The following is a 71,816-nucleotide window of genomic DNA, read 5'->3' as shown; positions in this document are numbered from 1 at the left end:
CTGGTGCGTGTCCACTGGGAAAGGGATCAGGGCCTTCCACAGAGGATGCTCAGGCCAGAGGTCAGGGCAGGGGGGCAGGGCCTTGGGGGTGGTAAGGATAGGGGGAGCTAGAGAGGGAGAGAAAATCTAGAAGTCTGATGAAGGATGAGCTGTGAGGCAGGAGAAACCGTTTGTGTGTCTGTGCTATTAGGTCTATCTTTTTGAGTTTCTCAGATTTTAGGTAAGTCAAAACTTTCAGAAGGAAGATCTTACCTTGGAGAAATCAGCTGTTTCTTCCCCAAAGCCTCTACTAGGGTCATAGCGATTTTCAAACAGTGGAGACCAGAGCCAGCATATTTGGGGTTTGATAAACACAGAGATCCATGGGCCTCACCCTCACCAAGTGTCATTTAGTTGGTCAGGAGTGGTGCCTGGTCATCTGTATCAGAAGCTGAAACTCACCTGCTAAGACGTAAAAAATGGAAGCGGTTATGTTTTGTAAAGAGTGATAACTAAGCTTAGGTTTGCAAGACCAGAAAACCTAGGTTCACAACCCAGGTTGCCTTGATTAGGTTTGGGGCTCACTTCTCTATTTCTAAAATGATTTGGTAGCTCCATGTTATATATACATACATATAGATATACATATATACTTATACATATAGGTATTTATAGATATATACAAGCATATACATAGATAAATACAGATATAGATAGACAATATATAAACAGGATTGCAAAAGGTCAACATATGCACTGGTTAACCTATATATATATATATATATATATATATATATATATATATATATATATATATAAAATTATGAAAGTATATATGACACATGATCTGATAATAATATGTGTTTCTGGAAAGCTATCTGGGAAGTTCCTCCAAAAGGGAATTCTTATTTCTTCCTTAGCAAAGAACACTGCTGCTCTAAACTGGCTGCTAGACTGGACATTTTCAGAATTTTGAGTGGTGTAGAGTGAACTTGAGTCAGACTTTATGAAGGCCAATTTTGCCTTCTCCAATTATAAGACCCTGATTTTGTGCAGGTTTGTCAATATAGTTGTCCTCTGTGTCTTGCTCTGTTGAAAGAAGACAACCCATGTCCGTTTTATGAAAAGCTCCCAAGGTTCAATAAGATAGTGTGAAAGCATTTGAGAAACTATATTTTAGATATAATTTTTCCATGACTTACTTGAACAGGCTTTTAGAATGTAGGGAAAAGACAAGACGGTGAAAGTCAATAAAGGAGGTCTCCGTGTGCTGGGTTTGACTCTCCCTCAGCTCCTGAACCCCGCCTACCAAGATGTCCTGCCAGCAGAACCAGCAGCAGTGCCAGTGCCCCCCCAAGTGCCCGTCCCCTCAATGCCCCCCAAAGTGTCCCCCAAAGTGCCCTCCAGCCTCTTCCTGCTGTGGCCCCAGCTGTGGGCACTGCTGCAGCTCCGGGGTTGGGGGCTGCTGTCTGAGCTGCCACAGGTCCCGCAGGTCCCACCGCTGCAGACACCACAGCCCTGACTGCTGCAGCCAGGCCTCGGGGGGCTCCGGGTGCTGTGGAGGGGGGAGCGGTCAGTCTTCTGGAGGCTGCTGCTGACGGGGACCCTGAGCCAAGAAGAGCTGACCTAGGGCCAGCAAATGGCCAACACATCCTCCTCCTCCTCCTGCTCCTCCTGGGCTTACCTGAGAGGTCCCAGAGAAGTTTCTGGGCTCTGGGCTGGAGTGTCCCTCTGCCCTGGGATTCAGAAGTCTGAATCTACTCCCGAGAATCTATCTGCTGAACTCTGACACCAATTGCGTTTTCTGCCCTGGGATCCCAAACCACAGACTCTAACTCACTCCCCAGCTAATCTCCTTGCAGTCTGCAGCCTCAAATAAAACAGTAAAGCAAGAAATCTGCTCAACATCTTGTTCTAGACACTTCCTTGCTTGCTTGTGCCCCAATATTCTTCTCACTGTTATCCATTCTCTTACTGCCCGAGACCTTGGAAATGAAATATGTGCTAGATATATGGTTGGGACTAGGAGGAGGGGTGAGAAAAATGACTCTACCTATTATTTACTCTGATACTATTTCCCAGGTGAATACCATGCAGCTCTGCTTGAGCACAGCCTCCTGGTGTCTCTCATGAACAGTGCCTTGGACTTTGGGTTTTCTTCTGGGTCCAATGGCTCCTGGAACAAGACAGACTTGACAGATATGTATTCCATCCCTCCATTGATCTCCTCCTCCTTCCCTTTGTGATACTACCTCAACTCACCCCCAAATTTCTTTTCTCCTTTAGCCAAAAAATTTGTTTAGAAAATTAAACATGAACTTTCTGCAAATAAACCAGGAATCTTAGTTAATTCTAACTAGAAACGTCCATACAGCCTGCCGCAAAGGTCATAAAAATTAAAAATGCCTATAAAAGGAATCAGGGACTTTTTAAAAAGCAATCATTTCTCCCTTTTTTCTCCCTGAGTCCCAAGTCCAATTTTTCAGGTCAAATATTTCATCTCTATATTTTGTAAAGAAGTCTTGAATTTTCATCAATCTTCTTTTTTCAATTACAAATTTCACATGAGATTTAATCATTGTTAACTTTTAGTTTATTATGCCTCGGTAGTCTTATTATGAACTGGATAAATACCCAATACCTTGAATTTGTATTTTAATTCATTAAAAGACACAGGTGTCTGGTAGAGTAGACAGCAGGAACACATCACAGGAATAATGTGGTTCACACCCCACAACTGCTGCAATTAATATGACCTCAAGATGCCGCTATGTCTTAAGTCAGTCACTCAAGTTTCAAAGTCCAGTAAGGGATCTTGCAGAACACTGATCCTCAGCATGCACCTGCTCCTTGGCTGTTCCAGGAAACTAGAAGAGGGATGCATCCCCTTTGGATTCAGTAACAAGAGACATCCAACGCTATACATATTGGTGGATCCCCTCCAATAAAGTCAACTAGCATACTAAGTATGGAGTTGATTGGTGGCCAAAGGGACACGTGACCACCATGTTATTTAAATTGGGATTCTCAAACAAAAGGATCCTATATTCCTGAGAAGTGTAAAGTTCCAGTTGAGACCAGGTGCACTCTAGGGTCATAGATTCTTTTTGTTATTAGTGAGATTTAGTAGATTTTCTTGAACAGAAGTTTCTGCATTTGTTGTATGCCCCCAGGACAATTTAAAGAGACTTTAACATTTTTTAAAAGAAATTTCCAACATTTATAGCTGTTTTGCGGGGGTAGAGTGTCCAAGCAGGTCTTCATGCTGTCACTATGGAAGTCTTCCTTTAAGGTCTTTTGTTTAATTTGGTTTAGGTTTTCTTTGAGGTTTAAAAAGACTGCATCTCAAGATTTTATGTATTTATAGATTTCTTCTATAATTTATTCTTTAAAAGTTATTTTATGAGGAGTGTGGACAACCTAACTTCTGAACACAGTTTTAATTCTTTTTCCCTAAATCTCAGGAGCTTTTTCTTTTCCTTCTTTAGATAGTGAGAGAAGAAGAAAAGAGACTGACCACATTGATGAAGGAAAGTTTACTCTAAGCCCATCCTTTGTTGACAATTTCTTCTATTAAAATTGAAACCAAGTATTTAGACTCTATAGTCTCTGTTAACAAGCCAATCCTCATAACGTTATAGCCTTGTGTACAAGTCAGCATCACTGGTGGTTTGGCTACAGTCCTACCTGGAAGGAAAATCTAAGACCAGAAAATCTCTTAGCCCTTTTCCCTAGGAAAAAAATAACAGGGATAAGTTCTGAAATAAGAAGTACCTGTGAGAGTCATAGGATAAATGTCCTGAACACTTCCTCTAAACTAAATTCTTTGACACATTCTAAGCAAAATATCACAGTATGTAAGAAATGTAGTTGAGGTGTCCACAGTGTGACGCAGACAACCCCACCTCACTGTAAGTGTCTGAACTTGTCGTGGCTGAGCTCGTTTTCACCTGAAATTAATCAACGCAGGACATAACGTTTGGAAAGCATTCTGTAAATTGTTGTTTGGCAAATGTTGGTGAGAGGGATTTTTTGAAACAGTAACAGGGAAGAGCAAAATCTGACCCCCATGTTGGATCTGTTTCTATGACTTTAACCTTTGCTTTTTGTTGCTTTTGTTATTATAATCATACATAAAGGCCTGCCTCAGGGAACCCTGCCCCTCTGCGTGAATTGTCAGCTCACAGGGAGACAATCTGACTCTGCCCACCTATGAATGGCTGCAGAAAAGAAGAAATTACCACATCCCCTCCCAGATGTCGGCCAAGCCAGGCAAAACTAATAGCATTTTTACTTTACTTCCTCACCTCCTCCCTCTGTTCTATAAAAAAAACTGGCATCCAGACCCCGATAAGATGGTTTTTTAGGAACCCTAGTCCACCATCTTCTCGGTCTGCCAGCTTTCCAAATTAAGTCACTATTCCTTGCCTCAACACCTTGTCTCCCAATTTCCTGGCCTGTAGTGCAGCGAGCAGAGTGAGCTTGGACTCAGTAACAAAACTAGTTATTAAACTGGTATGGCAGTGAACCATTGTACACCCTGAGAGGGGATAGAAGATGTATGAGACATAGCCCCATGCTTAAAATGTTTACAATCTCACATAAAAGAAATTGTCTGTGATAATGAATTGTATGTATGACAAGCAATAAATACTCTGAAGATTTTCTTGGTCAGGCATTGTCAGGGAGCCCATTACAGAGGAATGGGATTTAGACTGGTCTTTGGAAGATAGATTTTTCAAAGGCAAAGAGAAGAGGGGGAGGTATTCTCAGAAAAGGAACCAGAACAAAAAAAGAAAAAGAAAGACAGTAAGGAAGGAGGAAAGGGAGGGAGGAAAGGAAGGAAGGAATAAAGGAAGGAAGGGAGGAAGAAAGGGAGGGAGGGAGGGAGGAAGGGAGAGAGAGAGAGAGAAAGAAAGAAGAAAGAAAGAAAGAAAGAAAGAAAGAAAGAAAAGAAAGAGGAAGGAAGCAAGGAAGAAAAGAAAGGAAAGGAAGGGAAGGGAAGGGAAGGGAAAGGAAAGGAAAGAAAGGAAGAAAGAAAAAGGGGGAAGAGGGAGGGAGGGAGGAAGGGAGGGAAGGAGGGAGATGTCTATTGCTCAGAGAAATTGGGTCACAAATAGGGACTAGGAGTGAGAAGGGAATGGGTGATTTTCAGCGATGGGCTTCTGTTCCCAGACCAGGCTGGATGCTAATGATAGTGGGAGCCACAGTATTCAAAATAATATTGAAAACCAAGTTCCCCTAAAACCGAGTTCCTCTGCCGAGTTTATGATTAACATCTTTGTCCAAAACAATTTTTCCCTTTTCGCCTCAAGATTGAGGAGTATCAAAGAAAAGGAGGGATTGATGCCGAGCAGGTCTCTGTGGGGGTCACGGGCACAGAGGCCTTTTTGTCTCCCACATCTTGTAGGCAAGACTCCAGTCTCCATGGCCTTCCCTGAGTTCCAAAGGGCAGATTCAAACAGTTGCTAATCAGGGGAGGAGCAGCCACGAAACCACATGAGGCAAGATTAAAGGGACCAGAAAACCTCATCAAGATTAGGAGAACAGACCACCTGAGACCCTGCACTTACCCTAATCTTGTCAGCAACTCCACCCTTTTGACACTTTGCAGAAGAAAGAAGAATGCAAGACTGTTACTGCCTTGATCCTTATCACGTACCTCTGACCACTGCCCCTGACTATATAACCTCTCCCTATTCCCCTGAGGCGAGCACAGTTCTTGAAGCACTAACCTACTGTGTTCCCCCTTTGCCTGGCAAAGAAATAAAGCCACTCTTTCTTCCTCTTCCATAACTCTGTCTCCGTATTTCTGTTCAGCATCCGTGCACAGAGAGACAAGATTTTGGCAACACTATCGCTGTAATGTGGTACATTTAAGCTGACTATTTCCAGTCTCAGCCCACAGCCAGAATTCACCTGCCTCTCTGTTTGCCTATCTTTTACTTACTGCCTTGTGTTAGATACCAACGTGTCTACATTATCTCTAGTGTGAAAACTTTGAAAAATAAGATGGGGCTCATATTCTTCTTGCATCCAGAATATAGTAGGTGCTGATACCAAGCAGGGCCCTGTGGGGCTCCTGGACACAAAAGCCTTTCTTTGTCCCCTATTTCTTTGATTACAGGAAATAGGCTTCATTCAGCCTCCATGACTTTCCTTGAGTTCCAATGGACAGATTCAAGCAGTTGTTAATTAGGGAAGGGAGGGGATGTGAGACCAGGGAGAAACAAAGAGTCAAGAGAAAACATAGCGCAGACTTGGGGCAAGGTCCTGGCTCCCCATCAAGGGATACACACAAAGATATCTTTGAGCTGTTTTGCAGATACTAAAACCCCCTCCAGGTGGAAAAAGTTAACAGTTAACGATGGCATGCTGCCCACAAGCATGTAGACCCCAGACCAGTTGGAACGAGAAGGTTGATGATGCTGACTCCCACTTACCTCCCCACCAACCGATCAGAAGAATGTCCACGAGCTGATCATGCCATCTTTGAACCATTACTATAACACTCCTCACTACTCTTTCCAAGTGGGGACACACAGTTTTGAGGGCATTAGCCTGCTGTGGCCCCCTTTGCCTGGCAAAGTGATAAAGCTATTCTTTTCTACTTCACCCAAAACTCTCTCTCTGAGATTTAATTCAGTATCAGGGTACAGAGGCCAGATTTGGCTTCAGTGCTTATAGAAATCATAGACTCAAACTCATAGACACAACCTGAACCAGGAAGAGAGAAGGAGAATATTAACTTTCTGGGCTCCTGACCTGGAGCTGGTTGGACTTGCAAGTCTAGTTGAAGGACAGGACAGCTCCGGGGCCTCAAGCAGGCTCACTTTAGGGAATGGGCAAAGCTAGACGCTGATCTCCTCCATTGAAAACACCAATCCTGGTGGAGTCGATCCCCAGCACCATCCTACATGTGACGATATTTCATTGTGCTGAAAATGACTGGACCTAGAGACTGCTGTGGGCAATTATTATGAGGAGTGGTCTCAGGGACTGGAGAGGAAGCAGGGAAGCCTAGTTTCCCCGGGGCAGAGCCCCAGAAAGACTCTCCGGCCCTTACATAGGGGCAGCAGGGGTTGGGTAGCTATTAGTTGACCTCAAGGAAATGCATTTGTGATGTGTGAGGTCTAGGGGGCGTGGGTTTATGAGGTACAGGTCTGGGTGGGGTTAAAGAACACCTGGTAAACTGAGACCAGAGTTCCTTTGTCCTCTCACTAAGGCTTAGTGTGTGTGCAGCCTTTCTGAGGAGTAGTTCGGGTTGTTTCTGATGCCTGAGGGCAAGAAGAGTAAGTGAAGGAGGAAGAAGAGAGGGAGGAGGGAGGAGGAAGTGAGAAAAGATGGGTCTGAGCTCCAAGGCCCCATAAATCAGGTGCTCCTTCTCTAGGGTCCTGTTCTCATGGGTTCAGATGGGCTTCATACCATCCTCTCTGTTCCACTCACAAGGACCTTTCTCTCCCTTCATCCAAACTACATATCAAGGCTGTCTTCTCCTGGGAGCCTTCCCAGATGAAGCAGGTGAGCCCTGATAATCCTGTCCTGCTGGGCTTGGGGCTCCAAAAGCTGCTCCTATTCTGGTCTTGACCTGTTTTCCACCCTGGCTAGGTACTTATCCCTTACCCCACATCCCAATCTTGCCTACTTTTGTCCTATATATGATTTGAAGCCTTTGAGGACTGCCCCTTTAATCAGAATATCCCTTGTAATTGCTCACCTTTTTCATTTACTTAACTGTTTCCTGAGTCCCTACTGGGTGTCAGACATCAGGAACACGGAGGCAGGCAAGACATTGTCCCTAAGATCAAGGAGTTTCTTCAGTACCTTTTTTTTTTTTTTAACATCTTTATGGAGTATAATTGCTTTACAATGGTGTGTTAGTTTCTGCTTTATAACAAAGTGAATCAGTTATACATATACATATGTTCCCATATCTCTTCCCTCTTGCATCTCCCTCCCTCCCACCCTCCCTACTTAGCTGTGCACGTCGGCAGCAATTCTGAGATGGAAACATGCATAAGTGAGGGGCTATATTTAGATGAGAGTGTCCCCACTCTAAGCACAGACAACATGTGCTGATAAACATTTTAATGAAAGATGAAGAAAAACTTTTCACTCTGTGGGAAAACTTTTCCATGAGGTCCCTTGATGATGACATAAACAGTTCCCTTTTTGCATTTAAGAGATAGTGTTATGAGTGTTTTACTCTCCATACTATTTTCAGCCTGTTCTGTAAGATGACGTCCATCCACAGGATTCTCTGCACTATTTATGAAACGGTATTATGTGAGGATGTGAACACAAGAAGTCGAGATCTGATCCACAAAACAAAAATGAGTGGGATTTTGTTTTCCTCCCGCTTTCTGTTCTCCCCAAACACAAAGTCTATTCTAATGGCACTTAGATGGCTTCATTTGACAAATATTAATGTGCATCTTCTTTATGTCAGGGACAGTATCAGGCTCTAGGAATGCAGAATTGATAAAGATAAGGTCCCTGTCATCAAGGAACTGTTTAATAGAGGAGATAGGAGAGGAATTTAGGTCACCTTGACCATGAGCAGCTTTAAAGGCTGTGAGAGGCTGTTGCCAAAAAAATCTTGGCTCTCTGTGCACTGATGCCGACCAGAAATAAAGCGACAGAGATTTTGGAGGATAAGAGAGATGGCTTTATTCCTCTGCCAGGCAGAAGGGAAGACACAGCAGGCTAGTGCCTCAAGAACTGTGTCCCCCCCCCCCCCCCCCCCCCCATTCTGGGAATTAGAGATTTTATATGCGGGGCTTGCAGTCCGGGGTATATGATAAGGATCAAAGTAGTGAAGGTCTTGCATTCTTTTTCTCCTTGCATTATTTCAAAACAGTCATAGCTGGCGTCAGGTGGCCTGGTAATTGGGTCCATTTGTCTCTGGTTTATTGGCCTGTGACCTTCTTTGTGAAATGCAAAAGCTACAGTGGGTGATTGTTGCAAGAGAGACCAGGGAATGTAAACACCAGGACCAGGATGTAATTTACATAAAGTTAGGGAGTGATAGACCCAGGATGTAATTTACATAGTGTCAGGGAGTGGTAGGTTAGCATTGTGAAGTACAAATCTAGTTACAGACACTACAGATTAGTAACAGTGAAAATAAAACAAGGAGTGATTAACTTTTTTTATTGCAACAAGGCATCTACAAAGTTCATCCTCCAGAGGATGGAGGACTTGGATGTGGCTGGGAGACCACGCAAGTCTCCATGAAGGCGATGGCATTGAGCTGGATGATGAAAGTCATGGGTGATGGGTGGGGGGTGGACAAGAAGGGTCCTCCTCAGACTTGCATGGTATTGACTTTGATCCTCCCCCTCCAGTCCTGGATAGAACTGTCATATCCCCATTTAGCCCCCCAGGGATGTCATCTAGACTTGGTCAGTGTACCCACCTCCACTCAGGCCAATCTGAAGGCCCCAGCCTTTTTTTGGTCACTCACTCACATGGGGAATCCCTTTGACCCACATCCAGCTGCCTGTAGCTGAGGAATCCAGCCCTGGGAATTGTGAAACATCTGGATAATCTGCTCCATGGTTGCCCTCCAGTAACATGTAGGCTGGAGGCTTTAATTGCGTAGGTGTAAAAGGCCTCTTCCTTCCCAGCCCCACAGGCCTCCAGACTCCTTCGGGATAAGTTGTCCACACGTCTTCCTCTGGGGTGAGGCTGCATCTGGGTGGGTATACGTGTGGATATCTATGACTCAGAGGCTGCTAAGGCAGCCCCATTTCCTCCTCTTGCTTTTTTCCCAGGGAGTAGATACTCCAGGTAGGAGAGGTCTGGGGCAGGGAGAAGGGAAGTGAAATGGATCCCTTTGAAAGACCCCAAATGATGTAACATGGGAGAAAGCCACAGAAGCTAGAGGGCCAGAGAAGCAGAGAAGGTATATGCAGGCTTAGGAACTTCAGGGCAAAATAAGACCAAGTGAAGAAAGGGTAGAGACTCGGACCTCCTTTACACTTGACCATGGTGGACATTGGCCTGGGAAAAGTGAACTATCAGCTCAACTAGGTTGCAGTTTTTGTTTTTCTTATTTAAGAAAAAAAGTAAGTTATTATGGTTATTGGTGGGTGGGACCCCTGGGAATTCCCACCATGATTTGCTCCCCTTTCAAATCCAGTTTCCCCTCCTGGGGTGGATTTTAGCAGGTTGTAAATGCTAGGCTCCCATGACAGCTGCAGCTCATGCAGAAGAGAAACAAACACTCAAGGCACCTGGGTCCCTGATCTAACCGAATGTTCTTTTTCCTTCCAGCTTCCACGGGCTAGCCAGGCGATGTCACAGCAGAAGCAGCAATCTCAGGAGACTCCAAGTTCTCTCAGATGTCCCCCTCCCCAAGGCCCAAATCCTTCCCTGGTTTCCTGCTCCTCTCCTTGAGCTCCCTGTACAGGAGGCTGTAGTTCTGTTTCCCAAAGGGCCTGGCATCAGAGCCCGGCAGGCTCTTGGAGGGCTCGCCGGAAGCCCCACTGCCTCAGGGGTGGCACAACCTACCACATCAAAGAGGAGGAGTGTTAAGGAGTATTAAGGTGACTGGCCCAGAAGAGGGAGCACGAGGACAGCTGCTCTGGCCCCACCCGGGTCTCCGGCACTCATTCACTGGACGCTCAGGCCCCTCCCTCTCATTTGCGCTGGGAAACGCCTCCTGGCGCCCCTGCACTTAGGAGGCCAGAACTCTGCTAAGCTGTACTTCCGCATCTGTCCTCCACCCACCCCTTCAGCTCAGCACCAACACAACTGCTTTGGAGCTGCGGCTGCTGTGAACACTTGAGGTTTCTGCTCAGACGTGCTGAGACTTCTGCAGGTGGAGGCTGCCCTTCCTTTCCTCCTAAGAGAGTTGAGGATGTTTTAAAGAGACAGGTGGTTTGAGACTTATGTCTGAGTTCTCAGCATCCTCACATCCATTGACCTGTGTCATCCCCTGATCCTAGCACTGAAGGCATCAATGTAATAAACATATACTGAAAACCTACTGTGTACCAGGTTCTGTGTTCACAGATGTAAGTTGGAGATTTGTCTCTGCTCTAGAAAACCTTACAGTCTAGTGGGAGAAGCAAAGTACACTCCAGACTGAAATATGTAGACTAATAAATATAATTTTAAGCTGATTGACATACTTATTTTTTTCTTACTTTGCATCTAAAAGAACTTAAAGGGGGAAAAAAAAAGTAAGAAAGGTCAAAGACAGCAGGGAGAGACTCATCCTGATGGTGTAGGTCAAAGGTGGCTTCCTGGGCCTTGGAAGGAGAAATTCAAAACAGAGAGAGCACATCACTTGTGGGAGAGAAGAATAGGCTCCCCGGGGTAGGGTAGGAAGCATTTAAACAGGGCCTTTAAAGATAAGCAGACTTTGGTACTGGGGGTGGGATGAGGAGGAAGAATCTTCCAGGTGGAAGATACAGCACAATGGAATGCAAGGCAAATGGGGTACTTGCCAATGACATGGATTTCAATTTGGCTGCATTGCCAGGTGTAGGATGATAATGTGGGACAGTTCATAACTCCAATTCCTTATGAAAACTCAAACCAACTGAATTTGCTGAACTTAAGGTTTAAAACTCCAGCTACCAAAAGATTGTACCCAAGCTCAGAGTCTATCAGTCTGGGATTGAGGGGACCTGAGGTAAAGTATAGAGGCCTGGAGAGGCTTGAGGTTCAACTATGTTGCATATCAGTATAAGTTTCATGTGAAAATTTTAGCTGATTCTTATTTTCTGGGGGACACTGAAGTATTTTTTTAACCAAGTACCCAACCCAGTGGACTATATTGCCCAGGCTCAGAGCAGAATATCAGCCTGTCTATCATTTCCAGTACACAGGATGCTTAGTTCCATAGCTTAGCCATCTCCCTGATTGCTAGGACCTGATTTTGCCTCTGTTGTGAAATATTTATACCTAGTCATATAGATATAGTATAATTATATATAATTATAATTTTAAACGTATAATTTTTTCTCATTAAACAAATGACACATACTTGTGTGTATGCAAGATATGTTAATGTAGATAAGCATAAGGAAGATGATTAAGACCAACCAAAAATCTTATCACCTAAAAATAACTACTGCTAATAATTTCATGGATCTATTGCCAAACTTTAAAAAAATCACAAAATAAGATCATTTCAGAATATTTTATAACCTGCTTTTTACTTAACAATGTAATTGTCAATGCTCTTCCATGCAAAACAATATCGATCAACACTGTTATACTCTATTGGATGAATACATCATAAATTTATGTAACTAGTTCTCTGATATCTGGCACTAATATTGTTTCCATTTTTTTGCTGTTTAAACAACAGTAAAAAAATATATATATATAAAATAATTTAGAATTGGAATTCTATTTTTTAAAATTTTTTATTCAAGTATAGTTGGTTTACAATGTTGTGCTAGTTTCAGGTCTACAGCAGAGTGATTCAGTTATATACATATATATTATATTCTTTTTCATATTCTTTTCAATTATGGCTTATTACAGGATATTGAATATAGTTCCCTTTGATATACAGTAAGACCTTGTTGTTTATTTTACATATAGTAGTTTGTATCTGCTAATCCTAAACTTCTAATTTATCCTTTCCCCACCCCCTTTCCCCTTTGGTAAACATAAGTTTGTTTTCTATGTCTGTGAGTCTGTTTCTGTTTTGTAAATAAGTTCATTTGTATTATATTTTAGATTCCACATATAAGTGATATCATATAGTATTTGTCTTTCTCCTTCTGACTTACTTCACTTAGTATAATGATCTCCAGCTCCATCCATGTGCTGCAAATGACATTATTTCATTCTTTTTTTATGGCTGAGCAATATTTCATTGCATATATATACTACATCTTCTTTATCAACTCATCTGTCAGTGGACATTTAGGTTGCTTCCATGTTTTAGCTATTGTAAATAGTGCTGCTACGAACATTGGGGTGCATGTATCTGTTCGAATTAGAGTTTTCTCTGGATATATGTGCAGGAATGAAATTGCTGGAATTCTAGAATTGCCAAAGATTATAAAGTTGTTTTTTTTTTTTTTCAGACCCTCCAGGAAAATTGCATCTTGGTAGCAATTACAATGCCTCCATTTAAGAAAATCATCTTTGGGAAAAGGATGCCTTTTTTCGAGAGCAAGAGTGAGTACTATGTTAAAAAAATTTTCTAGCTACAGAAAAAGAATCCCTCTTGTGAGAAGAAATACTTTCTGAGAAACTTGACAAGTATCTATCTATTTTACTGTCATGAAGTTCATACTTTTAAAAAAAGATTAGATGCTTTCTCCGTTTGAAGGAAAAAGGATGCTTTATATTGTATAAAGCAATGTCTTAGGAATTTTGATATACCATTGCTTAAGCTTCCATATTTAGTTGATAGGTTTTTAAATATTTTTGATTTTAGATATTCAGTTATGTCTGTGTGAGAGATTTCTGGAAATGAAATCTCATTTTTCCCTAAGAAAAAAGCAAAATATCAATGCTTGGTTGATTGTGCAAAGCTTAATGTAGAAGAATATTTTTTTTCTATTTTTAATTTCTGCTCTTTATTGAAAACAGACATTCACCAAATCAAAAAAAAAAAAAAATTAAGTTTTGACAGAAACAAATTTTCTTTGACAAGAGTACTACTTAATATTTTGGCCTATTCAGATTTCCCTAGTCAGTTCTTCAATTCCCTGCACTAATTGTTCAACTTACATACTATTGCATTGACAACACTGCTTAGTCTGTACCAAATTGACTTCAAAATTACATTGAACATAAACTAGTAATCTGATCATTGTTTTTCTTCATAAAGGTCTTCATTTGACATTTTCACATTTTCTAAATATGTCTGTACATCAGAAATGTCAATATTATAAATGCCTTTTTTGTGTTGCATTAGTATGGCTTTATTTTAATATCGTACACACAGTATACCTTTGTTTTATAGTAACAAATAATGAAAAACAAAGACTTCACATTTTGTGCAAAATGTGCTATATACGAAATCTTGGGCCAGCAAAAATAGATAAGTGGTACCATCATTTTTCTTTAGAATGTATCTAACTTTACACTTTTAATGAATATTAAATATTTACACATTTTAAATATTTTCTACTTAGAAAAATTTTATGTTGACAGAGCATTGACATTTAATATGCCCTTTTACCTAATTTAAAAAAAAATGTTAAATGCAGTATTGTATGGGCTAAATAAAGAACATGTAAATTAAAAAAAAAAAAGAATCAAAGAAAGCAAGTTGCTAGATATTTTAAAGAGCTCCCCAAGGACTTTGAAAGGTCCCTGAGTGAAGGTTTCACGGCACTGTGTACCTTCTTCACCAGTCTGGATTCCAGCCTTACAACAAGGGAGTTCTCGCAGGGGAACTGATGTTGAGCCCAGTGATCTAACGCCAGGCCAGCCCCTGCCTCAGAGTGCCCAGCTTTCCCTGGGTCTCCAGTCAGGACAGACGTGCCTCTCGTTTGCCTGGCTCTGTGGTCAACCTCTAGTGAGGCTGGCCTAGCCCACTCCCTAGGTCTAATGTGCTTTCAGCAGCTCTTAGTTTACAACGTCTGCAGACCATATTTTATATTACTAGATCCTATACAGTTCATGACATAGCACAAATAGTAATAAGTCATTGTTTTTATTGATCTCTGTAAAGCTGTCACAAATAAAATATTAAAACAAAATCATCCTGAGGTGAAAGAAAGTATGTGGTGCTAATTTCCACTCTTATTTAGTGGAAGGCAAGAAATACTGCCTAAACTTGGCAGGTGAAGAAATAGAATTTTCGTTATAGTATTTAAAGTTATAGAGGTAGCCAATAGTAGTATGAAAAATAAAACCATGTCTAAATAAGGAGGAGGAAGGGAAGGGACAATGAACATGAGCTTCATTCACTGTGTTTCTTTGGGGGAAGTAAATAGGTCTGAAAGGAGGCAAAGAAATAAATGTATAAGCAGGTTATTTAGAGTGACACATTTTTTCATATTACAACCTATTGGATCACTTGATTTTTAAATTTTCATTTATATATATTACTTTTTCTAAAAATCAATCAAACCACATCCCGTTTTTACATCCCTGTATGAGTCCTAGGCCAAACCTTCCTGAACAAGGTGAGTGTTAAGTTCAGACCCCTGTCAGATGGAACCCATTTCAAATCTCTGATAATTCTGTGATCTTACTCAAGTTTCTATACTTTTCTATGGCTCAGTTTCCTCATTTAGAAATAAAGTAAGGGCTTCCCTGGTGGCGCAGTGGTTGAGAATCTGCCTGCCAATGCAGGGGACACGGGTTCGAGCCCTGGTCTGGGAAGATCCCACATGCCGTGGAGCAACTAGGCTCGTGAGCCACAATTACTGAGCCTGCGCGTCTGGAGCCTGTGCTCCGCAACAAGAGAGGCCACGATAGTGAGGCCCGCGCACCGCGATGAAGAGTGGCCCCCGCTCGCCGCAACTAGAGAAAGCCCTCACACAGAAACGAAGACCCAACACAGCCATAAATAAATAAATAAACCCAAAGTTAAAAAAAAAAAAAAAAGAAATAAAGTAAAATAAGAGTACCTGCTTCATGAAACTGTGGAGGGGATTATATATGATATTGTAGGTAACATGTTTTGATGCAAATGTTAGTTGTAATTTACATTTGGGGTGTACTCTATGTTTTAATAGGCTTTTTAATTTAACATAGTTTTAGATTTACAGGAAAGTTGCAAAGATAGTACAGAGAATTTCCCACGTCCCCTGTAACAGTTTCCCCTGTTGTTGAGATCTTACACTAGTATGGTACATTTATTACAATTAAAAAATAAATATTGATACATTATTATTAACTAAAGTCCATACCCATACTTTATTCAGATTTCTTTTAATTTTTAACTAGTGTTTCTTTTGTGTTCCTGGATTCCATCCAGGACACCATATTACATTCAGTTGTCTTGTCTCCTTAGGCTCCTCTTGACTGTGACAGTTTCTTAAACTCTCCTTATTTTGGATGACTTTGACAGTTTTGACGAGTACTGGTCCGGCATTTCGTAGAACGTCTCTCAGTTGGGATTTGTGTGGTGTTTTTCTCATGATTAGAAGGAGGTTATGGATTTGAGGGAGGAGGATCACAGGGGTAAAATGCCATTCTCATCATATCATATCATATATCATATCATCATATCAACGGTACATACTATCAACATGACATCGCTGTTGATACTGACCTTGATCACCTGGGTGAGGTAGTGTTTGTCAGGTTTCCAAACTGTAAGTTTACTCTTTTTCCTTTCATTTCTGTACTCCTCTCTGGAAGGAAGTCACTATATGCAAGCCCATTCAAAGGGGTAGGAAGTTATGCTCTATCTCCTTGAGTGGGCAGTAGCTACACAAATTATTTGGAATTTTTCTGTAGGAAGATATATCTGTTTCTCTCTGTTTCTCTCTCTCTCTCTCTCTCTTTATTTAAATTTATTCAATCATTTATTTATATCAGTAGGAACTCATAGATATTGGGTATCTATTTTATACTTTGGGTTCTAATCCAATGCCAATTTATTTATTTTGTTGTTCATATTATTCCAGCTTTGGGAGCTCTTTCAGTGAGCTCCAGTGTCCCTTTGGCTTAACCCCATTTGGATTCTTTTTTAAGCACTTCCTTGTTTTATGGCATTATAAAATGAACCAGGTTCATTTTGCATATTCTCTGCCCCAGACCTAGATTCAGCTATTTGTCTTGTGAGCCCTGGTTTGTTTTATTGGGAAATTATATTATAAACCAAGATCTGGGTGTTGGTTGTGTTCACTGCTACTGGGGTGTCATTGCTTCTTGGCCTTCGCAGTGGATGGAGCTTTGAAATATACATGTGCATACTAACCAGTGTATAGGCACGGGTCTGTAATCCTTTCAATAGTTATCCGTCGGTATCTATATTCAGCTGAAAATGAATTCATACTGATGTCTTCAACTCTAATTCAGTATCACATGGTTTATCCTAGCCTCGTTCTTTGTTTATCTGTAATCTTCCACTCCAACAATGAGAAATTAGCTCCCACCATTTGCCACACATTCACTTATTTGTTCATTCCCAGTATGCAGGAATGGTATAGTCTGTTTTGAAAACAAAGTTATGAAAGCCCAGAAGTAATTTCATGCTGCGCAAGCAACTTTTTTTCTTGCCTCTGGAGGCTATATAGACTATTGATTAAAGAGGAAAGAATGGTGAACCAGGGTCCTTGAAGCTGGGTAAAGACGGGTCAGGATAGAGATCAGGCATCCTGAAGGCCAAGAGACTAAACTGAAATGGACTGTCGCTCCATGAGGACTTCCACTCCCCAGAAATCATCTGCTAAACATAGACTCTGCTCAACTTCCTCCTCCCGCCATCCCACTTTAGCAGACTCACTTCCCATGAGCAAACTCATCACATGGCTTGGACATAAAGCTTGAGATCACAGACACCTTGTGTGGGACTATAGGCATGAGAAAGCCTCATTCCAAACCGAGGCACGGGTTAGGACCAGTTTGGATTCTCCCTATGAATCAGGGCAGGAGAGGGCATAGCATCTCTGTCACAAAACTACATGTAGGAGATCAGAAAACAGTAGGGGACAGCCTATAGGTAGATAAAAGAACACAAGTATTAAATTTGTGACCTAAATAGTTACTATACCTCAGACTAGTGATTAGTTCTGAACTTTCTGGTAGATAAAATCTAAAGAGACAAATTATCTGATATATATAGTCTTCAAGAGAAAGCTTGCCCTTCCTAACAATGGATTCTAAAAGAAATTGTTTGCAATGATCAGTGATACACTTAAAAACATTACTAGAACAAAATTACAGATGGATGACAACCACTATTGTTTTACCTCCCACTGAGAAAAGCAAGTCACATTAAAACAAATTGTTGATTATTAACATGGCAGAGGGGGTCAACTGAGAGTATAAGGAAGCCTGAAAACAGAAGGTCTCACAGGTCTAGTCATAGCTTTGTTCACAAAGGATGTAACTCACCCATCTGTGAAACATGGATAATAAAATTACCTCCGTTCTTCATTCTGGTGTGAAATGATGCTCAAATAAGATAAAGGGGTCTAAATAAACCTTTCTTACTGCTCTGTTATCCACCTGCTCAGGCATCTTCTAACACCTAACAAGTACAGAACCTAAGTCCCAGACTGCTCTCTCTCTCTACAGCAGCTCTGTCAGTTCTCTCAAGTCCCTGAATTCCCACGGATCCCTCCTCCTCCCTTGAGCTTCAGTATGCCCTCTCAACATGGACCTTTGATGTCTCCATTCTTCTCCTTCTGACTGAAATCCCAGAAGTTCTACCCTTATCTCTGACAGGTTCTCTCTGTCCTGCTTTGATTGCCAGTGGAGTAGAGGGATGGACATACTCTGAACCCCATACAAACTCAATCCCTGCCTGGATTGAGCACTAACTCTACTCATTTCTCTAGTGCCTAGTTAATAAGTTTGCTCTCAGACCCTACAAGCAAATGATTTTTAGGGAACTTTCCTCATTATAGCTTTATATAATAGCTCTGATATATGAGAGCCATTTTTCAAATATATGACTCCAATCAACCCTGAATCCTTGCCTGATCCATCTCAATGTCCATTGTCACAGCTTACAGCCTCAACCCATGCATGACTCATGGGGATATTTGGAGGAGATGGTGGTGGTCCTGTTGGGGGTGGGAGGTGGGAAGAGTGTTGTGAAACCAGCTTTTCCCAGTCACTGACATGTTCTCATGATATTCATTGTTATTTATAAATCTTTAGAGAAATAAAAATATAGACCCTCATCACTGAGTGACACTGAACTAGCCAAATAGTAATATAATAATACCAACAACAACACAAAAAGCAACAGCAACAATCTGTATTTATAGAGCACCTACTATGTACAACCTTACTTCTAACGACTGTGTGCATATTATTTATGTAATCATCACAACACACATCACAATCTGATCCTTCAACTCTCATGTGTGAAATGAAACCATATAACCAAGCCAAACATCATATTTTCTTTGCAGTTAATTCACTCATTCAACAAATAAATAAGTACTGACTATATGTCAAGAACAGTTTTCGAGGTATTGCCATTATTTCTTTATTATCTGATCTCATGCATTTATTAGATAAAATTTTCTAACAAAAATAACAGAAAGGAAATGGCCTACTTTGTGAGGTAATGAGTTCTCCAAATAAAAGCATTTCATTTCAGGCCAGAAAGCTCAACATTAGGCATATGGGAGAGGGGATATAAGCACCTGACTAGATGTTTGCTAAGACCCCTCCAAGGCAGAATGAGTTTGTGAGTTGCCAGTGCTCCTTACATCTTTTAATTGCCTGTGAAGATCCCTGGAGGAGCTTGGAGGAAGGGTTTAGCAGGCTGAGGAAACAGTGCTGCCCGAAGGTAATAGGGCTGACTTTCATTCTATGGTACCTACCATACATACATACTACACTTTAGGACAGTATTTCCCAAACTAGCAGAATCACCCAGAGAATATTTAAACAATGTAAATACTTAGGACCCACTCCTCAGAGATTATAACTCAATAGGTCTTAGTTGAGAACTAGGAATCTGCGTTTTAACAGTGCTTCCCAGATAGCTCAGATGCACAGAAGGTTTAGAGTCTCTGATCTATAACAGCACCAAGATCAAGACTGAAAGAACTCTTTCCTTGCTTCATGCAGTTCCTTGCTGGGTTAACCCTATTATTCTTCAGCCTAGAACTGTGTGATCTTCACTTGCTCATAAACTTTCCAATATTCAGTTTTTCCATAGGCAGTAACACCTAACTCACAGTGTTGTTCAGAGGAGAAAGTAAAACCTGTGAAATGTAAGACAAATGTGGGGGAATGTGAGGGACTCCCCTTATGGGAGTCTCTAAAGTCTCTAAAGTATGAATGGCTTAGAACTACAGGTCCACAGACCGACAGAGCAGAAAGTCCTGATGCCACAAACTGAGCAACTTGCCTGAAGCTTCTTAATGCCTGCCCCCTATCCTCTTATACTTTATAGAACTGTCTTTCCTAGGTAAAGATAACACTCTTGATCCAACTGGAAGCTGGCTTTTCAGTGAGGGGTGGTATCACCATCCCGGCCTTTTCCTTAAGATGTGTTAATTGCAAGCTGAAAGATACAATCTACTGGGTTATCTCTTTTTGACACAGTGGAGAGAGTGATGGTGAAGTCTTTAGCATGGGGTTGTGATGAGCCAGAGATATTATGAGTACAGCAGTCACTAAGTATGGGAGGATGGTGGAGCCAAAGATCTGTTTTGTTCACCTTGGCGAATATCAGAAGAGAGGGGATGAAGTTATACAAGAGCAGGAAAGCTCTGTTACTATAGGTTGTGGTGTCTCATTTCTTGGAAGATTTATAAATATCTTCTTGGGATCATTGTCTGGAGGAGAAGCGTAGGCAAGGTGATCTCTCTGCATCCTTTCTAATCTTAGGGCTAAAAGGCATCATTTGATGGTGACATTTGTAAATACAAGCCGCAATAGGAGGTCTTAGTTATTGCTCCACTCACTGAGGTCAACTGAAGGGCCAGGGTAGAGCCTAGGATTCAAAGAGGGATGCTTACATTTATTACCACAACAACCATCAAAGATGACCAGTCAGAAAGTCACTCAGGTCCTAATATGATCAAGTAGCCCCTAAGCACAGAGGTCTCATCATTACCTCAGAGATCAAGATAAAAAAAACACCAATAACAACACTCATTTTACAAGTGAAGACACTGAGGCCTGGAAGAGGCAAGTGACCCACAGCTGGTCAGTGTCAGGACTGGGCCTGTGCCCCAGGGATGACCTGCTACTTCATTCTAAGGGAGTTTTCTACAGTTGGAGACTTTAGAGAAAGGAGGGGCCATAATACTGGCACCAGATGACATTGGTGTGTGTTTCCCAATACCACAGGAATAGGACTCAGCAGTCGGGGAATACTTGGGACTGCAATAAACAATGATGTTCATACTGTACCTACAGCTTACAGAACCCCACTCAATGCTGGTGTTGGTTTCTTCGTTCAAACCACCATCCTATATATGGTGGGCCTATGTCTCTAGTCGACACTATACCGACAGTGGCGGGGGGTTGACTTTTGTGGCCATGTCACAGAAGTCATGGGGATGTGTTATACTGAGCAGATCTTGTCCCTTTCTCCTATCCACTAATTGGGATGGTCTCAGACCCCCGGGGCCAGGTCATTGAACATGGGTCATGACTGTTCCTTCCACCCCAAGGAAAGCACAAGCAGCATGGGTCCTTCAGCAATGAGGGTGTGAATCCCACTGCCCTTGAGAGGACCATGAATCCTCTCCCAGTGCAGTTTGCCAGAGTCAGACCCACATGTCTGCCTTCCCATTGGGATTCTGTCCCATAGGAGGACTGTTCAAAGATCTGACCGCTCAGTCAGAAAGAAGATCCTTATTTTCCTTTATTTCATCACTTAGGATTTAGCTTGATAAGAATCTCATGCATACCAATGCTGGCCTGATTGGTACCTCACCCTTCTATTAAGGGCACACCTGAGACAGCAGGAATCCAAAGCATGCTTGAATCCTCAGGCAGGCAGGATGGTGAGGAAGTGCTTGGGCAGATGAGGATAGAGTAGAGGAATATACGAGGTCCAGGCAGCCCTCGGTGAAGAGAAGACCCTCCAATCACCTTCTAACCAGTCCCTCTGTCTACAAGCTCATTAACAAAGAGCTCCCCCAAGTCCAGCTCTGATCCTCACATCAGATTTGTAGCCTGGTTGTCACCATAGACTTCAGCTTAAGTAACCAAATCAAGGCACCTAAGGCCACCTAACCCAAGTAATCTTTCTAAAATATAAATCTCATCATGTCCCTCCTTTGCTTAAATGGTCAAGGATGACCCAGTTGTCTCTAGTCAAAAGTTTTTAGGCAGCATGATCTAGTTTTCAGATGAAATTGATTGTTTGCCTTTAATACATAAAGCGGGTAAAGGTGCAGTGACTCTTATTGCAACAGGGGGTAAGTGGAAGGTCCAGATTGCTGTCTGCTCAGGCTCCTCCTCTCAGGTAGCTCAAATAGTCAAGAATTTAAGATAAACAATCTTTTAAAATCTGACTCAAAGTTTTTAGGAACCCCCATATCAGTAGAATGGTGAGGGAAAGGAAGGAAACTAAAATGTATTTTCAATGTACTACCTGTCAAACATTATTTGCATTATTACAGTAAATAGCTCTATGAGATTCTTATGGTTAACTCTATTTTACACGTTGAAAAAAAAAGAGATGAGGCTCAAAAATATTAAATAACATACCCATGGTTCAAAGGCCAGTGCCCCAATTCCAAGCCCCATCTTCTTCCAGCTTCTGTGCGTGCAAAGACATGAAACTGACACATAGACAAGGGTGGAGGCAGGGAGGGAGGGCTGGAAGTGCCCCCAGACAGAGCAACTCATACTGTCTGCAGGTGTGGCTCTCCGAAGAGGTGACGTTTGCACAACCTGGGCAACAGCGTTCCAAGGGATATAATTCTGGAAGCCATTCATCTATAGGCTAAAGTACACAACCCAGCAAGTAAAGCTTTTAATGCTCTGGACCCTCCTTTCCTTTCTGTCCAGTTAGTGTCCCACTTCTTGCTTTTATCCAATAGTATGGCCACTCTGTTTCCAGAAAAGATCAAGCCCTTTCACATCTCCGTGCCTATGCATGTGTTCTGCTTGCCTCTACCTAGAATGCCTGTTTCCCTCTCACCCCCTGACTAACTCTCACTCTGTTTTTGAGCCTCAGTCTTGTTTTATCTGTAACATGGGATTAACAGCAAGAAATTCGAAGAAATAATGTGTTGGAATAATGAAAATAACATGTTTGATGGATGAGAGGTTGAGAATAAATCTTAATTCCCTTCCTTTCTCTCATATCATCCTACTTGTATCATTCATTCCTTAAGGGCAAAGAAGTATCTTAATCTTTGAATTCACAAAACCCTGCACCTAACAGGTACTCAGTGAAAAATTAATGTCATTAAAATGGTCATTTCAAAGTTACTGCAAGAAAGGAGTTTCTGTTGGGATAAATAATTTTTCATTATTGAACGAGTAATTCATTGATGATTTTGGATCAATACAATAGAACAATGTTTTCCAACCTTTGAAAATTATTTGTAATATTTTAGTGGGGGCCATGCAAAGAAGGAGCATAATTTTGCCCATCCCACAGATCTGGGCTTCAATAGCTCACACTCGTAGATAGGGGGGCCACGATTAAGCAAGAGTCACATATATACACAATACTCTCCTTTGTCACAACCAGACGAGTTAAGTAATTTCCTCTAATAAGTGAGATGAAATAAATAGACTATATGGAGTTGTTTCTTCATCATGTGGCTTATCTTGCAATGTCTCACATCCTCACATACACACCAGCCATCATCTCTCCCCTCTTCATCAAGTTCACCACCGCTCCCAACCTCAGATAAAATAAGTTCAGGGAAAACAGCAAACCAGGAAAGGTAGCACTTGGATGTTAATCCTTGGAGGTCTGATGCTCATAAATGCAAATACACACTTGAAGATGTACTGAGACCATCCGGTCCAGTCTCCTCTGAAACCCAGGGGGAGTAACAGAGCCAGGACTAGATTCCTGACTTCCATTGTCAAGTTCTTGTGACTCATTGGCATTGATGACTTTATCCTGGGAGCAGCCTCCCACACCTGACCCATTTGCTTGCTGCTAACCTGACCTCCCAGGTACTCTCTCTCCAGGAGTGAAAGGAGAGAGACTTTTGTCTCAACCACAACTCATTAATTCACTGAGCAAATACTTTTTGAGCACTTACAAGATGTCAGGCACTGTGCAGGTGCTGCGGATAAAGAGTGAACCAGCAAACACCGAGATTTCACTCTATCCAGGATGACAGATATCGAAAAATAAATACAAGCATGGTGTTATGAGAAATACAGGAAACTGTGGCAGCATTTCATAGGCGATACAAGGATTCAGAGCAAAGGAGTAGGGACAGGCATTAGAAAAGAAAAGGAGCTGATCCTTCTCCAACACAGGAAGTCACAAAGGATGGTTGCAGGCATGAGTAGACCTGGTGGTAGGAAGCGGAGTACTTTACATTTGACGGGTGCTGTTTACCCCATGAAGTAGGGGCAGTATCATCTATCTAGAGGCAGCAGCAAATGTTTCAGAGGTTCAAGAGAGGAGAAAAGGCATGATGTGTGTGCACAGTAAATACAGAGAAGTATACAGGATTGCCAAGCAGTATTTTGGGCTCAGTCAGGTGGATGATTATGATCTTAAGATAATGCCAACTTTCCAAAGGATCTGTTTTTGTTTTGTTTTTAATTTTTATAGCAGCTAGGCATAGCAGGGCAGATTCAGCCAGGGTCTGGGTTTTGTCCGTCAAGTGCATTAACAAGCCGAACGGGCAAGAAAGTTTATTATATTGGCCAAAGAGTGGTTGAAATGATGAACTAAGAAAAGCAAACTAGGAAAGGTTGCTGGTGGGCAAGGCGCTAGTAGATTCCAGTGGATATAATGAAGCAAGTTGGAAACAAGGAACTGTGATCAAAAAAAGAGGTGGCTGGATTCATGGTCTCAGAGAGTTAGGAGACCTGGTTTCTAGTTCAGACTCTGCAGGACTCGGAGCATCTCCTTCATCTGCTCTGGCTTTCAGTTGTGTCATCCATGTGTGGAGGGTAAATAGTGGCTTGAAATCCTTTCCAGCTGGGCCTTTCTATGAGGCTACATTGTTGGTTAATGTTTTAGGCACTTTGGGATCTGAATCAGATACACTGAGCCTTTGGTTGTGGCCCAAGGGTGCTTGGATTATTGGTCCCAAACCTGTTGATAGAGTTTTCAGAAACTCCTTCATATGTTCAGGTGACCCAACATTTGTGGCTTTAGATTTTTATCTCAAGCATGAGTTGGATTCCTCCAGAAACCCTAAATTCAATCCCGAAGCTGTGCCATTATAAACTCCCTTATAAATCACGATCTTCTCATCTTTATGGAAATAATTCCAGGGCTTATGGAGGGGAGGGATGCTCTGGAAAGATACTCATGAACATCCAATAGTGACCCAGTGTGACAAAGTGTCAGAGTGACAGAGCCACTTGAATGTGGGAAATTGTCATCATAACCACCTGGTTGAGAACAGCTTTCACATGACTGTGGTTTATTCCCTTGAGTTAGGTGCAGGATATGTGTAAAAGACATCAGATCAGACTATCTCCTCATTGCATTTAACATATCATCACTTGCCCAAGGTTAGAAGAACAAGGTGAGTGTCCTCATTGATCTGATGGCAATTTGGGGGTGGCCGGGACTGCCACACATCAGCTGAATGGGACAGGTTGGAGAGAATGGAAACTACCTGGTAACTGCAGGAAGATAAGGCTCATGGAGATCACTGGGGTGGCTCAGAAGTAGCAATCCTAGGGGGGATAAATGGTAACCAGAGGTTGAGCCAGTGGTTGGGGAGGCTTTGTAGGACAAAGCCTTTGTAGGACAAGAGACAGCCAGACAGGGCTGAAGGCAGAGCCCATGATGTAAGAATGAAAAAAAGGGAGATGATGAAAACAGGTGGAGTGACCATGGGCTCAGGCTAAACGTGTGGTTTCTAGAATGCATACACCAGATAATGTTTTAAAAAAAGCTTAAGATTTTTGAAACTGCCTAGTGCTCTACGTTACTGCCTTTAAAGTCAGGAGTTGTAGGAGAACCAGGACAGGTAAGAGAAGGTGTTACCAAAGTCTAACTTACCAACTGCCTGATTTCTCCTATGCCAGGAAAGTAGAGCTACTCTGCTGTAAAGACATGGACCCTGGAACCACAAAATCAATTACAGAACTTCAGACTCTGTAGGAAAAATACTGATACAGATGAGATTTATAATCACTGAACTTTTGAAATATCTGCATTGCTTTATAGAGCAACTGAACATTCTCCAAGATGTCCTGCCAACAAAACCAGCAGAAGTGCCAGCTCCCTGCCAAGTGCCTCCCCAAATATCCACCCAAGCACCCCCCAAAGGCTCCTCAGGCCCTGGCTCCCTGCCCCCCTCCTGCCCCCTCCTGCTGTGTCCCCAGCTGCTGTATTTCTGGCTTTGGAAGCTGCAGCTCTCTGGTGTCCCACCGGTTTCCAAGTGTCTACCTATGCCAGCCCCAGCCTTCCAACTGCTGTGAGGTGGAGCTTTCTGGATGTTCCAGGTGCTGCCATGGTTTTGGGGGCTACAGCTGACCTGCAACCTTTGAGGAGCCAAAGAGCCACAGCCAAGGACCAGTCTGGAGTTGATGTCACTTCTCACTCTCGGTTTTATTCGTCCCTCTCCTCCTGAATTAAGCTGCCTAGATGTATACATGATGGATTCCTCTTTTTCCTGAAAATCTCACACTTCCTGGCCTTAGCTCTGGTCCTAGGTCAAGAAGACCTGAACGCTGGAGAAAACTCTACTTCCCAAAGCCTTATCAGTGTGCACAAATAAAGCTTATCTTTCCTGGCACCCAAAACTTCTTAGAATTTGTTGATTTCCCCTATCCTCAGCTTTGAGGAGCTTCCAGGAACCTGGATTCCTTAAGCAGATTCCCACAAATAGCCACCAGATGGGAAATTCCCTCTAGGTAGACCCTGGGTCTGAGCAGTCTGACAGGGCTGTGAAAAAAATATCCAGAGGGGAATAAGAAGGGGATGTTCCCAAAGTATCAGTGACCCTCTTCCACTGCTATTGCCACATTTGCCACCATCACTGAAGTTTCTTCCTACTCATAAAGGACACGATACTTCCCAGTCCCAGAATTTAGCCTCCAGATCATTTTTATTTGGGGGAATCACATGCTTAAGAAGGAAATGCCACAGGGGTACTTGTAGTTTTCAGATCTCAGTTCAAAAAGCCATGAGAAACACTCTCCTTGAGTGAATCCTCCTGACTGAATCCCTCACGCCTTCTCTTCACACAGACGCCAGAATCTGGTGGGAATGTACACCATGGTCCAGTGAGCATAATACCCCCAAGAGACATTTGGGCCTTGGTGTTGCTATCCACCCTATGTGGTTTCTTTTCCTCTTCTATTTAATGGGACAAATATCATGGGTTGGGGGGGCAAGTTCTCAAGGTACTTTTTCCAACCCAACAGTGGGCCACAGGCAACAGCAATGCTCTGCCCATCCTTCAGGACTATGGTTCTTTTTTAAAATTTTTATTTTATATTGGAGCATAGTCGATTAACAATGTTGTATTAGTTTCAGGTGTACAGCAAAGTGATTCAGTTATACATATACATGTAACTCTTCTTTTTCAAATTCTTTTCCTATTTAGGTTATTACAGAATATTGAGCAGAGTTCCCCATGCTCTACAGTAGGTCCTTGTTGGTTATCTATTTTAAATATAGCAGTGTGTACATGTCAATCCCAAATTCCCAATCTATCCCTCCCCCCTCCTCCCCCTGCCCCAGTAACCATAAATTCGTTCTCTAAGTCTGTGAGTCTGTTTATGTTTTGTAAATAAATTCATTTGTATCATTTTTTTAGATTCCGCATATAAGCAATATCATATGATATCTGTCTTCCTCTGTCTGACTTACTTTACTTAGTATGATAATCTCCAGGTCCACTCATATTGCTGCAAATGGCATTATTTCATTCTTTTTTATGGCTGAGTAATATTCCATTGTATATAGTTACCACATCCTCTTTATCCATTCATCTGTCGATGGACATTTAGGTTGCTTCCATGTCTTGGCTATTGTAAACAGTGTTGCAATGGACATTGGGGTGCATGTATCCTTTTGAACCATGTTTTTCTCCAGGTATATGCCAGGAGTGGGATTGCTGGATCACATGGTAGCTCTGTTTTTAGTTATTTTGAGGAGCCTCCATACGGTTCTCCATATTGGCTGCACCAATTTACATTCCTTCCAACAGTGTAAGAGGATTCCAGTTCCTCCACACCCTCTCCAGCATTCACTGTTTGTAGATTTTTTGATGATGGCCATTCTGACTGGTGTGAGGTGATATCTCATTGTAGTTTTGATTTGCATTTCTCTAATAATTAGTGATGTTGAGCACAAAAGCATAATATTAAAATGGCCAGGACAATTCTAAAAAACAGGAGTAATTTGCAGGGACTAGCTCTACCAGATATTATATATTTATAATATATTACAAAGCTGTTATATAGATAGTGTGGTACTAGACCATGAATATACAGACAGATCGATAGGACTCAGTGGGAAGCTCAGAGCTGGGACCAAATATATAGGGGAAATTAATACATGATAAACACACTCTCAAATCTATGAAGAAAGATCAATGAATTATGTTGCCACAGCTGGGTAGCCATTAAGAAAAACCTCTCATTTTATACTAAGATGAGTTCCTAAAGGTTCAAAACATTACAAATTATTCCTTAAGAAACTTTAGGAGTGTTCTTCTATAATTTCAAAATGGGCATCAGTTTTACCATTATAACACACACAATCAAAAACAATAAAGGAAAATATTTTTTAAAGTGTTTCCGTAAAAATGAATAGTTTCTATACGGCTGAAATCTAACACACAAAGTCAAAAGTCTAAAAACATACCAGAAGAAATTGTGCATCTCATAGCACAAAAATGGGCTAATTTTCCCAATATAGTATGAACACCACAAATCGATAATAAAATGATCAACAATCTAATTAAATATCAGGTAAATTGCATAACTGGGCAGTTTCCAGAAAAAGAAATATTATGGCTCCCAAGCATAATGAAAGAAAATTGAGCTGACTTACTAAGAAAAACTCAAACCTACTCTGAAATATCAGTTTTATGAGGTTGATAGAGCACAATTAATTTAATAATGAATTCATTGTGTGAGTTTGTGGGGAAATATGCAGTTTTACACATTGTGAGGAACGATGTAAATTGGTGAAACATCCATGGAAGAAAAATTGACAATGTCTCTCAGTTTTATCTTTTGAGGAAGCAACTGCACTTAGGGAAATGTATGCTATATGTATTCTCCCCAAGGCACGATGTATGTACAGTGTTACACCACAGCATTGTTTGCAAGAGCCCAAATTGGGAATTCCCATGTGTCTCTAGATTATTATTCAGGCAGCAAACTGAATGAAGATACTCTTTATGAACCGAAATGGAATGATCCCCAACATGAGAAAAAGCAGTGAGCAAAACAATATGGAGTTTCTCTTGTTTTGTTAAAAGAAGGAAAGGTATACATGTTTGTGTGTGGCTTTTTGCATATAAAATATCCCTGGAAAGATATGTGAGAAACTGATTGCTATTGGATGAAGGGATTGGAGTAGCAGGGGGAAATTGCACTGTGTATCCTTTTTACCTTTTGGGTTTCGAACCAAATAAATATATGATAATAATGGATAATATCAAAGGAGAAGTGCAGGAAGCTGGGCCTCAGGGATCTGAACCCAGAAGTGAGAGACCACAAGGATTTGCTCCATTACAGAGCAAACTGACCTCAATTTTCTCATCACCAATAAATTTAGCTCCTATAGCTAAAGAAGATGGTCATAATCATCCCTAATTTTGATGACAGAGGCAAAAAAAAAAAAAAAAAATAGGAGGTAGGAGTGGGGCTGTGAAGGGACACATTCTGTTAGTTTGGATGATGTTTGGAGAACAGACTTTAAAAACAGGTTTCTCATCTTGGGCAAATGAAGTTTGGAGTTACAGCAGAGACCACAGCCCACACAAAAAAAGTAACTAACAATCCGCATTCATGCATTCAACCAACATTGTTTATTCCCTATATGTCAGAAACTATTCTAGAAGCTTGAGGCGAGTCCGTGAGAAAAAAAAATTAGTTTTGACCATTTGGAGGTGACATTTTGGTGAGAGAAGAAAGACAATAGACAAAAACAGAACAAAGAAATTATACGTAGCGTATATTGTATGTATATAAAAAGTGTTACCTAGGAAAAGAAAGTAGAACTGTATAAAGGTGATTGGAGTGAGGGAAAGGGTAGCAGATTGTAATTTTAATTAATTACTTAATTAATTTATTGGGGGTATAGTTGTTTTACAATGTCATGTTAGTTTCTACTGTACAGTGAAGTGGAGTTCCCTGTGTATACAGCAGGTTCTTATTAGTCATCTATTTTATACATATTAGTGTATATATGTCAATCCCAATCTCCCAGTTCATCCCACCACCACCCCCACCCCTGCTTTCCACCCTTGGTGTCCATATGTTTGTTCTCTACATCCGTGTCTCTATTGGCAGATTGTAATTTTAAATAGGAAGATGACGGTGTAATATCTCACTTATAAAGCCACATTTAAGCAAAGACTTGAAGGAAGCGAGGGAGTTAGTGATGAAGATCTCTTGGGGAGACTATTCCAGCCAGTACCAGCAAAGGGCCCTAGGTGGAGGGGGGGGTGTTTATGCTGAGTTAGAAATGAATAAAATAGAGCCCTTGCCCCTCAAGGTATCCTTGTTTCTCCCCTGTTTAGAACCCCTCAGTGGCTCCCATTGTCCTCAGGTTAAATCCAAACCCTTTCCCATGGGTATAAGACCCTCATCAGTACAGCATCCACCTCTTCTCCTTTCTCCCCGCTGTGCTCCAGCCACACTGAGCTTCTCCCCTACACAGGACACCTCCATGTCCCACTCCTTATCTCCCGTTGCCATCCAATCCCTGCTTAAACATCACTCCTTCCGGAAAGCATGCCAGACCCCAAATCCGACCCCATGTGCTCCCTTGGCAACCTGTGCTTCCCCTGCCATCATTCTCATCACACAGTACTGATGCCGTCTACTGTCTCTATACCGAATTAAAAGAGCTTTGAGAATGTCAGCTATTGAGCTTGTATACTTCATGTTCAAGACGGAGCCTGGTAGACAGTAGACACTCCGTACCTATGTGTGCGATAGGCTTATGCCTTAGGTAATCGAACCATTATGGGTTTACTCAAGAGCTGCCTGTGCCCTTCAGGAGAGAAGAAACCAAGAGGAACCCTGCTATCCAGCCAGCAGGGGGCGCCGGTGAGTCAGTCACAGTCACAGAATCTTGGGGAGAGAGAATGACAAGGTCACAGAGGCTTAGAACCTCGGAAGCTTGGCATCCGGAGGGAACAGAGACCATTTGGCTTCTGATAGTCACGGATTCACTAGGCTGCTGAGGGAGGGGCATATCTGCTGCCAGTCCAGGGAAGACAGTTTTCAGAAGCCAAGCGTGAGAACCAAGAATTGAAAAGAGACAGAAAAGAAGTGTCCAGAGCAGGTAACCCGGAGAAAACTTGTCGTTGGGTCCTGCCTTCATGGCTGTCCATTCATCCATTCATTCATTCCTTAGTACTGAAGTCCACATAATGTCATTCACTGTGTTAGATGCTGAGAACGGTGGTGAGCAGGACAGAGAGGATGCCTGTGCCCGTGAAACTAACAGACTAGAGGAGAAGCCAGACCATTAGGGAAATCATGATAAAAATGTAGCGAGAAGTATAGGGAGCACCAAGAACTTATATCAGGGCCACAAACCCTATGCGTTAGTGTCGTTTTCCTCAAGTGATGTGTAAGCTGAGACTTCAGGTTTGAGTAATATTTAGTGAGGGTGCGGGGATAGGTGTTCTAGGCCACGGGAAGAGCGGTACAAAGATCCAGACAGAGGCCGGCAGAATTTAGCAGGGATCTGCTCTGGGCCAGTCTGATGACATGGAAGCAACAGTGGCGAGAGATGAGGCTGGGCTGGTGGGCAGAGGTCAAAGAGAGGGCAGTGAGACAAAGGAGACAGCACTGGCTCGGAAGGCATGGGACCTGAGGGCATTGTCCTTTCCCTCTCTGTGCTTTAGTGCGCAGGACTGATGCCTAAGATGCTCTACATCTTTGATGCGTCACCCCACCCCCAATCGGGACCAGTTCCCGGGACCTGCCCAAAGGGAACGTGCTGGGAGGGGATGTCTGGAAGCAGCCAGGTGAACCCCTGGATGGGAGCTCTGGGTACCCTCTGGCCACTGGGATGAGAACTGCTCCTGTAGAAACAGCCCAGCCTGGACTTGGAAGGATGGAGCCTGACATGCTGGACTTCCTGGTGGGCAGGAGGCTCCCAACTGTCAGTCCAGGGGCACTGACTACAGAGAGAGAAAGGTAAACCACAGACACAGAGGAGGAGAGAAAAAGAGAATGGAGAACAGTGACAGAGAGAGACAGAGAGGCAGGGAGAAGAAATTGTAAAGGAAGGAAAACAGGCACACAGAAAAGCAACAAAAAATTTTAAAGGGCTCATTATCCACTCTCCTGCTCCCCTCCCCCCACCCCCACCTTCTTCTCTCCCCTGGTCTCAGGTCTGACTCCCCCACGGGACAGATTCAGACAACAAGGAGACTGCGCCAGATACCAGGCTCCTCGCACACGTTCACGTGCGCACGTGCGCGCATACACACGCACATGCCCAAGCTCACCCCCCAGGGCTCCAGGGCGCCCAAGTGCACACAGACTTTCTGTCAAACAGCTTCAAAGACCATGAAGGAGGCACTGAGCAAGGCTCCTATGGCCCTTAACTCTCCCCTCTTTTTCCCCATTTTCCTGCTGATGTCTGGGTTCTATTTTCACGTCTGTGTGTCTCCCTTTGCCCTGCCTCTCCTTCCTCTTCCATCTCAGGCAAGTCAGGGCATTGACAGGGCAGAACTCTGCCACCTCAGCCTCTCTGCAGCGTCTCTTGACCTGGAGGGAGGGACTGTGTCACTTGTCCCCTACTCCCACCCCTTAGGAGTCCTGGTCCAGCGTCGTGTGCCTAAAACTGAGCAGAGACCTCTTCCTGGATGACAGAATTAATCCCTGAATAACTGGCAGGCATAGAGTCACAACTGAATTGAGGCCAACACCCTACCCCACAAGTCACTTTTGCTTCTCAGGTGAGAACCTGCCCCTGACCCAGCTGAGGCTGCAGCCAGACTGCCAGGGACTTGGGAGTGTGGAGGGTGCAGACCCAGCGGTAGGGACCCCGTGAGGTGACCCTTCTCAGATTTCTTTCCCTCCTGGTGCTCTAGCTCAGGAGATGCAAAGCCTAGTGGACCCCAAAGGGTAGTCACCCCAGTCTGTCCTCAGCCAACAGCAAGCAGCACAGTGACAGCCTTCTCAGACTTGTGGCGGTGGCTCCTTCCCCCAGAGAAACCACACGATGAGGGTCTGGTGGTTCTGAAAGTTGAGGTGGAGAGAGGCTGGGCAGGGCAGAGGCGTCAGCCACGCCTGGCTCAGTGGGGCCCAGCTTGTGCACCCGAGCTGAGTGAGGTGGATCCCCAGAAGACAGGGCTGAGCTATGGGCCTGACACCCATCATCCGAGACAGCCGAGGCCCTGGGTCTACAGCAAAGTGGGTCATCGGACAGGTTTCCTTCAGGAACCACCTAATGTGAGAATCCCACACACCTTCCGGGAACCAGATCTGCCTTCAGTGGCAAAAAGGGGATGGTAAGGCTTTCCGTCCTGCTCAGAGAACCCTCAGGAAACCTTTGGTGTGAGGGGGATTTTTAACTCCTGTCCCCAGGAGTCCCCCCATCCTCAGGACACAGAGAAAAGAACAAAAAGATGAGAGCCATGGCTTTCTCAGCACCGGATGGAGTATTTGGAGTAGGGCTGGGAGGGGGTGGTGGATGGCAGGGCAGGGGTGGGATAGAGGACGGGGAAGAATCCACCTGCAGGAGGGGCCGAGGCCAGAACAGAAGTGATCTCCTTAGGAGTTATTCACACAGGCTCCAATTTTAAAGCCTGATGAACAAATACAGTGAAATCTCAGTTTGGTCCAGCCACGCAGCCATGGTCATAAACTTCAAGTTCTTCCTTCCTTGTGCTTGTGCTTCTGCGTGGACACACACACACACTCACACACAGGTGGGTGCACACATGCACACACACAGATACACAAGTGTGTGTGTCTAGTGGAAAGCCCACGGCAGTAACTGGTTCAGTTTAAAAAACCATTTTGGGAGGACTTCCCTGGTGGTCCAGTGGTTAGGACTCTGCGCTTCCACTGCAGGGGGCCCGGGTTTGATCCCTTGTCGGGGAACTAAGATCCCACAAGCTACGCAGTTGAAAAAATTTTTTTAAATCAAAAAAAAAGAAAAACCATTTTGGGCCAGGGGCTTATCTGTGGGCTCTGGAGGCTGGAGGGTGGTGGCAACTTGATCTCAGCAGTTGTCACTTGAACTCCCACACCCATCCTCCTCCACCCAGGTGACAGGCTCTGACAGACCTGGCACCTCCCTGACGTGGGTGTGTGGCCTTGTGGGATGAGCCCCCAGCCAGGGTGCTTGCTCATTTCTTCTCCTCCACGTCTCTCCCTGGGCTAGAAGACACTCCAGATCCCTCTGCCTGCTGACTCTGGGCCGCTTCTAGACACTCTGTCCTGCTCTGGGACCTCCCAGTGGCTTTTGTCCACGCGCCATAAGAGGGACTGGGCAGAAACCATAGCGGTGCTGCCCTAGGGGCCATATATTGAGTCCTAGGTGTATGGACTTAAGGAGAACTTTCCTGGATTTCCTGGGTGGGAGGTAGGTGGGTTGATAAGGAGCAAAGAAAGAGTTGTTTGGGTTTTTCCTACCTCTAGAAGAATCGGGAGATTACAGAAGCCCTGAATGGTTGAATTTGAGGACATCTACAAGGTCCAGTTGTATCCTCTTCACCCCTAACGCTGCCCCCACACAAAGGAAGAGATAAAGGTCAGAGAGGTGAAAGAGCTGCCCCGCCCCCTGGCTCAGGAGTCATAGAGCCAAGCCTAGAACTCAGCCCTCCATGCCAAGAGCAATGACCTTTCCGTCTCCTTTGCTGGAAAGACCCCCAAGGCAGACACTTCCTACATGCTGAGGGGCGTGAGGGGGATGATGCTTTCAGGAAGGGCGAGACAAATACATCCATCTGTCTCAAGACAGTCGGTCACCCTAGAAAGAGTCCCGTTGCACCTGGGTCCCTGGGTACCACGTTGGACACCAGACCAAGCACATGCTGAGTTGGAATGGAATCTGACTTGAATCCACTTACTAGCAACTGAGGTAGATCTCAGTTGAAGTATGAACTTCAATCATATTTGTAGGTAAAATGGGGTGAAAACACCGACGTCTCAGGCTGGCTGTAACCATTCATGAGATGAAGTTTTTGAAGTGCCTGCCACTGGACTCAGACTCGGCTGCCAAGGGTCATACTCTTCCTCATTAGCTAAGAGACCTTCGGCAAAATTCTTACATATACCGGTCTTTCCTTTTTCTATCTGGAAAACGGCTCCCTAGTGAGGAACCAGCACACTGACCCATACGAAGGTACAGAACTGTGGGACTGGGTTCCCTCTGAGCATCCGGCCCTGCTTTCCCAGTGCTGGTCTGTGTCATCACTCTGAAGATGGATGTATCTGGGGGTCAAAGAAGGGGGGAGTGAATGCAGGCAGCCAGCTTTCCCTCTGAAAATGTTCTTTTTGTTCTAGGACCTCCAAAACTTGAGAAGATGTGTGACCAACCAAAGTGCAACCCAAGCTGCCCACCAAAATGCAACCCATGCTGCCCACCGAAACCCCCGTGTTACATTCAGCCCACGTGCTGCTGTTTGGAGCCCAAGCCTGAGTGCACGTGCCTTAATAAGGAGACTGATCCCACTGCACCACAAACTCAGAACAATAACTCCCTAAGCCAACAGCAGTCCCAAAGTCCAAAACTGGCACCCAAATCAGGTCCCCCGGGGGCAGAAGCAGCCAAACAAGTAGACTGTCACAAACAAGTGGACAGTGCCATGCCCACCACCTGGTAGGGTCAGGCTAGACCTACTTTTAGAAAAGCTGATTCTCATTGACCACCAATTCCTCCCAACCAGAAGCCCCTGTTTCCCTTCATAGTCTCCCAACCTAGGGAGGCCCCAACTGGAAATGGAAGGTTGAAGAGGCTAGAAACACCTTGCCTAGCGATCCTGATGTTAGATAGCACAAAAATAAAAGAGCAATACGAAATTGCCTCTGTTTCCTCCTTTACCTGTGAAACCATCTCACCTGTCCGGCCTAAGTCCAAGAAAATATTCTAGGCATGTCATCAAGGGCCCAGGACCCAGAAAACCAGAGTCCAGAAGTACAAGACTTCTGCTGAGCCAGAATTAGTGTGACTGACTCATCCTTGTTTTAAAATGAAAGTCCCGCGTTCCAGGAATCCCTCCAGTCCCAGGAAAAGGGGGCGGTCAGTCACCTAAGAGCAGGAATTCCAGTGCCCCTGGGCCCCTGCGCACCACCTTTGAGGTCAAACCAGCAAGAGCACATCCCGAGGAGTGATTCCCCTCCCTTATCCCAGAGATTTTCGTAGAGGTAGAGCTCCCAGGACTCAGCACAGCACTGCAGCTGGCCCAGGCAGCAGAGTCTTACGGCATCAATACCAGCTCTACGACGGTGGAGCAGGCTGTTGGACCCTCTCAGGCTCCATTTCCTCATCTGTAAAATGAGGATAATGGTACTTACTTCAAAGGGTTTTTGTGAGAATTAAACGGGATCATTCATTTAAAGTGCTTAACATAGGATCTGACACATCATGGATACGCAATGCATGGTTCTCCTCAAACTTCTCTCTGTCACCAGGTCTCTATTTCTCTCCAAAGAAGCCATCATGCTCCAGCAATTTGTCCCCAAAACACACCTCCGTTAATCTAGGTGGACAGGTAAAAATAGAGAAATCAGCCTCATTCACTATACTTGTAAACTTCATTTTTTCCTGCTTTCTTGGTATACAGCTGACATATTCATCACCTTCAGAATTTTTCTAATGACCTTTTGTGTTTCCTCCCTCATGATTCTCTCTGCCCACCAATCTCCAGAAAACAACTGATCTAATTTTGGTCCCTATAAGTTAGTTTGAACTTTCAAGAATTTTATACAAGTGGTATCATCCAGTATGTATTCTCTTATGCCTGGCTTCTTTCACTCAGCAAAACTACTTTGAGATGATTCAAACAAGTTGTTGCATGTATCAATTGTTCATTCTTTTTTATTGCTGGGTAGTAAATGCCCTCATTGTATGGATAATACCACATTTTGTCTATCCATTAATCTATTGATGGACATTTGGATTGTTTCCAGGTTTTGACTATTACAAACAAAGCTGCCCTGAACATTCATGACAAGTTTTTGGATGGGTATATGTTTTCATTTCTCTCAGATAGAGATCGAAGAGTAGAATAACTGTGTTATATGGTAGGTATATGTTTTACTTTTTAAGAAACTGCCCAACTGTTTTCCAAAATGGTTGTGCCATTCTACATTCCCACTGGAAGTACATGAGAATTCTGGTTGCTGCACATCTTTGCCGACATTTTGTATGCTCAGTTTTTTATTTTTAGACATCCTAATTGATATGTGTTAATTGAGTTTAATTTGCGTTTCCTTAATGGCTACTGATATGAGCATCTTTCCATGTGCTCATTTGTCTCCAGGTATCTTCCTTGGTGAATTATCTGTTTGAATATTTCCTCCATTACTTTGCTGAGATGTTTGGTTTCTTATTATTGAATTCTGAAAGTTTTTTAAAGACATATATACATTTTGATATGTCCTTTATCACATAAGCTATCTGCACATATTTTCCCCAGGCTGTGGCTTATCTTTTCGTGCTCTTAAAGAGTTTCTTTCACAGAGGAGGAGTTCTTAATTTTGACAAAATCCAATTAATTTTTTTTTCTTTTATGGATCTTGCGTTGAGTGTCATATCTAAGAAATCTTTGCCTAATCCTAGGACACAAAGATTTTCTCCTATGTGTTCTTCTATAAGTTATTTTTTGTATATGGTGAAAGTTTTGGACAAAGGATTTATTTTGGGGGGGGGCAGTGTGGAGGGGAATATATGGATATTCAATTGTTCCTTTCTCTACTGAATTGCCTTTGCATCTTTGTCAAAAATCAACTGACCATATTTGTTTGTATTTACCTCCAAATTCTTACTTTGTTACATTGATCTATTTGTCCTTCCTGACACTCTCATCTTATTTACTATAGCTTTAAACTGTCTTGAAGTCAGATAATGTAAGTCCTCTAATTTTGTTCTTTTCCCAAGTTGCTTTAGCTATTCTAGGTCCTTTGCACTGCCATATGAATTTTACAGTAAACTTGTCCATTTGTACAAAAAAAAAAAAAAAAAGAAAGCCTGCTGAGATTTTGACTGGGATTGAATTAAATCTATAGAATAAATTGAAGAGGAATGGACATCTTAACAATATTGAGTCTTTCAATTCATAAACATGGAATATCTAACCATTTATATAGGTCATTTTAATTTCTTTTTAAGTTTTGTAGTTTTCAGTGAAAAGGTTTTGCACATATTTTGTCACATTTTCCCTAGGTATTTCATCTATTTTGATCATAATTTAAATGGGTTTTTAAATTTCAGTTTCTGATTATTCATTGTTAGTATATGAAAATGCAATTTTTGTATCATAATCTTGTATACTGCTTATTAGTTTCAATAGCTTCATGTAAATTCCGTAAGATTTTCAATATATGTGATCAGGTCATCTGAGCATAAAGAGAGTTTTACTTTTTCCTTTCCAATCTGGACGCTTCTTATCTCTTTTTTTGCTGCCATTTCAGGATGATCCTTCTCTTTCTACTTTGCTGAGAGTTTTTAACAAAAAATGGATGTTGAATTTTGAAAAATGTTTTCTTCTGCATCTATTGAAATGATCATACAGTTTTTCTTTTTTTGTCTATTAATATGGTGAATTGCATTGATTGATTTTTGAATATTAAAACAGCCTTGCATTCCTGAGACAAACCCTATTTGATTGTGTTGTTTAGTCCTTTTTACATGTGTTTAAGTTTGATTTGCCAAATTCTTGTTACCTTTTTCCCTCTATGTTAAGGAGGGATATTGGTCTATAGTTTACTTTTCTTGTAATGTCTTTTTCTGGTTTTGGTGTCAAAATAATGTCCTTATGAAGTGAGAAGTAGTCCCTTCTCTTCAGTTTTCTGGAGTATCTTGCGGAGAATTTGGTATAATTTCTTCCTTAGATGTTTGGTAGAATTCACCAGTGTTTCTTTGTGGGAAAGTTTTTAATTTAAAATATAATTTCTCTAACTGATTTAGAGTTTTTCAGATTATCTATTTCCTCTTGAAAGAACTTTGCTAATTTTTTTCTTTTAAGAAATTTATCCATATTATCTGTTTTTGAATTTGTTGGCATAAAGTGTTTTATAATATGTCCTTAATATTTTTTAATACCTATAGAATTTGTAGTAAGGTGACCTCTTTCATTGCTCTTTTATAAAAAAATTTATTTATTTTTATTTATTTATCTTTGGCTGTGTTGGGTCTTTGTTGCTGCACACAGGCTTTCTCTAGTTGTGGTGAGCAGGGGCTACTCTTCGTTGCAGTGTGTGGGCTTCTCATTGCGGTGGCTTCTCTTGTTGCGGAGCACGGGCTCTAGGTGCGTGGGCTTCAGTAGTTGTGGCATGTGGGCTCAGTAGTTGTGGCTCAAGGGCTCTAGAGCACAGGCTCAGTAGCTGTGGCACACGGGCTTAGTTGCTCCACGGCATGTGGGATTTCCTGGACCAGGGCTCGAACCTGTGTCCCCTGCATTGGCAGACGGATTCTTAACCACTGCGTCACCAGGGAAGTCCTTTCATTTCTGATATTGGTGATTTATGTCTTCTCCCTTTTTTTCCTGCTTAGTCTGGCTGGTGTTTTCATCAATTTTATCAGTATTAAAGAATCTGCTTTTTGTTTCATTGGTTTTCTATGTTGTTTTCACTTTTCTATTTCACTGATGTCTGAGCTGATTTTTGTTATTTCCTTTCTTCTGCTTACTTTGGGCTTACTTTGTTCTTCTCTTTTCTAGTTTCTTAACATGAAAGCCAAGGCCATTAAATTGAAGTCTTTCCTCTTCTAGTATGCACATTTAATGCTATTAATTTTCCTCTCAGTACTATTTTAGCTAGTTTCAAAATTTTTTTATATGTTGTGTTTTAACTTTTCTAGATCAAAAGACTTCCTAACTTTTTGAGTTGTCCTTTGAACTATGTGTTACTTATTATTATTATTTTTTTTGCTAAATGTTGGGAGATTTTTTTTTTTTAAATAAATTTATTTATTTATTTATTTTTGGCTGTGTTGGGTCTTCGTTTCTGTTCGAGGGCTTTCTCCAGTTGTGGCGAGCGGGAGTCACTCTTCATCGCGGTGCGCAGGCCTCTCACTCTCGCGACCTCTCCCGTTGTGGAGCACGGGCTCCAGATGCGCAGGCTCAGTAGTTGTGGCTCAGGGGCTTAGTTGCTCCGCGGCATGTGGGATCTTCCCAGACCAGGGCTCGAACCTGTGTCCCCTGAATTGGCAGGCAGATTCTTAACCACTGCACCACCAGGGAAGCCCCAGGTTGGGAGATTTTTAAAAGATCTTTATGTTAATTCTAATTTTATTCCTCTGTGGTCAAATAGCACAGTTTGTATTACTTGAATCCTTTTAAACTTATTGAGACTTGTTTTATGGGCCAGAATATGCTCTATCTTGGTGAATGCTCCAGGTACACTCAAAAAGAAAGTGGAATCTGTTTTGCACAGAATGTTCTATAGTGTCAATTAGGTTAATTTTTGTGACAGTGTGATTTCAGTCTTCTATATTTCTACTGATGTTATGGCCACTTACCAATTATTAAATGAGTAGTGTTGATATCTCTAAAGATAACCATAAACTCTTCTATTATTTCTTGTAACTCTGACAGTTTTGATTCATATATTTTGAAAATCTTTTATTAAATGCATAAACATTTAGGGTTTATTATATCCTCTCCATAAATTGCCTCATTATCATCACAGAATGACTTTCTTTGTCACTGGTGATATTCTTTGCTCTAAAATCTACTTTCAACTCAATTTAGTCACTTCAGTATTCTTTTGATTGGTATAAGCAAGACATTTCTTTTTCCATCACTTTATTTTCACCCTATTAGCATCTTTATATTTAAAATGGGTTCCTTCCAGAAAATATATATTTGGGTCTTTTTTATTCAAACTGATAATCTCTGCTTTTTAATCAGAGTATTGAGATCAATACTTTTAATGTGATTATTGATATGGCTGAGTTTAAATCTACCATCTTACTATTTGTTTTCTGTCTCACCTATGTTCTGTTTTCTTTTGCCTTTGTTTTTCCTTTCCACTGAGTCTTTTATATAATCCCATCTCATCTCCTTTGTTGACTTACTCTATAACTCTTTGTGTGATTTTGGTGGTTAAATTGCGTCGTACAGATCCTTCACTTAGGATAGTTTACCTTCATATTACACCACTTCACTTGCAGCCTAAGAATCTATAAACAATATTCTTCCATTTCTTTCCTTCTGACCTTTGTGCTTTGGTGTGATACACTTTTCTTTTACATATGTTAAAAACCTCATAATACATTGCTATCAATTTTGCTTTAAATAATTATTTATTCTCCAAGTAGTTTTAAATAGTAAGCAAAAGTCTTTTGTTTTTATCTGGGTAGAGTGGTCTTTCTTCCTTTGTGTGGATCTATAATTCCATTTTATATCACTCCTATTCATCCTGAAGGATTACCTTTAACATTTCTTAGAGTTCAGAGTCTTCTGGTGTTAAATTATTTCAGCTTTGAAATGTCTGAAAAAGTCTTCATTTTATCTTCATTTTATAAAGATATTTTACTGAATATAGAATTCCAATGTATATATAGTTTCTCTTTCAGTACACTTGCTCTGTTATTTTCTGGCTTGCATTGTGAAGAGTGAGCAATTTTTTCTTACTCTTTTTCCCTCTGTAATATGACCTTCCTTGTGCAATGTGTCTATTTTTCTGTGCTGGTTTTTGTGATTATTTTCTTTATCACTTGCTAGAAGCAATTTTATTTTGATGTGATGATATAATTTGCTTCACATTTCTTGTGCTTGAGTTCATTAATATTTTTGTATCTGTATAGAGCCCCCCACCTCAGTTTTTAAACATTTCAGTAATTGCCCTTCTACTCCATCTTTCAGGGACTTCAGCTGTGCTTGTATTAGGCTGCTTGATATTTTCCCACAGCTCACTGAAGCAGTGTTCCTTTTCTTTTAAAATTGTCTTTTTGGATAATTTCTAAGTGAGATAAGTCAGACAGAAAGACAAATACTGTATTCTCTCACTTATGTGTGGAATCTTAAAAAAATAAAAAAGCCTCATTGAGACAGAGTGAAGTAGTTGTTGCCAGAGACTGGGTGGGGGCAGATGGGGGAGGGAATAGGGGTAGAAACCACCAGTTATAAGGTAAATAAGCTCTGGGAATTTAATGTACAAAATGGTGACTGTAAGCAACAATATTGTCTTATTTATTTGAAAACTGCTAGGAGAGTAGATCTTAAATGTTCTTACCATACACACAAACAAATGGTAATTATGCGATAAATATGTTAACTAACCTTATCGTGGTAATTACTTTGTAATATATATGTGTATCAAAGCATCACATTGTATACCTTAAACTTACATGATTTTTATCAATTATATCTCAATAAAGCTGGAAAAAAGAGGAACCATTTCAATGGCAGAAAACTCAGGTTAGGAAGGTACAAACTGGGGAGACTTAAATGTCTCCTCTCCCCTCCACTCAACACTAGATCAATTGTTGTTTGCTTGGTTAAGCATTGGATGAAGCGGTTGGGTTACATTTAGGAGTCATGGACAAAAATTACAAACTGAATTTTTAAACTCTGATATCTTGCTGCACACACCAGAGATGCTTGTACTATGTGAGACCCAGGAAGCTGCAATGGCAAGTTAAGCATGGAAGATGGGGCTCCTTGAACCTCAGCCAGACTGAATGCTCCTCCTTCCCCAGTTAAAATAATACTATACTTACCCTGGCCCCAGCCCCCTCCTCTTTCTTGCCTCCTGGAGGTGGGCATAGCACAGACCCTCCAGAAGGGCTGGGGCTGGCTTGGCTCTATTAGCCCCCAGTGCCTGCAGGGATGCCAGGACTGTCTCTCCTAGTCTCATCCCTGAATGCAGATTTCACACTTCTGTTTGGCCTCATGGCCAGTTAGCTCCACCTGCTGCTTGGAACTACTTAGAGGCAGGGGCAGAGGATGGCTGGAATTCCTGTATTGCTAGGGCTGGAGGCAGGGAATGGAGAAGTGAAACTCTAAGCACAGAAATACTACCAAAAAGAGCCAGGGCAGATGCAGGAGGGAAAATGGGGTCCTGGTTTTGCTCTCTAAAGCTTGAGACTATTAATGGCGAGGAAGGAATGTTTACAAAGTCACATGATCACTACTGCTACAAAGAAGGAGAGACTACATAGGGGGTGAGATTTTGGAATATTTTAATCCCATCCTTTCTCTCACACAAGACTCCCTGAGCAGCCGTCTTCCATCTTGTCAGCAGCAGAGACCCCAGAGGAGGGTCTATAGCTGGATCTTCAAAACAAAAATTAAGTTTCTAAACAGAATCTTGGGATTCATGGCAGAGATCTAAAATCTTATACCTTCCAGAAAGCAATCTTAAAATAATCTGAGGGGTAAGAGGAGAAGGAATGGAAGAGGGGATCTTACATTGCCTGAGGTTAAGCCAGAGTTGATTGAGTTTATCCGGACTTGAATGCATTAAGTTTTCTCTCATCAAGAACAGTGACTAGATAATAGAGGTTAAATTTATTTATGGGAAAACACAGTTACATCTTTTTAACATGAGTAGACATTCCTTCCAGAAGTATTTACATAGGTGACAGACATATTGGACATGTTGAGGAGACCATGTGCCAAGTATGGTCCTAAGTATTGGGAAAGTCGAGAAATTAATACAGTAAAGAGCTCTCCTCTCGTGAACTTACATTCTAGCGGAGCAAGCACACAGATAAAAACCATAAGTTCAAATGGTGACGAGCACTCTAATGAGATAAATAGCATGGTGGAATGAGCGGTCTATTTTAGATAGGGTGGCTGGAGGAGCCATCTCAGGGAAGTGACATTTCGAGTAGAGGTCTGAATGAGGTGCAGAAGTAAGTCATGGAGATATTTGCAGAAGAGGTCTCCAGGAACAGAGAAGAAGTGGGAAAGTCCCAGCTTGGATCCAAACCTCCACAGGCAGGAGCAGAGGAGTGGGGAGATGGGGTTGAAATGAGCATGGGCTGTAGAGCTGTCAGGGGCTCATGGACTTTGGTCTGTCAGTGACGACTTCCCAGCAGAGGAAGGGTAGAGTCATGAGTAGAGTTTAGAAGATGTTGGAGGAAGGGAATCAGCACTGGCTATTCTCCCATTTATCTGCTTCTCTTCCCTATAAGACTTTTTGAAAATGCTGTCTATTCTCACTGTCCCAAGCCCTCTCTTCTCATTCTCTCTTGAAGTCACTGCAATCTGGCTTTCATCCTCACCTCTGCCCTTGACTGCCTTTGTCAAGGTCTCCAATGGACTCCATGTTGCCCAGCCCAATGGGTGTTCTTGGTCCTCATCTTTACAGCATTTCCTCCAGTTGTTCATCCCTTCTCCTCAACGTCTCCACTTGTCTTCCGGGATACCCCATTCTCCTGATGGGTTTCTTACCTGCTCCTTCTCAGTTTGTCCCAGTTTTCTTGACTTGTTCCTTCTCATCTGACCCCTTGACACTGGAGTAATTCAGGGGATGGTCCTTGAGCCTCTTCTCTTTACTATCTGTATTCATTCCCTTGATAACCTCATCCTGGCTCGTGACTTCACATGCCATTTATACACTGATGATTTCCAAATTTATGTCTACAGCATGAACCTTCTTCCGAACTCCACTAGTATATCTAACTGCCTACTTGACAATTCTACTTGGGTGTGTCTGATGGGTATCTCAAACTTAACATGTCCCAAAGCTCACTGTTGATTTTTCCCACAAAGCCAGCCCCTCCTGTGGTCTTCTCTATATCTGTTAAATGGCAGCTCCATCCTTAGTCATTCATTCAGGCCAAGAATTTTTGAGTCATTGTTTGCTCTCACCTTACATCTAATCTGTTAGTGAGTATTACTGATTCTATTGTCAAAACATATCTATAATCTGACCACTTCTCCCTGCCTCTGCTACTGTCACCCGAGTCCTAAGCAGCTGCTATGTGGCTGTGGTTGCCTCTTACAGTTCGACCTGCTTCCACCCTTGCCGGAGAGATCCTTTTAAAGTAAGTCAGATGATGCCAATCCTCTGTGCAGTACTCTGCAGTGGCTTCTCATCTCATTCACCGTAAAAGCCCAAGTTGCTGCATAATTTCTCCCACTGCCCGGCATCACCCACTCCTCCACACTCACCTCTGACAGCTCTTTCCCTCATTCACACATGCCCAGCTATACTGGCCTCCTTGCTGGTTTCAGAACATGCCTTAGGGACATGGCCCCTGCTGTTCCCTCTCCCTCCACTTATCCTCACCTTGACCTCATTCTTTCAGGTTCTTGCTGTAGGCCTTTCTTGACTACTCCATTTAAAATACACAACATCCCCTCCCTGAGGGCTCCATAAACCTCTTCTTTGCCCTATTTTTCTACACAGTATTTCTAACACGCTTTATATTCCAGGTATGTGTTTATTTCACTTGCCACCTGCTTCCCACACTGGAATGAAAATTTTAGGAGGGTGGGGACTTTCACCTGTTTTGTTCAAGGCTGTACCCCTAAGTGTCTGGAACACAGGCACATGGGAAGCTCTCAATCTGTTCTCAATGGACAAAAGATCAGTAAGGCAGAAGGTGATAAAGGGATTTCCAGCACAGAAGCACAGAGGTGAGTAAAGGTGAACTCAGGAGATGAGGAGATCTGGACCTGGCCAGGACCTGCCACTGACCCCCTGTGTGATCCCTGCTCTTCCTTCCTCTCTCTAGACTGTGTCATCCTTCATGAAGCCAGGGTTGAACTTGATGACCGTGAAGGCTCCTCCAGCACCAGCTTTCTCAGATGTGGATCCTAAGCTGGGGAAGGAGCTAGTTTGGGGGTGCCTGGGGCCTGAGGCTCCTAGAAGAAGTACTGGAGGCTGGACCACAGGGGAGAGAAAAGGCGAGGCTATAGCTGAGCATGCAAGGACTTGCCTGTAAGAGGAAGACCTGGGCTCGCCTTTCTCCCCCAAAGCCTTCTGACTTCTCTCTCTCCTTCCTGCCCTGCCCCCCACACCCCATTCCAAGCAGGCTTTCTAGTAAAACCTGAGTGGCAGGAAAATAACTTTTCGGCCACTCCTGCAGTTTCCAGCTCAGGCGTCTTCTGGTTTGCAGCTCTCCAATCTTCCTCTGTGGCAACCCTGGACGCTGCTTCTCCGGTATCTCCGGTATCTATTGCACTTGATGGACATCCCTGCCTTCCCTGGTGGAGAGGCTGGCCTGGGAGCAGACACACCCACGCTTGCTCCACTTGCTGGCTGGGGGACCTCTGCTCTGAGCCGCAGCTGCTCGTCTGTGAAGTGCAGCGGGTTAAATGAGATAGTGGATGAGGCTTGTTTAGCATCATGTCTGGTAAACAGTAGGCTTTGAAGGTTTGCCTCCTTTGCCTTCTCCCCAGGGAGACTCACAGCCCTGGTCTGTTCACCCCTGCATCCATGCCTAGGCCAGTTAGTTGTGTGCTCATGTGGCATGGCATTGAATCGTACCCATCGCTCTGTTCCTGTACCTGTCTTCCCATCAGATGGGAGTTTCCTGGGAGCAGGAGCTGTGTCCTCCTAAATCTGGGGCTTTCTGAGGTCAGGGGTTGTATCTCCCTGGGAGGCTGGGGTGGTAGTCAAGGCCCTCCCCAGTACACTGGCCCAACTGGGGCCCCAGAGACCAAGACTCACCTTGACTCTGCATTGTGGCCTGGTTTGATGCAGATAGTAAACAGGGAGGCACGTTTTTGGGAAGAAGGAAGAGGCACTCTTTGATACTCTGCACCAGACAGACCCATCTGGATGCCTGGAGCAGTTAGACAGCTTAATGACAGTGAAACAGTGCACAAATACAAAGAACAGGTGAGGTTAGAAAAGGGCCACACTGGGGCTGCTCACAGTGGGGCTGAGCAGGACCCCAGTAAGGCAATTAACACCTCTTGGTGAAAGCCTCTTCTCCAGGATCAGGTGATGCCAATCCTCTGTATAGTACTCTTATGTTGCCCAGAATGTGATTTCCCAGGGAGCCCCAGGGGAGGGCATCCTGCCAGCTGGAGGAGAGGACACTGAACAGCTCCTTTTCTCTGCTACTGATAAACGTTCATGGCTTTGCCCCACTTTTTGCACCAGGGGCAGAACTGTGACTGTCTCTCCACAGGGATCAGATTCACAAACAAGGGCCAGCGATGGAGACTGAAATTGGGAACCAGCAACCCCATAGGCCAAGGAGGGGAAGCCAGAGGAAGACATAAGGAAGGCAACCAGGGCACATCAGACAGGCCAACCCAGGAGCCCGGAGAGGAAGAATCAGCCTCTTGGCCCTTTCTTGGTCTTCTCCCCCTTCTTGGAGCAGCAGATGGGCATAAAAGACAAATGAGGCACGGAGGTCAGGTTCAGGAGGCCACGGAGGAGGAGAGTGAGGATTCTGGGCCTGTGGGAAGGTGACCAGTGCGGGCTGCAGATTGTGAGATGATGTAGGCAACAGTGCACTGAGCAGAGGAGGAGGCCTCAGGGGATGGAGAGGAAGTTAGTGGCCTCAGAGGATGGAGGTATTGCCTCTTCGGGAAACAGCCTAGTCATGGTGACCCATGGTGGGAACGTGAGACCTCCTGGTCCAAGTCTGCCTCTCAGGACCATCTGCCCTCATCCCGACCCTTACGAAGGGCTGTCCTCATTCCCCCAGGCAGTGAAATTCGTGACCCATTCCTCCTGCCCACACAGCTAAGCAACAGTTCGAGAAGGTTGTTTCATTCGGAGAGTTTCTAGCTCTGCAAGAGAAAGAGCCGGGGCCTCTCTGAGCTGGGGATGAGCTGACGTCAGGGCCTCTGCATGTGTCACGGGATATGAGCTCATCCTCATTATCCTGGGCGGAGGATGGACAGCTACCCGGCCTCTTCATGTGGGCCTGTGGGGTCACTCTCACAGGCACTGAGAGAATCTCCCCTGTACACATGCCTGTCTGTGCCCCAGATGAGGCAGCCTGAGGGCAGGGCATGGGGCCTCTGAGCCCCTAAACGGCTGGGGCTCCTCCAACCCCTCCCCTGCGCACACACACCTCAGCTCCATGCTTCGCCCTCCTAACCACACCCTAGCTTTACCCAGCAGCCGAAGGCTCACACACACTGTCTTCCCTGCAAAGCTCTCATTATGCTATGAATCAGAGGGCGGGAGGTAGATCTGGCGGGTACTAGCCCTTGGAAACCCATAAGACCAGTGTGACTACCTGGAGCAGGGTCTGCTGCCCTGGGACTGACTGTCATGAGCTGGGGAGGGGCAGATGCCTCCTATGTGATGTCAGCAGCAGAGCACAAGGCATGGGTGACCATGTGTGAGGATACTGGGTCGGTTCTGCTTGGGGGAGGGGGATGGCAGGGGGCAGGGTGGAGAGGGCTTTCCCAGCCCCAGAAGATGGCCATCCCTGTGCTAAGGGGGAGAACATGTGAGGTCCCAGCTGGGCTCAGGGACCAGAGAGGGCATGAGCAGAGGGTAGTAATCTGGAGGCAGGAGTCCCTCCATCTGTCTTTCCAGACTAAGCCCCAGGAGCATGGCAAAATTAGCACTATAAATAGATCTATTGGGGGCTGGGAGGGAGGTAGGTGCCTGTGAGGAAAACTATGGGGAAATCAGAATGCATCTCGAAGTTAGCCCCAGAAATGAGTATTTTCCTTGATATTATTCTAATATTTCTTTTTTGATTAGGTTGTGAAGAAGAGAGTTCAAATGATGTTCATAAAATAAGCTATTAACCAATCATTAAAAAGAAAGGCAAGTCACAGTTCAGTTTTGTTTATACACACATACACACACACACACACAACACTAAAATGCTCAATGGTAATTGTCTCCAGGTGGTGAGATGCACTGTTCTTTCATTCCTTCGACAAATGTTTATAGAGCACTGATTATATTCGACGGTTATGACAGGTTTTGGGGACATAGTAGAAAACACACCAGGCAAAACTCCTGCCTTTTAGAGCTTATTTTCCAATGGGAGATATGGAAAATAAACAAGTGAACAAAAGCATATAAAAGGGCCCTCAATTGTTCTTAGTGAAATGAAGTGAACCAGGGAATAACCCTCTAGATGGGGTCTCAGGGACGCTCTCTGGCAGGTCCCCACATTTACAGTGAAGTTGAAAAACATAGAGAGCCCCCAGAGGTGGGGAGCACTGGGCTTGTCCTAGTAACTGAGGACCCTCAGCAAGGGTCTTTGAACCCGAGGCAGTGGTTTGGATTGTATTCCAGGAGTGTTAGGTCATCATCAGCACCGGGGAGGGACAAGCAAGCTCTAATCCCCACTCTGAAAGCTGGCATAAGCTATTTTTAGAGAGTAGTTTAGAGAAAGTAATGGATGATCTAGTTTTGATTTTATACCTTCATGCATTTCCCCAAAACATTGTATGAAATGTTTGTTTTATCACCATAAGAAGCAATCCTTATTATTTAATTTTTATATATTATATATTTATTTTAAATATATATACAGATTTATATATTACAGACTTAGAATGGTCCATGCCTTGGAGTTTTGGTGAGCATGGCATTCTTGGGAACTTCTGTAACTACAGCCTTCAGCATAGGGCCTGGATAGCCCCTGGCACATGGTAGCCCCTGCAAAGCCTTCTGCTTGACTTTTTGGGCCTAAAGTTGTCAGACTCAACCCTACCCCATCCCAGGACAGAGTTTATTTCCACACAGAATGGAGTTATAGATGTGTCTTGAGAGCAGATGGGTTGTGGGCTAGTGGCCAAGAGCACTCCCCAACAGCCCCACCCCTTCATGAAAAGTGATTCCTCCCACCTTTACACAACATCTCCAGACTGGACATCCCAGAAAGACATATAACTTTCTATTCTGTGCCCTTGGAAATGAATCCCACAGCCTAATAGTGAGGAAAAACCCATTTTACAGGTGGAGAAACTGAGATTCAGAAAAAAAGCTTGGCTGAGGTCACAAAACAAGAGGAAAAGGGGACCAGGTTCCTGAGATGCCTCCCTCACCTCCCTGTGCCCAGGTCACAAGTATCACAGGAGTGAATGAGCCCCCAGAGCCCGCTGGCCAGGCAGGAGCTGTGTGTCCCTGCAAAAAGCGGCCCTGAGGGGTTTTTTGCTTAAGGTTCCTATGATGAGTCAGGAAGGGGCTAGAGGAAGTTGACCAACTGGAGCGGTGAAACCAGTCCATCTCCTTCACCTTGGGAAAGAGGCCAGGCTGGGGAACAGTATAAAGGGCATCCCGGCCCCTGCTCGGCTCAGTGCTCCACTAGAAGCTCCTCCAGCCGTCCTCACTGTGAGTCAGGTAAGTGCTAGCTGGCAGAACCAAGGTTGGGACCAGGGGCCTCCCACAGTCCAGAACATGGCTGGGGGTGGCCAGCCAGGTGGGTGCAGGTATCACTTGTGTGCTGGATTCAACAAGACTACTGTTCTTCTAGGAGGGCTCAGGTTACTGTGCTGAGGGCTAGGTGCCATGGTATGGAAACACAGAACAGACAGCAAGCTCCTCCTACCCCATACTTTTTTGGGACCGTATTTTAGAGAGAGAGAGAGAGGCAGAGAGACAGAAAGAGACAGAGAGAGGAGTAAGATGGGGATGAAGGGGAAATATGGCCAATTTCTCTCCTAAAACTGATTGATTTGGGCTGACTGTGATTTTGCCTTCTTTATGGAGGCAGGGTGTCCGGGGACATGCTTGTAACTCTTGGCTGTGCTACCAAAGGGAGAAATGCAGCATGGGGAACACTTTCTATTTGGAGAACCCAGGCTGAGCAGGGGCAGGGAAACCCAGCTTAGAAGTAGGAGACTTGAAAGAACCAGCTCCAACTCTCAGCAACCTTCCAGCCCCCTCCCACCACCACCAGCTAAAGCTCAGATGGTCAGGAGAGAAAGCAGCTCTGGAGCTGAATAGGCCAATCTGTTCATTTTACAGAGGAGAAATCTGAGGTCCAGAGGGGCTCAATGACTTGTCCAGAACCACACAGCATTTCACTGGGAGATTTAAGCCGAGATCACATCATGTGACTCCAGTCCAGGGCGTGCACCCTCACCTCTCAGATCCTCTCGGAATGGGCTACTGATTTTCCAGGACTCGGGAGTCCTGCAGGAGACCTTTCTTTTCCTAGCACCTTCCCTCTTCTTGTCATAATCCCAGAGCTCATCTCTCTTCTTTGTATGTGAAGGTCAGAAACAAGGGAGAGACAAGGATAGGCAAGGGCAGGAGGTGAAGGGGTACCCAGCCCACCTTTGCAGAGCACCTCTGGAGAGAGTCCTCTTTGTTGGCTCTTGGGAACAAGAGGCTCCCAGGAGGGCCTTTCCCTGCCCCTCTCCATTCCTACCCTTCACTCTGCTGCTTCTGGGGAATGATAGCCCAGCGTGGGTGGGAGAGTACCCCCACCCAAGGGAAGAGGGGATGCTGAGAAACCAGGCGCTGCTGCATATTTCCAGCGGTTCATCTACTTCCTCGCCTTCAATTAACCCTCTGACCCCTCCTGTTTTTCAGGTTGACCTAAAGCAGCTTCCAAGATGTCCCAGCAAGGTACTCTGCCAGTGACCCTGCCCCCTGCCCTCTGTAAGGAGCCCGTCAAGCCTGTTTCTCCTCCCACCAATATCCAGCAGGAGCAAGTGAAGCAGCCAACTCCACTGCCTGCCCCATGCCAGAAGGTCATCCCAGGGAAGGACCCCTTGGAGCTCGGGGAGAAACACACAACTCCTGTGAAGGAGGTGCCCGAGCAAGGGTGTAAGCCACAGCAACAGGAGCCACAGCATCCGGAACAGCATCCGGAACAGCAGCAGCAGCAGCAGCAGCAGCAGCAAGAGTCACAGAAGCCAGAAAAGCATGTAGAACAGCAGCAGCAGCAGCAGCAGCAAGAGTCACAGAAGCAAGAAAAGCATGTAGAACAACAGCAGAAGCAGCAAGAGTCACAGAAGCAAGAAAAGCATGTAGAACAGCAGCAGAAGCAGCAAGAGTCACAGAAGCAGGAAAAGCATGTGGAACAGCAGCAGCAGCAAGAGTCACAGAAGCAAGAAAAGCATGTAGAACAGCAGCAGCAGCAGCAGCAGCAAGAGTCACAGAAGCAAGAAAAGCATGTAGAACAGCAGCAGCAGCAAGAGTCACAGAAGCAAGAAAAGCATGTAGAACAGCAGCAGCAGCAGCAGCAGCAGCAAGAGTCACAGAAGCAAGAAAAGCATGTAGAACAGCAGCAGCAGCAGCAGCAGCAGCAAGAGTCACAGAAGCAAGAAAAGCATGTAGAACAGCAGCAGAAGCAGCAAGAGTCACAGAAGCAGGAAAAGCATGTGGAACAGCAGCAGCAGCAAGAGTCACAGAAGCAAGAAAAGCATGTAGAACAACAGCAGAAGCAGCAAGAGTCACAGAAACAGGAAAAGCATGTGGAACAGCAGCAGCAGCAAGAGTTACAGAAGCAAGAAAAGCATGTAGAACAGCAGCAGAAGCAGCAAGAGTCACAGAAGCAAGAAAAGCATGTGGAACAGCAGCAGCAGCAAGAGTCACAGAAGCAAGAAAAGCATGTAGAACAGCAGCAGCAGCAAGAGTCACAGAAGCAAGAAAAGCATGTAGAACAGCAGCAGAAGCAGCAAGAGTCACAGAAGCAAGAAAAGCATGTGGAACAGCAGCAGCAGCAAGAGTCACAGAAGCAGGAAAAGCATGTAGAACAGCAGCAGAAGCAGCAAGAGTCACAGAAGCAGGAAAAGCATGTGGAACAGCAGCAGCAGCAAGAGTCACAGAAGCAAGAAAAGCATGTAGAACAGCAGCAGAAGCAGCAAGAATCACAGAAGCAGGAAAAGCATGTAGAACAGCAGCAGAAGCAGCAAGAGTCACAGAAGCAACAAAAGCATGTAGAACAGCAGCAGAAGCAGCAAGAATCACAGAAGCAGGACCAGCATGTGCAACAGCTGGAGCAGGAGAAGAAGGTCTTGGGCCAGCGGCTGGATCAAGAGCCAGCAAAGAAAGATGAGCAACTGGAAAAGAAAGGGGAGCAGCTGCTGGAGCAGCAGGAGGGGCCGCTGAAGCAGCCTCTGCTTGTCCCAGCTCCTGGCCAGGTCTAAGAGACTGACCCAGTCCAGCCCCTGAAGGGAGAAGTCTTGCCCCCTAAAGAAGCAGGAGGTGTAGTGTCCCCCAAACATATGTAACCACCCCCAGGGTCCCAGAGGCCCCTGGAAATCCCACACAAGTGAAGAGAGAGCCAGTGGCCTGGCTTACCTCCAGTCCCCAGCCTGGGTGGCCCACCTTATCTGTGAACCTGCCTGACCCTGTCCTTCTGCATGTCTCTTGGATAGGGCTTGGGAAGGGAGGGGAGCTATTGCCCAGCACCCACCCCTGATGAGCCCAATCCCAACCTCAGGTGGCCAGAGCCTCTGCTTGAAGAGACAGTGACTATAGCAACTCTGACTGCATCCCCACTACTATTGCTGAATCTGTGAGTGCGTACAATAATACAGAATAAATGTTGGAAGGCCTGGGATCCTGTATTCTCTTTGGCTTTTTACCCTCTGTCGGCTCACCATATAAAAACCTGTGTGGGGGTTAATGGTTGCAAATGACTCTTGGCCAATTTCCAAAGGAGGACAGACATTTTGACCCCTTTTTAATTCTGCTCCCCAAACCACTCAATACATTCAACAGCTTCTAAAAATGAAATCATAACAACACCAAAAGAAAACAAAACAACTTCATTCATGCACCTGAAAGGAGCACTTAGCAGTCATGAAACAACTTCATTCATGCACCTGAAAGTAGCACTTGGCAGTCATGAAGAGGAGATAGGTTATTCTGGTTGGGGGAAGAGGATCTATTCATCTCAGTTCAACACTGCTTTACATTATACCCACCGAGCCCAATCCTAGCCCATGGCCAAAGGCACAGGGAGGGAGTGGAGGCTCCACCTGGGTTCTGGTCCCTGCCCAGGTTTTCTCTCCATAGAATGTCCTCATGGTTTCCAAGAGTCTTACTAACTGCCTCCATGGTTAAGGAAGACTTTAGGAAAGCAAAGAAGCAGAACTGGGCAACATGGGGAGAGGAGAGACTCCTGGGACTGGTCTCTGAAGGAGAAAGTGACAGTGTCACTAAAGGAAGTAAAGGTTGGGCCAGCTGGAATCATGGAAGCCAAAGTGCTGAATTGCCTGGAGAAATACAGATCCAAGGTCACTGCAGTGGTTACCCTCCCTGACATTTCTGTAGCCTTTCCTGCTATCAGTCGCATCAGGACGTGGGGGCTCTCTCCTTCCTGGGAATCACCTGGCTCTAACTATTTAACCACATCATCTCAGGCAGGTTGTCTCAAGTTACCCAAAGCTATTTCATCACAGCCATGAGCATATGTCAGGGACATCCCTTTTGAGACTGCCATAGGCACCCAAACTCAATAGGTTGAAGGGCACTTAGTGTCTCTTACTGCCCACCCAACTCCAGGGACACCCACTGTCATTCCTTCTTAGGTATTCTCTCTCTCGGGAAATGATACCTTCTCTGCATTCACCGAAGCCAGAGACAACACATCATTCTCCACTCCTTTCCTTTGCTTCCCTACTCCCCACCAGAGACCAAGTCCTTGCTATCCTTACCCACACCTCCCAAACTTTGACTGAGGTCATTTCTCACCTGAACTATTGCAATGGCTCTCAAGCTGTTCTCCTTTGCTCCCTGTCTCCACACACCCTGCAATCCACCGATCACACAGAGGACAGGGTGTTCTACTTAAAATTCTGATCTAACTACTTCACTCCTTGAGTTAATGCTTGGCGGCGGCTCTCATTATTCAGAGGATGAGAATGAAGGCTCAAGTCCTTCTAACAGGACAAGAGTTAAAAGGAAGTCTGAGTAGAACTGGTTGGGAAGATTGGGGGCACAGTGAGAAGTAATCAGAAACACCCAGAATATGTGCAAATTTTTTTGAAGTCTTAGGTTTTGATTTTTTAGTAGACCGTATTTTTCTGTTATTTTCTTTTTTAATTTGTTTATTTAACTATAGTTGATTTACAATATTGTGTTAGTTTCAGCTGTACAGCTCCAGATTCTTTTCCATTATAGGTTATTACAAGATATTGAATATAGTTCCATATGCTATGCAGCAAATCCTTGTTGTATATCTATTTTACATATAGTAGTAGGTGTAATAGGTCTTTTTTTAGAACAGTTTTCAATTTATGAAAAAGTCAAGAAGACAGTAAAAAAGAGTTACCATACACTTCACACCCAGTTTCCCTTATTGTTAACATCTTACGTTAGTACAGCACATTTATTATTATAATTAACAAAACTGTATTGGTACATGATTATTAACTGAAGTTCATCGTTTATTCCTATTATTTTAGTTTTTATTTATTTATTTATTTATTTATTTATTTATTTATGGCTGTGTTGGGTCTTCGTTTCTGTGCGAGGGCTTTCTTCTAGTTGCGGCAAGCGGGGGCCACTCTTCATCGCGGTGCGCGGGCCTCTTACTATCGCGGCCTCTCTTGTTGGGGAACACAGGCTCCAGACGCGCAGGCTCAGTAATTGTGGCTCACGGGCCCAGTTGCTCCGTGGCATGTGGGATCTTCCCAGACCAGGGCTCGAACCCGTGTCCCCTGCATTGGCAGGCAGACTCTCAACCACTGCGCCACCAGGGAAGCCCCTATTATTTTAGTTTTTACCTAATGCCTTTTTCTGTTTCAGGATCCCATCTAGAATATCACATTACATTTAGTTGTCTTGTCTCCTTAGGCTCCTCTTGACTGTGACAGTTTCTTACTTTCCTTGTTTTTTGATGACCTTGACAGTTTTGAGGGGTCCTGGTCAGGTATTTTATAGAATATCCCTCAATTTGGGTTTGTCTGATGTTTTCTTCATGATTAGACTATGTTTAGCTTTGTAAGGAACTCTTACAACTCAATAGCAAAAAACAAAAATAAAACAAAACAAACAACAAATAATCTGATTTTAAAATGGGCAAAGGACCTGAATAGTATTTTCTTTATTTTGCTGCTCAGATTGTTCCAGCTTTGGCCATCAGGAGCTGTTTCAGTTGGCTCCTATGTCCTTCATTAAACATCAATGTGGTGTTTTAAAATTTTGTTTTATTTTCTGTTTTTTCCTTTGTTCCTTTGTTTTGTCTTTTGAGCATTTCCATACTTTCTGGTGCTACAAGGTGCTCCAGGCGCATCTTATATATTCCTGCCCCAGTCCTAGAGTCAATAATTTCTTCAAGGAGTCCTTGTTGATTTTACTGGATAATGGTATTAGAAACTAAGATATAGGTACTTGGTGTGCTCATTGCTACTAGTTTATTATTTCTTTTGGGCCCTCTCAGCTGACAAAGGAAATATATGTGTGTATATTAACCCATGTGTATGTACATGTGTGTGTGCGTTTTTATATGTAACCATCTGTATTTATAGAATATTAAGCTAAACATAGTTCATATTAAGGCCTCCAACTGTAATCCATTATCACACTAGCCTCTTCCCCTTTCTCATCTGTAAATTCTGACTCCAGCAGTGAGAAACCTCACACACACCATCCATTTTCTTAGTTGCTCATTTCTAGTTTACATTTATAGCAGAATCAGAATTGTTAACCTGAAACCCCATACTTCCAGTGTAAGTATCCTTATCAACTATACCGCAGTGCTTAAGAGCAGTTCATTTGCCTTTAAAAGTCCTACAGATTTCTCTCATTTCCAAAGTTATTTAAGTTAGCGTCTTTTTCTCTCACCCCCTCGGTGAGGTAGTTTCATACATTTGTAACACAGATTCTATTGTCACAGTCTGTATTCCTTCCTAAGATCCCCCAATTTCCTAATTTTTAAAATTTTGCATACATTGTTTCACTTTTTGTACTATAAAATTCTACTGGTTTTGACAAATACATAATGATATGTATCCACTATTACATTATCATACAGAGTATTTTCACCGCCCTAAAAAAGAATCTCCTATGCTTCACCTATTCAACCCTTTCCTTTCTCTTGCTGAACCCCTGAGAACCACTGATCTTTATTCTGTCTCTATAGTTTTGCCTTTCTAGAATGTCATGTAATTGAAATGTACAGCATATAGCCTTTCAGACTGGCTTCTTTGACTTAGATATAGGCATTTAAGGTTCACCCATGTCTTTGTGGTTTGATGGCTTATTTCTCTTTGTCACTAATATTCTATTTTATGGAAGTACCACAGTTTGTTTATCCATTCACCTATCAAAAGATACCTTGGTTGCTTCCATTTTGGGGCAATTATGAAAAAAGCTTCTATAAATCTTTGTGCGTAGGTTTTTTTGTGGACTTAGGTTTTTAAATCAGTTTGGTAAACCCTTATGAGCACAGTTGCTGGAGTGTATGGTAAGACTATGTTTAGCTTTGTCAGAAACAGGTATTCTCTCTTACAAAGTGTCTGCAGTATTTTGTATTGCCACTAGCAATGAATGAGAGTTTCTGTTGCCTGGCATCTTCATCAGCATTTGATATTGACAACTTTATGGATTTTAACCATTCTAATAGGTGTGTAGAGGTATCTTATTGTTTTAATTTGCAATTCCCTAATGAAGAATGATGTTGAGCATATTTTCATTATACTTATTTGTTATCTATCTTCTTTTGTGAGGTGTCCTGATCTTTTGCTCATCTTTAAATTAAGTTGCTCATTTTCTTATTGTTGATTTTTAAAAATTCTTTGTATATACTGGGTTGCTCAGACATGTGTCTTGCAAATATTTTCTCCCAGTCTGCGGCTTAATAGTGTCTTTCACAGAGCACAAGATTTAAATTTTAATAAAGTTCAACTTATTAATATTTTCTTTGGGCAATCATGGTTTGGTGTTGTATCTAAAAACTCACCAACATGATATGGGATAAAATCAGAGAGGTAAGAAAAGATCACATGTGACTTTGCATGCCAAGACAATACATTTGAATTTTATTTTGGAGGATCACAGAAGCCATTAGAGGATTTGAGCAGGGGGGCAACATGATTTACATTTTTTAAGAGACCACAGCTCTGAAGAGAATTAATTACAGAGGCAGGCACCAGTGAAAATAGGGTCTAGAGTGGTGATAGATGAGAGCTGCTTTGGTTAACGAAATGTGGTAGTGGATACCTGTTGTGATTAGAAAATGTTAATTTCTTTAAAATGCATAAATTTTTTAATTAAAAAAATAAAAATTAAAAAATAAAAACTGATCAACAATCTCAAGGCCACTTGGATTTTCTCCTAGGTTATCCTATAGAAATTTTATAATTTTACATTTTACATTTAGGTCCATGATCAATTTTAAGTTAATTTTTATGAAAGGTGTAAGATCTGGGTCTCAATTCATTATTTTTGTATATGAATGTCCAATTGTTCCAACCTGACTTGTTGAAAAGGTTATCCTTCTCCACTGAAATGCCTTTGCTCCTTTGTCAAAGATCAGTTGACTATGTAGGTCTATTTTTGCTTCTCTATTCAGTTACATTAAACTGTAGATCTACTCTTTCACCAATATCATGCTGTTTTGATTACTGTGCTTTATAGTAAGCCTTAAAATTAGGTAATGTCAGTCCTCTAACTTTGTTTTTCTTTAGTCTTGTGTTGGGTATTTTGAGTCTTTCACCTTTTCATATAAACTTTAGAATCAGTCTGTTGATATTCACAAAACAGCTTGCTAGGATTCTGTTTTGGATTACATTGAATCTATAGATCAGTTTGGGAAGAATTTACATCTTAACAATATTGAGTCTTTGCATCCATGAACATGGAATATCCTTCCATTTGTTTAGATCTTTGATCTCTTTCTTCAGATAATTGTAGTTTTCACATATAGATCCTATACATATTTTATTAGATTTTTACCTGAGTTTCTTTTTTTTTTGGTAAGTGGCATTATGCTTTTAATATCAAATTCCATGTGTTTACTGCTGGGATATAGGAAAACAATTGACTTCTGTATATTAACCTTGTATCCTGTGATCTTGCTATAATTGCTGTTAGTTCCAAAAGGTTTATTTTAGTTGATTCTTTGGGATTTTCTGTATAGACAATCATGACATCTGGTAAGTGCTCCCATGTGCTGGTACGCATTTCCTGCAGATCGATCAGTGAATAATTATTCCCTCCCTTAGCAGGACCAGCACTAACTCAGTTGGCTTTGCTAAGACTTGAACCAATGGCTAGGAGAGGAGGTGGGGGAGATCTTAAGTTAGATGATAATGCCTTACAAAGCATCTGTTTCAGGTGAATCCTCTTCATATCTTCAGCCAGTGGGGATGTGGAGCCTGATGTCTTCTATCCAAGGAGAGTGGCCTGCTTTTGCAAGCTGAGAAAATTCAGAGGACTCTGGAGTTCAGTGTTACCAAGCACAGACGTGAATATGTTCCCATCCCAAGTTTTGAGATTCCGTTCTTTCCCTGTTAGGGGCCTTCCCTTGGTATAAGAAACATGTGGATGCTATAAATTCAGCTTTCTATAAAGGTTACTATTAGGTCCTAGGCCTGGCGTTTAGCACCATCTGCCCTTTGCAGTTGATGAGGGTGTCTTTAAACACTACTATGGATGTCTTCTGACTTTCACATCACGTCTTAAAATAATGAGTGGATGACCTGAGTTTGTCATTTTTTTTCTCTTTAAAGCACCAATAGCATCCAGCAACGACTGCCCAAGCCCACTATCCTTATGGTTACCATTTCCTCCATATACCTCAAATGTCAAAGATATTGCACAAGCCAGTGCATCACCTTCCATTGGATCTTGCCTCAATGCACCATAAAAGATAGTGCAACATGCCAAGAGCTCCCAAAACCAGTGAAGGGAGTTTTGTTTCCTTGCAGCCAGCAAGTAAGCCAACTCCAAAATTCCACCACCAGAATCAGGTTCCTGGAACCACAGCTGGTATCATCTCCCGCCCTGAGATGAGGATTTATTTGCAAGTAATTTATTAGGGTTGTGTTTCCAGGGGAAACTAGTCAGGGAGTAGGAGAAGCAGGACTGTGAAGGAGAAGGAGCCATGTGGGTGTGGTTTCAGGCAAAGATGGATGGGGGAGGGGAGCATCAACCTGCCCCCACAGGAGAACTCTAGAATGTAGAACAAGCCTCAGAGCTGTGTTGGCAGGAGGCAAGAGAGCTGGGCTGTTGTGCTTTTGTGCCTATAAATCACTGGTTGAGGGCCACTCCAGGGAGACATACAATGCCAGGTACCTCAGGCTTTCTGCCTGTGAGGACGGAGCAGATTAGGTTGCTCAAGGGCAGTCATCTGAAGAAGCACCACCATGTGACCAAATGGAGAGAGAACCATACCAAAGCCCACGTGGTGCTGAATAACTCCATGTGGATGCGGTCAGCAAAATCCAGATGTGAAACACTCTGTATGACAGATAATAATACACTTTCTTCAGTTAAAAAATTCAAAGGAGGCAAAAAAAGAAAAATGGACAGGGAATCTATACATGAAAATAAGAGATAGATTAAGCAATAACAAAGTACCTACCTTGTTTTGATATCAATTCAAATAAATTGTTAGAAAAATAATGACTTTTATGAGATCATTGGAAATGTGAACACTGAGTGGACATTGCATAATAAAAAAATTTTTGGTATTTTTAAGGTGTGATAATATTTACTATAACTTCGGAGGGGAAAAAAAAGAGTCAATTTGGAGATATCTATAGATAAAATGACATGAGTCTGGAATTTGCTTTAAAAAAATATTGAAGGGGGCCAGTGAGTGGGCATATAAATGAAATGAAATTGGCCATAATTCGATAATTATAAAAGCTGGGTGATATACATGACATTCTTTTTACTATTCTGTCCACTTTTGTATATGTTTAAAATTTCCCATAAAATAGTAAAAAATACATTTAAAAATGCTAATATAAACAATATAGAAATTATATCCTTTGTAACTAAACATAGAGTAAAAAAAATTAGATTTTTAACTTGAAATGTAAAGAACAGAACAGAACTTTTGAAATATTTTATAGAGATGTCTTCACTTGGTTCTCCCAAAGAAACACAGTATGAGATAAGTAGTTTTTCTGATAAGTGACCCCAAGAAGCAGAAGTCAGGGGCACTAGAAAGAGTAAAACAAGACAGGAAAGAAAGTCAGTCCAAGGGTGTGTCGTTGAGCTGGGTGTTACTGTGGGTACCCACTAGGGAGCTTCTAAGGACTGTGTAGAATGTGGGTCAGAATGGTCCACCTAAGATAGGAAAGGATGTTATCTCTCCTTGGACTCCTGTCTTTTAGTGAGCGGTTGCTGTAGGGGGTGCTAACTCCCTCAGGCTTCCACACTGTTCTTGCACCCACATGATGGGGCAGGCTCCTGAGTGTTCCTGTCACTATGCCCTGGGAGAGAAGGAAGAGATCCCTGGTGTGGATGAAGTGAAATGCTGTCATACTACCCCTGAGCATATGCAGTTGACACAGCTACACACTCTTAGGCAAAAAAGGGGGTCAGGAAAATAGGAAATGGCACATAGAAGATGTCAGACAGTGAGAATCTAAAAAGTCTGACGGGAGACACTTGGAGACCTTATGGTCAGAGCAGTCTCCCTACTGCAACCGCATCTCTCCCCAACCCCACTAAAATTATCGCTTCATATAAAGTCTCCCCTTACTAAAAGAAAATACATATAATAAAGTTTGACAGCAACTGAATTATTTTCCTAGAAATTTCCCTTTTTCATTTGAAGTTAAATTTGTTATAAATTTGTTTTTCTTTGCAGTTTCTGCTCTAACTATAGTCATAATCCCCCTTTTTAAATTCCCAGTATTATTTTTTGTCTTTTTCACCCTGGTAAATATTGTCAGTCTTAACTAATTTTTTTCATCTGTTCAAATAAGCCATTTGCCTCTGTTGATTCCCCTCTGTTGTATTTTCTTTTTTAAATTTAATTATATATATATATATTTTATAAAGCAGGTTCTTCTTTTTTTTGAATTTTTCAATTTTATTTTGTTTTTTTATACAGCAGGTTCTTATTAGTTATCCATTTTATACATATTAGTGTATATATGTCAATCACAATCTCCCAATTCATCCCACCACCTCCACCCGCACCCTCCCCACACTTTCACCTCTTGGTGTCCATATGTTTGTTCTCTACATCTGTGCCTCTATTTCTGCCTTGCAAACCAGTTCATCTGTACCATTTTTCTAGATTCCACATATATGCGTTAATATACGATATTTGTTTTTCTCTTTCTGACTTACTTCACTGTGTATGACCGTCTCTAGATTCAGCCACGTCTCTACAAATGACCCAATTTCGTTCTTTTTATGGCTGAGTAATATTCCATTGTATTTATTTACCACAGCTTCTTTATCCATTTCTCTGTTGATGGGCAGTTAGGTTGCTTCCATGGCCTGGCTATTGTAAATAGTGCTGCAATGAACATTGGGGTGCATGTATCTTTTTGACTTATGATTTTCTCCAGATAGGAGTGGGACTGCAGAATCATATGGTAATTCTATTTTTAGTTTTTTAAGGAACCTCCATACTGTTCTCCATAACGGCTGTATTAATTTACGTTCCCACCAACAGTGCAAGAGTGTTCCCTTTTGCCCAAACCCTCTCCAGCATTTGTTGTTTGTAGATTTTTTGATGATGCCCACTCTAACCAGTGTGAAGTGATACCTCATTATAGTTTTGATTTTCATTTCTCTAATAATTAGTGATGTTGAGCAGCTTTTCATGTGCCTCTTGGCCATCTGTATGTCTTCTTTGGAGAAATGTCTATTTAGGTCTTCTGCCCATTTTTGGATTGGGTTGTTTGTTTTTTTAATACTGAGCTGCATGAGCTGTTTATATATTTTGGAGATTAATCCTTTGTCCGTTGATTCATTTGCAAATATTTTCTCCCATTCTGAGGGTTGTCTTTTCGTCTTGTTTGTACATTCCTTTGCTGTGCAAAAAATTTAAGTTTCATTAGGTCCCATTTGTTTATTTTTGTTTTTATTTCCACTACTCTAGGAGATGGATCACAAAAGATCTTTCTGTGATTTATGTCAAAGAGTGTTCTACCTATCCTCTAAGAGTTTTATAGTATCTGGTGTTACATTTAGGTCTATAATCCATTTGGAGTTTATATTTATGTATGGTGTTAGGGAGTGTACTAATTTCATTCTTTTGCATGTAGCTGTCCAGGTTTCCCAGCACCACTTATTGAAGAGACTGTCTTTTCTCCATTGTATATCCTTGCCTCCTTTGTCATAGATTAGTTGACCATAGGTGCGTGGGTTTACCTCTGGGCTTTCTATCCTGTTCCATTGATCTATATTTCTGTTTTTGTGCCAGTACCATATTGTCCTGATTACTGTAGCTTTGTAGTATAGTCTGAAGTCAGGGAGTCTGATTCCTCCAGCTCATTTTTTATCCCTCAAGATTGCTTTGGCTATTCGGGATCTTTTGTGTCTCCATACAAATTTTAAGATTTTTTTTGTTCAAGTTCTGTAAAAAAGGCCATTTGTGTTTTAATAGGGATTGCATTGAATCTATAGAGTGCTATGGGTAGTGTAGCCATTTTCACAATATTGATTCTTCCAATCCAAGAACTTGATATATCTCTCCATCTGTTTGTGTCATCTTTGATTTCCTTCATCAGTGTCTTATAGTTTTCTGAGTCCAGGTCTTTTACCTCCTTAGGTGGGTTTATTCCTAGGTATTTTATTCTTTTTGTTGCAGTGGTGAATGGGATTTTTTCCTTAATTTCTCTTTCTGATCGTTCATTGTTAGTGTATAGGAATGCAAGAGATTTCTGTGCATTAATTTTGTATCCTGCAATTTTACCAGATTCATTGATTAGATCTAGTAGTTTTCTGGTGACATCTTTAGGATTATCTACATATAGTATCATATCATCGGCAAACAGTCGACAGTTTTACTTCTTTTCCAATTTTTGTTCTTTTATTTCTTTTTCTTCTCTGATTGCCATGGCTAGGACTTCAAAAACTATGTTGAATAATAGTGGTGAGAGTGGACATCCTTGTCTTGTTCCTGATTTTAGAGGAAATGCTTTCAGTTTTTCACCATTGAGAACAATGTTTGCTGTGGTTTTGTTGTATATGGCTTTTATTATGTTGAGGTAAGTTCCCTCTGTGCCACTTTCTGAAGAGGTTTTATCATAAATGGGTGTTGAATTTTGTCAAAAGCTTTTTCTGCATCTATTGAGATGATCATATGGTTTTCATTCTTCAGTTTGTCAATATGGTGTATCACAGTGATTGATTTGCATACATTGAAGAATCCTTGCATCCCTGGGATAAACCCCACTTGATCATGGTGGATGGTCATTTTAATGTGCTGTTGTATTCTGTTTGCTAGTATTTTTTTTTTTTAATAAGGCTTCCTAAACCATTTTTTGTTTGTTTAATTTGTTTTAAATTAAGTGTGTTCTTAAGATTAGCTGTTATATTTTTTGTATCCACCTTCTTTTTTTTTTTTTTTAAACTTTGGGTTTATTTATTTATTTATTTATTTATGGCTGTGCTGGGTCTTCATTTCTGTGCGAGGGCTCTCCCCAGCTGCGGCAAGCGGAGGCCACTCTTCATCGCGGTGTGCGGGCCCCCCACCATCGCGGCCTCCCCTGCTGCGGAGCACAAGCTCCAGACACGCAGGCTCAGCAACCGTGGCTCACGGGCCTAGTTGCTCCGCGGCATGTGGGATCCTCCCAGACCAGGGCCCGAACCCGTGTCCCCTGCATTGGCAGGCAGACTCTCAACCACTGCGCCACCAGGAAAGCCCTGTTTGCTAGTATTTTGTTGAGGATTTTTGCGTCTATGTTCATCAGTGATATTGGTCTGTAATTTTCTTTTTTTTTGAAGATTTTTTTTTTAAATTAATTTATTTATTTTTAGCTGTGTTGGGTCTTCGTTTCTGTGTGAGGGCTTTCTCTAGTTGTGGCAAGCGGGGGCCACTCTTCATCGCGGTGCGCGGGCCTCTCACTATCGCGGCCTCTCTTGTTGCGGAGCACAGGCTCCAGACGCGCAGGCTCAGTAGTTGTGGCTCACGGGCCTAGTTGCTCCGCGGCATGTGGGATCTTCCCAGACCAGGGCTTGAACCCGTGTCCCCTGCATTAGCAGGCAGATTCTCAACCACTGCGCCACCAGGGAAGCCCTGTAATTTTCTTTTTTTTTGGTAGTATCTCTGTCTGGTTTTGGTATCAGTGTGATTGTGGCCTTCTAGAATGAGTTTGGGAGTGTTCCTTCCTCTACAATTTTTTGGAAGAGTTTGAGAAGGAGGGGTGTTAGCTCTTCTCTGAATGTTTGATAGAATTCACCTGTGAAGCCATATGGTCCCAGACTTCTGTTTGTTGGAAGATTTTTAACCACAGTTTCAATTTCATTACTTGTGACTTGTATGTTCATATTTTCTATTTTTTCCTGGTTCAGTCTTGGAAGGTTATACCTTTCTAAGAATTTGTCCATTTCTTCCAGCTTGTCCATTTTATTGGCATAGAGCTGCTTGTAGTAGTCTCTTATGATGCTCCGTGTTTCTGCGGTGTCCATTGTAACTTCTCCTTTTTCATTTCTAATTTTATTGATTTGAGTCCTCTCCCTCTTTTTCTTGATGAGTCTGGCTAAAAGTTTATCAACTCTGTTTATCTTCTCAAAGAACCAGCTTTTAATTTTATTGACCTTTGCTATTGTTTTCTTTGTTTTGATTTCTTTTATTTCTGCTCTGATCTTTATGATTTTTTTCCTTCTGCTAACTTTGGGTTTTGTTTATTCTTCTTTCTCTAATTCCTTTAGGTGGAAGGTTAGATTGTTTATTTGAGATTCTTCTGGTTTCTTGAGGTTGGCTTGTATTGCTATAAACTTCCCTCTTAGAACTGCTTTTGCTGCATCCCATAGGTTTTGGATCGTCATGTTTTCATTGTCATTTTTCTCTAGGTATTTTTTGATTTCCCCTTTGATTTCTTCAGTGATCTCTTGGTTATTTAGTAACGTATTGTTTAGCCTCCATGTGTTTGTGTTTTTTACGTTTTTTTCCTTGTAATTCACTTATAATCTCATAGCGTTGTGGTCAGAAAAGATGCTTGATATGATTTCAATTTTCTTAAATTTACTGAGGATTGATTTGTGACCCAAGATGTGATCTATCCTGGAGAATGTTCCATGTGCACTTGAGAAGAAAGTGTAATCTGCTGTTTTTGGATGGAATGTCCTATAAATATCAATTAAATCTACCTGGTCTACTGTGTCATTTAAAGCTTGTGTTTACTTATTAATTTTCTGTGTGGATGATCCGTCCATTGGTGTAAGTGAGGTGTTAAAGTCCCCCACTATTATTGTGTTACTGTTGATTTCCTCTTTTAAGGCTGTTGGCAGTAACCTTATGTATGGAGGTGCTCTTATGTTGGGTGCATATATATTTATAATTGTTATATCTTCTTCTTGGATTGATCCCTTGATCATTATATAGTGTCCTTCTTTGTCTCTTGTAACATTCTTTATTTTAAAGTGTATGTTATCTGATATGAGTATTGCTACTCAAGCTTTCTTTGATTTCCATTTGCATGGAATATCTTTTTCCATCCTCTCACTTTCAGTCTGTGTGTGTCCCTAGGTCTGAAGTTGGTCTCTTTTAGACAGTATATATATGGGTCTTGTTTTTGTATCCATTCAGCGAGCCTGTGTCTTTTGGTTGGAGCATTTAATCCATTCATGTTTAAGGTAATTATTGATATGTATGCTCCTATTACCATTTTCTTAAGTGTTTTCTTTGTTTTTGTAGGTCCTTTTCTTCTGTTGTGTTTCCCAGTTAGAGAAGTTCCTTTAGCATTTGTTGTAGAGCTAGTTTGGTGGTGCTGAATTCTCCTAGTGTTTGCTTGTCTGTAAAGCTTTTGATTTCTCCATCAAATCTGAATGAGATCCTTGCTTGGTAGAGTAATCTTGGCTGTAGGTTCTTCCCTTTCATCAGTTTAAATATGTCATGCCACTCCCTTCAGGCTTGTAGAATTTCTGCTGAGAAATCAGCCGTTTACCTTATGGGAGTTCCCTTGTATGTTATTTGTTGTTTTTCCCTTGCTGCTTTCAATAATTTTTCTTTGTCTTTAATTTTTGCCAATTTGATTACTATGTGTTTTTCCCTGGTTTTATACTATATGGGACTCTCTGCACTTCCTGGATTTGGGTGGCTATTTCCTTTCCAATGTTAGGGAAGTTTTCAACTATAATCTCTTCAAATATTTTCTTGGGTCCTTTCTCTCTCTTCTCCTTTTGGGACCCCTATAATGCCAATGTTTGTTGCATTTAATGTTGTCCCAGAGGTCTCTTAGGCTGTCTTCATTTCTTTTCATTCTATTTTCTTTATTCTGTTCCACAGCAGTGAATTCCACCATTCTGTTTTCCAGGTCACTTATCCGTTCTTCTGCCTCAGTCATTTTGCTATTGATTCCTTCTAGTATAGTTTTCATTTCAGTTATTGTGTTGTTCATCTCTGTTTGTTTGTTCTATAATTCTTCTTGGTCTTTGTTAAACATTTCTTGCATCTTCTTGATCTTTGCCTCCATTCTTTTTCTGAGGTCCTGGATCATCTTCACTATCATTATTCTGAATTCTTTTTCTGGAAGGTTGCCTATCTCCACTTCATTTAGTTGTTTTTCTGGGGTTTTATCTTGTTCCTTCATCTGGTACATAGCCCTCTGCCTTTTCATCTTGTCTATCTTTCAGTGAATGTGTTTTTTCCCCCACAGGTTGCAGGACTGTAGTTCTTCTTGCTTCTCCTGTCTGCCCTCTGGTGGATGAGGCTATCTAAGAGCTTTGTGCAAGTTTCCTGATAGGAGGGACTGGTGGTGGGTAGAGCTGGCTGTTGCTCTGGTGGGCAGAGCTCAGTAAAACTTTAATCCTCTTGTCTGCTGATGGGTGGGGCTGCATTCCCTCCCTGTTGGGTGTTTGCCCTGAGGCGACCCAACACTGCAGCCTACCCGGGCTCTTTGGTGGGGCTAATGGCGGACTCTAGGAGGGCTCACTCCAAGGAGTAGTTCCCAGAACTTCTGCTGCCAGTGTCCTTGTCTTCACAGTGAGACACAGCCACCCCCCACCTCTGCAGGAGACCCTCCAACACTAGCAGGTACGTCTGGTTCAGTCTCCTATGGGGTCACTGCTCCTTCCCCTGAGTTCCGATGCGCACACTACTTTGTGTGTGCCCTCCAAGAGTTGAGTCTCTGTTTCCCCCATTCCTGTCGAACACCTGCAATGAAAGCCCGCTAGTCTTCAAAGTCTGATTCTCTAAGAATTCCTCCTCCCATTGCCGAACCCCTAGGTTGGAAGCCTGACGTGAGGCTCAGAACATTCACTCCAGTGGGTGGACTTCTATGGCATAAGTGTTCTCCAGTTTGTGAGTCACCCACCCAGCAGTTATGGGATTAGATTTTATTGTGATTGTGCTCCTCCTACCATCTCATTGTGGCTTCTCCTTTGTCTTTGGATGTGGGGTATCTTTTTTGGTGAGTTTCAGTGTGTTCCTGTCAATGATTGTTCAGCAGTTAATTTTGATTCCAGTGCTCTTGCAAGAGGGAGTTAGAGCATGTTCTTCTACTCTGCCATCTTGAACCAATCTCCTCCCATGAGTTTTTGTATGCATTGTATATGTTACTGTTTAGTGTTAAGCATTTTCTAATTTCCTCCTGAATGTCATGTCCAGTAGTAGATGTTATTGTAATGCCACAATATCTCATACAGGAAAGCCAACCTTGGCTCTTACCCCTCAGAGATAAACATTTGGACCAATCCACTAGGTAATAATAATAATAATAATGATAGTAATAATAATAATAATAATAATAATAATAATAATAATAATAATAATAACTATTATTAGTAAAGTAACAAATAAACAACCTGACCAGATGAGGCACCATTGTGGAGGTTCAAAAAATACATGCTAGAGTCAGATCCCCCCTTCCCACCTCCTAATTCCATCACATTAGGGGCCAGGGCCTGAGTTTGGGGGGGAAACAAACATTCAGTCTATGCCAATGGTTGAAATGCACTGACTTTTCAGCATTGGTTTGGTTATGAAAGAATATTTGGAAAGTACTTGGCACTAGCCATCTAGCACACAGCCAGAGCTAAGCAAATGAAACACTGTGCATGTGGGATTTCAGAAGCTTCTTCTGTTTTCCTTGTTGCCTTTTATTCACTTCCCTAACTGGCCCATTAAAATAAGCTTGATTTCTTTCTTATGTGCCAGGCAATGTTCAAAGCATTTCGCATTCTTGAAGCCATTTAATCCTTAAAACATGAAACATAGTAAAGGAGACATAAGTACCAGGAATTCCTGGCTGATTTTGATTAACCAATCTGCTTAAGCAAACTTGGGGAGTGAGGAAGCCTTCCCAAAAGGACTACAATGATTGGCTCTTGGCTTACGCGATTTTAGAATTTTCCTAGCACAAAGGAATGAGAGTACAGTCCAAGCAAGAAGAAACTACCGTGGGTGGCCCATCATGGTACAGGCTAGCTAAGAGGAAGGGCATCCAAGCTGGACTGTCTTCCAAAGTGTCTGTGGTCTCTCACCACCCTCTAGTGTCATGATGCAGAAATGCAAGACTAGAAGGGAAGGGCTCCACCCAAGGAAGGTCCAAAAAGCAAGGCTTGGGTACCCATGTAGGACACCTCCAAAGAAATGGTGATGAACAGGACAGTTTGTGCTCTGAACGATTCAGAGTGAGCAGGTGCATAAGACAAATGCACTGATGACTCTACTAACAATAACCTCCACCATTTATTTAGCACTGGCCATACATCAGTCACAGCATCAAAAACTTTACATGCATGATCTCATCTTCCTGACACAACAACACCATGGTGTAGGTGTGATTAGCCTCCTTACCTCAGAGTCAAGGAGACTGAAGTTCAGAGAGGAGAAGTCATGCGCCCAAGGTCACTCAGCTAGTCACTGAAACTCAAACTCGTGTATGTCTGAACCCAGAGAGCAGGTAATGCTTTGGAGAATAAGCGATGGGAAATCTCGTGAGGGTTAGTGGACTGTCTAAAGGAGATGGACTTCCTGAAGGAGATGACATACGATCTGGGCTTTGAAGAATGAACACCAAGGAAGGGATCCCAAAAGGGGATGGAACAGGGTCCAGAGGAAATGAGCTGAATGAAGGCATAGCCTGAGAAAACACTGGGTGTGAATGGAATGAATGGTTCAGGTTGGCTGCAGGGTAGGAAGCAGAGGGAAAAAAATGGAAATGCTGGCTGCTTTTGTTACTATGTTCTGTGTTCTTCCCACTGTGTTCTTAAGTCCCCTGCGATAGGCACAAGGCAGCTGAAATTGAAATAAGAGGTGTTGTTTCCAACCCATGTGGAAAGACAGAACCCACCAGCCGTGTGTCACTCTTACTGATCAGCAGGGATGCCCCAGAGCAGCCAGGTACTCTGAGGGGCAGAAGTGGGAGGACCAGGTGAAGGCCAAGTTAACAAGTCCAGTAAGGTTAGTCTGAGATGGCAGTTCTGCCTGGGAGAAGGAGAGTAGGAGAGGCAAGAGGCCACTTGGTACAGTGACACTCTCCTCTGGACCTCAAATGACAGTGTGCGGTCTACCAAGGTCAAATGTAGTCGGCTGGACAAAGAACACACTTTTAAAACAGGACACTTTTCCAGAAAAACCATGACATACAATACAGTGCAAAGGGACTACACTTGGCATTAGTAATTGTATCATCGTTACCTTACTAAATGTTGGTTTCCTCCTGACAAAATTTAAAATAAAAATTTAGAATAGAAGTATGCTCTCTGGGTTCTGATTAGGATCCAAGATAAGGGAGAAGACAGGAGCCTCGACTCGTGCCTTGGCTCAGCCCACCTTCTAAGAGCAGTCAGGGTGAGGTTTCTCAAGCAAACCTTAGATCAAGTCACTACCAGCCCAGACCCCTCCATAACCCCACACTCCATGGAAATCAGTCCCTGCTTGACTCCCTGAACTCACCCGCTCCTGGTCCCCCAGGCTCTAGTCATATGATGCTCACTGGACACATCAAGGCCATCCCCATCTCAGGGCCTTTGCACTTGCTCTTGATCAGCCTCTATCCACAGACCTTTGTATGACCATCTTGCCATCCTCCAGACCCAGCTCCAATGTCTCTGCCTCAGAGAAGCCTTTCTTACCCACCCTAGTTAAACATGACCATGTTGTAGTTTCTCCATAGCCCCCATGACTTACCTGAAATCACACTCTTTATTGGGTTGGCCAAAAAGTTTGTTCAGGTTTTTTCATAAGATGTTACGGAAAAGCCCGTACGAACTTTTGGGCCAACCCCAATACTTGTTCTTTGGTTGTATATGTACTTATCACCTCTCGTTCCCTATGAGGATGTATGCTCCTAGGGAGAAGAGCTTGTGTGGGCCTCACTGTGCTCTGTGTTCTCTCTGCCTAGAAGGTGGCCAGGGCATGGTAGGCACTCAATGATCATGTGTTGCTATGGACAGAGTGGCTCTCTGTAGACCAAGTTTTCCACATGTGGGGTGTTGTTAGTGATTCCCACCCTTCTCCACTGGATCAGGCCTCACAAAGGCCCTGAGGTGTAATAAGAACAAGACCCTATCCCACAGCCCATGGACCTAGAAATTGGTCAGTGCCTTGAGCCAGCTCCTGGACTCACCCTCCAGATGCCCAATCCTCAGGCTCTTTTGGACTTTCCTTAGAATAATAGTGGTATGGTGGAATGGTTTAGCTGAGAGTTGGGTAGGAGTAGAGGGGAATAGGTGAAGAAGGAAGATTTCTCTGAGCCAGAAGGATGGATAAAGTTATCTCCCAAACCAGGAAAGCTCTAGGAGAAAACGGAGGAAGTCCTTGACCTCAGCTTGCCATGAGAGCATTGAGGAGACAACACAGAGCATGGTCTGCCTCCTAGGAAACCTTCAGCTGT

General features: G+C 42.8%; 2 protein-coding genes, 1 long non-coding RNA gene and 1 pseudogene across 4 annotated transcripts; all 4 read left to right on the top strand.

Moving 5' to 3' along the window:
* Positions 1-1,292: 1,292 nt before the first annotated feature.
* On the top strand, positions 1,293-1,577 carry LOC309606834 (late cornified envelope protein 3C pseudogene; annotated as a pseudogene). The gene has a single exon. The product of its transcript is annotated as a late cornified envelope protein 3C pseudogene (transcript).
* A 3,854-nt stretch (positions 1,578-5,431) lies between these two features.
* On the top strand, positions 5,432-15,491 carry LOC309608085. The gene is made up of 2 exons (XR_014232640.1): positions 5,432-10,049; positions 10,258-15,491. It is a non-coding gene; the product is annotated as an uncharacterized lncRNA (long non-coding RNA).
* Positions 15,492-25,468: 9,977 nt separating this feature from the next.
* Positions 25,469-35,487, top strand: LCE7A (late cornified envelope 7A). Its single transcript, XM_082347274.1, has one exon. It carries the CDS (start codon positions 25,916-25,918, stop codon positions 26,201-26,203), a length of 288 nt encoding a protein of 95 aa, XP_082203400.1. The 5' UTR covers positions 25,469-25,915; the 3' UTR covers positions 26,204-35,487.
* A 14,645-nt stretch (positions 35,488-50,132) lies between these two features.
* Positions 50,133-53,452, top strand: IVL (involucrin). Its single transcript, XM_082346741.1, has 3 exons — positions 50,133-50,277; positions 51,475-52,106; positions 52,173-53,452. Exons 2-3 carry the CDS (start codon positions 51,498-51,500, stop codon positions 53,034-53,036), a joined length of 1,473 nt encoding a protein of 490 aa, XP_082202867.1. The 5' UTR covers positions 50,133-50,277; positions 51,475-51,497; the 3' UTR covers positions 53,037-53,452.
* The last annotated feature ends 18,364 nt before the right edge of the window (positions 53,453-71,816 follow it).

The sequence above is a fragment of the Balaenoptera borealis genome, assembly GCF_965194805.1.
Source record: "Balaenoptera borealis genome assembly, chromosome: 1".
NCBI lineage: Eukaryota > Metazoa > Chordata > Mammalia > Artiodactyla > Balaenopteridae > Balaenoptera > Balaenoptera borealis.
The sequence above is the reverse complement of the archived record's forward strand: the minus strand, read 5'-3'. Positions and strand labels throughout refer to the sequence as shown.

Excerpts from the sequence above, each read along its gene's own strand:
- LCE7A (XM_082347274.1), top strand. The coding sequence starts at position 25,916 with ATGTCCTGCCAACAAAACCAGCAGAAGTGCCAGCTCCCTGCCAAGTGC.
- IVL (XM_082346741.1), top strand. The coding sequence starts at position 51,498 with ATGTCCCAGCAAGGTACTCTGCCAGTGACCCTGCCCCCTGCCCTCTGT. Across the intron at positions 52,107-52,172 it reads CACAGAAGCAAGAAAAGCAT|CAGCAGCAGCAGCAGCAGCA; the intron begins GTAGAACAGCAG and ends CATGTAGAACAG.